Genomic DNA, 72,089 nt, shown 5'->3' with positions numbered 1-72,089 from the left:
ATAAACACACACACACACACACACACACACACACACACAAATACCTGAGCAATTATAGTCAAACTTCAATAAACTCAAAGATAATGAACAAATCTTGAAACTATCCAGAAAAAAAAAAGACAAGTTTCATTTAGTTGAACAATTATTTGAAATACTGCTGACTTCTTATCAAAAACTATGGAGGTCAGGAGAAAGTGAAAGACAATCTTTTAAGTGCTGAAAGGAAAACAAAAAAACATAAAATAATCAACTCAGAATTCTATATCTGGTGAAAACACGTATTTTGAATAGAGTTGGGTTTTCATCAGAGTGTGAACTTATTGAGACATTTTGCCAAGAATCACTACTATAGACCCAACAATTTTAGAATAATGCTTTACTTAGTGCTACATTATAAGAATGTTTGAATTCTTGCCTGTTGATATATCTTTATCTTTTGTTTCTCTCCATTGTCAAGAATGTTTCAGAGCTAGAACAGAATAGTTCTTTGTTATTAAAAGAAACTTTAGTTGAAAGCATTGGCTCATGCCTGTAATCCCAGCACTTTGGGAGGCTGAGGTGAAAGAATCACTTGAGCCCAGGAGTTCAAGACTAGCCTGGGCAACACTGGGGGACCTCATCTCTACAAAAAATTTTAAAATCAACTAGGCATAATGGCACACGCCTGCGGACCCTGATACTTGGAAGGCTGAGATGGGAAGTTCTCTTGAGCCCAAGAGATTAAGTCTGCAGTGAGCTATGATTGCACCACCACATTCCAGCCTGGGTGATAGAGTGAGACTCTGTCTCAAAAAATAAAAAAATAAAAGAATCTTTGACAAATCATAGAGGAAATGACTTCTCAATATTCATTTGATAAAAGGAAAAGTTGGATCTCATTTCGGTTAGTCATTAAGTGTATGAAAAAGGGAGGTAAGTCACTTTATGTGAGGAAGGCAATGTCTGAGAGCTTATCTATGAATGCACATTCTTTGTTTCATTACACCTAAGATTGATGTGTCTGTGTGTGTGTGTGGTGTATTAGTTTCTGTTTTTCATTTGAAATGATTCAAGAAGGAAGGCCTTTAAAACCAAATATTGAAAATCCAGCAAGTAGAGCTAGTGTCTGATTATTTTTTAATGTTATCTTTAGAATAAAATAGATGGAATTTGTTGAAAATTCCTAATTACTTACATTCAACTCTTGGAGTTCTAAATTTTTTTTCACTGCCTTATAAAATTTGGGGCTTAACAATATTTAGGAGTTCAAATGTTTGGTCAATTTTACCCCTAAATTATATCTAAAAATTTATATATATTTTAATATTGAGGTAAAATCTTTAGCTGTGATATTTAAACAATTTATAGCTAACTATGTCTATATTTTTCTTCTTAATTTCTCTACTGTGTCCAGTTCTTAAGATGTTTTACACATGCATTAAAATTTTTAATTAAGTATGAGTGACATATGAACATTTTCTTCTTGTAAAATATTAAAAACTTCAGGAAAAAAATGCAAATAGCTTTAGATCCTCTGAAAGCATTTTCAAAACCTGGCCCCTTTGTTCTACTGGAAAATAATAGGAGTTAGGAGTTTAGTCTATCATTTCAAATATATTCTTTATATAGATAGCTATCTATATGTATCCTATAGAAAATATGTAACAGTGTTTTGGGTATTTTTCTTGGGCATACTTTCTTGTGAATATGTGCAAGTATTTCTCTAAAGAGCAATGTGAGTAGAAAAATTATTAGGTTGTAAGGTGTGAACATTTTAATTTTTCATTAGAGAATGCTATATTACTCTCCAGTGGTTGCAGCAATAAACCTTGCTACACGTAGGACATTCTTTTAGTTACATTTTCACCAACTCTTAATATTTTACACTTTTAAAGTTTTGTCCATATAATGGGGAATCAGCAAACTATGGCTCATGCACCAAATCCAGCTAACTGTACTTTTTCAAACTTGTAAACTAAGAATGGTTCTAATATTTTTAAATGATTACATTTTAAGTGGTTTGATACATACCTATAAAACGTCTTTTATTTTTCTGCTTAACCCACAAAGCCAGATGTAGTTAATATTAGGTCCTTTAATAAAAAATGTGCTAATCCTTGATCTAATGGATATTAAAGGGTATGTCATGATTGTTATAATTTGCATTTTCATGATTACTTAGTAAAATTGAGCCTTTTTTCATGTTTATTTGACATTTGTATTTTCTTATCTGTAAATCATCTGTTGTTTGTATTTTTGATTTTGTTTCTATTTTTAAGATTGATTCGAATGAACTCTGTACATTCTGAATACCCATTTTGCTGGACACTGTGGTTTCCTACCTAGTAGTCATTTTCTGCAACCATTTTTTTTTGCCAGTAGAATGCTAGTTCTTTCTTAGGTATTGGGCATGACGTAATTCTGGGTATCTGAGCTCTCATCCAAATCTTAAGGAGGTGGGAAGGTAAAATTATAATTATTCTCAATAACTGTGACAATTACATTCCCCCTTGCCTGTGATTAGTTGAGGACTGAGCATGTGATGAGATATGTTTATGGGTATTTATTTTCCTCTCAATTTGAAAAAAGAAACACTGGGATATTTATATACCTTGCAAGCCTCTGTTTGTTTTCTTCTCATGAGACTTCTGCAAATGTGACAACCACATTTTGAGCATAACAGTAGCCCGATTAAATGGACCCTACTGAAAGCAAACAAAACGGTGAAATGAAAAGAAAGCGGGTTCTACATTTTAGAGTCTCTTTATAGCGTAGGTTATTTTTAGGTGGAGCTTCAGTTATTTGTAGCTAAAGGTATCCTAATTAATGTATCTAACATTTGGCACGCTTCCATATAAATTTTAGAGCCATGTGATCATATTCTAATCACTTCAGCTGATTAGAATGACTGTGCATTATAGATTAATTTGAGCTTAAATAATATCCATAAAATATTGAGTCCTCCCATACGACTCTTTCTGTTATTCAAGTCTTGTTATGGTCTGAATGATGGTTTTTCCCCCAAATGTAAATGTTGGAATCTAATACTCGATGTGATAGTATTGAGAAGTGGAGTCTTTTGAGAAGTGATTAAGTCATCAGGGCTTTGTCTTGGTGAATAGGATTAGTGATCTTATAAACGAGGATGAAGAGGCTGGGCGTGGTGGCTCACGCCTGTAATCCCAGCACTTTGGGAGGCAGAGGTGGACGGATCATGAGGTCAGGAGATTGAGACCATCCTGGCTAACACGGTGAAACCCTGTCTCTATTAAAAATGCAAAAAATTAGCCAGGTGTGGTGGCAGGCGCCTGTAGCCCCAGCTACTTGGGAGGCTGAGGCAGGAGAATGGCTTGAACCCGGGAGGTGGAGCTCGCAGTGAGCCAAGATCACACCACTGCACTCCAGCCTGGGTGACAGAGCAAGACTCTATCGCAAAAATAAAAAAATAAAATAAAATAAAAATAAAAAATAAAAGAGGATGAAGAAAACTGCCTTACCTCTTCTGCCATCTGAAGGCTGTGAGAAAGCACCAAAGCAGACAGCAAGCCTTGTCCAGACGCTAAATCTGCGGGCACCTTGATTTTAAACTTTTAAACTTCCCAAGCTCCAGAACTGTGAACAATACATTTCTGTCGTTTATAAATTACTCAGTTGTTCTTGTCTGTTTATGCTGCTATAACAAAACACCTCAGACTGGGTGATTGATAAATAGTAGGAATTTGAAGGCCAAACGTGGTGACTCATGCCTGTAATCCCAGCACTTTGGGAAGCTTAGGTGGGCAGATCACCTGAGGTCGGGAGTTTGAGACCAGCCTGACCAACATGGAGAAACTCCGTCTCTACCAAAAATACAAATAGCCAGGCATGGTGGCACATGCCTGTAATCCCAGCTACTTGGGAGGCTGAGGCAGGAGAATTGCTTGAAAAATAATAATAATAATAATAATAAAATAAAAAGTAGCAGGAATTTATTTCTCTCAGTTCTGGAGGTTGACAACATCAAAGTGCCAGTAGATTTGATGTTTGGTAAGGGCTTGCTCTCTGCTTTCAACGTGGTGCCTTGTTGCTGCATTCTCTCATGATGGAAGAGGCCAAAAGAGATGGGAGACAAACACTCCCTCAAGCCCTTTTTATAAGGCTACTAATTCTATCCATGAGGACAGAGCTTCCATGACCAAATCACCTCCTAAAGGCCCTACTGCTTAATACCACTGCGCTGTGTTTTAAGTTGCAAGATCAGTTTTGGACAGAAAAAAAATTCAAACCATAGCACTAGTCTGAAGTATTTTGTTACTGTAGTCTGAACAGACTACGGCAGTCTTCTATTAGGCCTTTAAATAAGATTTTTTTCTAGAAATATTTGTTAAATTTTTATTAGATTGACTACTATGTACTTCACAGTTATTGTTACCATAAGAAATGGCTTCTATTTTTCTTGTTATGTCACATAATTGGTTTATATTGGTGAAACAAAATCTTATTTTAAAAATAGTATTGTGGCTGGGCGCAAGGGCTCATGTCTGTAATCTCAGCACTTTGGGAGGCTGAGGCGGGAGGATCTCTTAAGTCCAGGAGTTCAAGACCAGCCTGGTTAATATAGGAAGACTTCATCTGTATGAAAAGACAAAAACCAAATTTAGCCAGGTGTGGCGGTACATGCTTGTAGTCCTAACTACTTGGGATGCTGAGGCGGGAGTGTTGCTTGAGCCCAGGAGTTCGAGGTTGTGCTGAGCTAGGATCGTACCACTGCAGTTTCAGCCTGGGCGACACAGTGAGACCCTCTCTCAGAAAAAAAAAAAAGAAAAACCCTAATAATAATATTGTTTACTACCAACTTGCTACATTTCTTTTGATTTTGATAGTTTATCTGTGGCTTTCTTTGAGTTTTCTATGAAGTCAGTCATACTGTTAACAAATAGTTATAATTTTATGCCTTGCCTTAAATTTGTTGCCTTATAATTTTTATATCTTACATCCTTACCTTACTGCATTGTTTTGGGTAAGTATAATGTTCAGTGGAAGTTATGAAATAAGTCATTCCTGTATTATTTCTGTTTCATTTCTGAATTTAGTGAAAAATGTTTCAATTATGTCATCTGTAAGAAGGATGCATACTACAGGTTCACCATGGATAGGCTTAAAATAAATTAAGCCACTCTTTTTTTTTTCTAACTTTCCAGGTATTCTTTTTCACTGTTATGAATAGGTATTGAATGTTATAGAAAAAAATTTTGGCCTCTATTTAGATGACATAGATTTTTCTCCTTTAACATGTATTGATGCGGTGAATTATATTGATGGATTTATTAACGATCAATATTGTTATTGATACAGAAAAAGCCTACTTTGTTCGGAGTGGATAGAGATAGCTGCTCCAAACATTTTTTAGAATTTTTTTTATATATTGTTTATTTCCCCCGAAATAACTAGGATTTGGATTTGTTCATTCTTTTGATTTTTTGCTTTATTCTTTGTACCTCCATTTTCTGTTTATTACTTTTCACAGATTTCATTTTTTAAAATAAATTATTTAAATAAGTGCATAGTATAATTTTTTTCTTATAGAAACATTAAGGTGATGAGTTTAACTCTGAGAACTGTTTTAGCTTGGTTATGTAATTGTTCTTTATTCCTCATCAAAAATGGTGAGTAGATTATTTTTTATTTTATTTTTTTGAGATGGAGTCTTGCTCTGTCACACAGGCTGAAGTGAAGTGGCATAATCCTGGTTTATGGCAACCTCTGCCTCCCAGGTTCAAGCAATTCTCCTGCCTCAGCCTCCCAAATAGCTGGGACTGCAGGCGCAGGCCACCTTGCCTGGCTAATATTTGTATTTATAGTAGAGACTAGGTTTTGTCATGTTGGCCAGAATGGTCCTGAACTCCTGGTCTCAAGTGATCACCTGCCTTGGCCTCCCAAAGTGCTGGGATTACAGGTGTAAGCCAATGTGCCCAGCTCGAGTAAGATTAATTCATTGACTTGTTGCCATTTAGCCGCCATATATTGTGCACTTCTCTTATCCCAGACTCTTCACTTACATTATTTAATTTAAACCTCAAGCAGCCCTGGATATTATTCTAATTTCCCAGATGAGGAAACAAGACTTTGAAAGATTAAATGGCTTGCCTAACATCACTCAGCTAGTGGCTGGAGGAACATGTGACTTACTTCTGTCACGTGGAATCCTTATCAATATCATTGAAGCAGGACCATGACAGCAGCATAGTCTCTTTCATAAGATTTTCATTGGCTACACATTTCCTCAGTGTATATTTGTATTTGGTGCAATAGATGGAATATAGGAATAGGAATGGAAAAATAAAAGACTGAACTTTCTATTATGCTGAGATGCTCCCTATCTTCTGTCACTAATTCTTTGAGCTTTGCCTCCTTTTATATTTGCTTCATGCAAATAAGTTTGATGAGAACATGAATTTTTCATGGCAAAGGTTAACATTGGAGCCATCAGCCTAAGGAAGTTTTACAGTAAGGAATTATTTCAGAAGTATAATTGTTGGAGCAAGGAAAGTTAAATTTTGCAATCTAATTTTTTCACTCTTACTGAAAAATGTTGCTCGTTATATTAGTATCACCTCACATGAAAGTTATAGATAAAAATGACTAGAATTATTTTTTGATAAAAACATTTTTATAGTCAGAAGTCATCTTTAACTAGTAGAACCAGGAATATTACAGTTGAATTCATGATCTTTCTTGGGATTAGGGAGTTTTTTTCTTAAAATGGAGAAAGAGATGACCATGTATTTCCTTGTATTGCTCTTAACAGAATAGCCTAATTAAACACTTACGAATATGATGTAACTCCTCTTCCAACACACTGAACTACCAAACTGGTATTTTAAAAGATATAAGAGAAACAGGAACATGAGTTTTGTTTTTTTTTTTTACTCCTCTAATGGCCAACTTATCCACAAATGTTTAAATTCCTGGGCTTGTGGTCAGGGTAATGAAAGAAACAAACACAGTCTCTAACAGGATCTGATGAAAAGGTTTTCTTTGCCAAGTGAATTTGCTGTATATGGAGCATGCTCCTTTCAATGACATTAGGGAAGTTATTTGCTTTTATTAATTTAATATTACAACAGGCGATGTTAGTGTTATTTATTGTGTCTCAGGAAATTTTACTAAATAATATTGTGAACTCACAAATGAATGAATTATTTTACTCCAGACAATGGATCCATCCTAAGTTTGGGTAGATCTTGATTTTTATCAACGAATACAGATGCTATCTGACAGGAACAGATGATTTAATTCACGGAAACCAACAAAGTTTCATGACCTCACAATTTTCATTACAGAAAACACTCTCCAGAAACTTTGCAATGTGATAATATCGATTAAGCTTTAGCAACTGATTACAATTTTACTATATTGTTCTCTCAGGCAAGACACGTGATTTTTTTTAATATCACTTTTGATTTTTTCATTAGGATAGCAATGAATTAAAATCCTGACTTATTGCCTTCTTGAATATCTGGCCCAAATATTCTCTGTGCCATTTTTTAAAGTAAAAAATATATACTTTTTGGAGTCCTTAATATTTGAATTGGATAATGAGAAAAACAATTTCTTTGCTAAGTAAATCTGTTATATACAAAATATACTAATTTAAATGTAATTAGGAAAGTTATTTGCTGTGACTGTTTTTGCTTTTATTAATTTAATATTATAAGGAGCAATGTTTGTGCTGTTTATTATGTCCTAATGAAGTTTACTAAATAATATTGTGAATGCGCTAATGAATGAATGAATGATTTCACTCCAGACAATGGGTCTACCTAAGTTTGGGCAGATCTTGATTTTATCAGGGAATACAGGTTATCAATATGTGGATTATTGCTTCATTTTCCTTTCTTTTCGTTTTCCTGATGGAAGCGTGTAATTAGATGCTAAGGCATTTGACATCTTATATCAGTGAATGATTTAATTCAAGCCTTACCTCTGCGGGCATAGCAGAGCTTACAGGCATGGGGAGGGAAATCTGTTTGGAAGCAGCCTGGAACTGTGGAGGTCACTGTTCATTTCCTCAGGGTTGTTATCCAGATGCCTTCCTATGTGTGTTTTTGCTTCACTTCACCCAGCTGAGCATGGCTGCTTTCTTGATCCTTTACATTTCACACCACTGAGCTTGATTGTTCTCAGGTCCATAGTTGCTCACTTGTAGTATTACTCACACAAATATTGTAGGCTTCAAAGCTCAGCCAAAGCCGGTCCCTTGAGATACACAGATGGTGAATCATTAAAGGGCATGCAAACCACCAAGACTATCAGTGGCCCACACAGGCTATTTCTGCCAGGTGAACCTGTCATTTAAAAGGCTTGGCCATTGTGTTTTGGAGTTAGCCATCTGACTGATGAATTGCCTTCGTGACTATACTAGAGACAGAGAGAGAAATAAAAGTTCTGGCATATTGCTCCAGGAGTTTTATTTTACATATTGGCTTTATTTGAGAAAATAAGCCCAACTCTTGCTGATACTAACAAACTGACCACCTGACTTCTCTCTTACTGTTTGCAGTACCGTATGTTCTGATACTCAGTCTTATCCTGTCCTTTATGTTAACAAACCCCTCTTTGTAACTCAAACTGCTTCTTTGAAGAATCATAAATAAACGATTAGAATCCTACCTCTATCTCTTTATTGCCTTCTTTGTGGAATATGGAGTAATGAAATTACATGACTCATCTTTGAACGGGAAATTCATGGCATTTGTAATGCTGGTGGATTTATAAGTCCATTCTCCAGAACTCCAGTACATCCAGATAAAAGAGACCTTGTGTGCTCACTAGGTATAGAGACATGACATTTTAGGGATATCAAGATATAAACTGTTCTTATATTAGGAGCTATTAGTTGAAGCTTGATCTAGAAGGGCTTGCAAGGAAGATGAGTTTTTATACTTACTCTGAGTGTCCGGTACCTAGACTGCTTGCCATGCTTGTTCCAGATGAACAGACCACTCAACATATTGGATATTTTCACCCATTCAGGTATACATGCATATTTCTTGGGTACCTACTGTGTCCTACTAGAGACTGTTATGTACCAGAAATACAAAGTTTTAAAAAAATGGTGTCTCTTTTAAGGAACTATAGTTTAGTTTATTGCAGCATCATAGGACGTATAGTTTACACATCAGTTAAACATGCATTTATGTAACTCTTAAATATATTTTAGCATCTGTGTTGATCTAGACACCATACAGGAGTATACAGACATGTCTTTAACACCCACCCTAATTACCGTGCCACTTGCTTTGCCCACATCTCTCATGATTTGTCGTTGTATTATTTATTCTTGTCACACGGAAATATATGTACAATGTTCTTTTACAACACTGGGAACTCCCGAAGGAAAAGCTCATGTTTATAGCCCCTCCACTGAATTTTTCTTGAGTAAATTGCAGAACTTACTAAATCTTTGGTGGCAAAATTAAGGTGGCAATGTATACAGCATTGACATCAATAAGAAAGGGTCAGTAATTATTCAAGTAGCTGATTTCCTAATTTGTATCTTAACACACTTATTTCACTAATTTTGTTCTCATGGGAGAGACAGAAGACTTCGGTTTCTGGTTCTGGCTTTACTGCTGGCTGTGTAAGCTTTAGCAAGTCCTAAAACTTTTCTGTACCTCAGTTTTCCCGCATCAGTTTCTGAAAACAATGGCCAAATTAACCCCAATTCTATTGATAAATATATGTGTTTTTCCTGGTAAGTATAACCAAAATAGACAATTTGCAGCCTGCTTGGTTTAGAGTGCATTACTGGAAACAGATGATATTAGAATTTATCTATTTTTAATGTTGAGACTTAAGAAATTTTTTCTCAGAATATATTATCAAAGAAGAGTAGATGATACTCATCACCATGATCTTTAGGCTCTTAACTTATAGACCATGTGGGAACACAAAGGTAAAAGAGAAAAGGGAAAAAGGTGTTCATGAATTAGATGACAATGATGGTTACATTTGCCTGAGAAAAATCTTGCTATTGAATGAGGATTTATTCAACCTTTGTTGTCCTACAAAACTTCCCATTTTCCTGCTGGAGCAGAACATCTGCATTTCCTAAGGCCAGAGTGGTCTTGATATTTTCTGTGATGAGGGTGGATGCATTTTAGTTTTCCCTAACTTGTGTCTTTAAAATACATTCCCCCAAACATTTCTTTTTTCTTTTAGGAGAAAAAGAATACAAGGCATTTTATCAAGATGTATTTTTATATATTAAAACCCATATTTAAAAATTATGCACTAATGTACATACAATCATTAAACACATATTTGTATATATGCTTATAAACACTTAAGTAACTCCTTATTCCAATCTTCTTTTTCATGATCAAATATTTTAAAACATTAGGATGAAAAAGAGATCTTTTATTTTTTCTCCTTCCCACACAACTTGGAAACAAATATTCGTGGAGTATGTCCAGCTCAGTAGAATAGACACCTCTGAATTTTTAGGTCAACTGAGCAAGGTTCTCAGGTGAATATTGTGAATTTCACCCATCACAAGGCATATTTTGTCAACATTGGATAATCTAGGGTATATTTTCCTCTTCAGAAAAGATTTTCTTCATTCTGATTGCTGTCATTTTAATTATGAATTCATGGAGGGAACAGATGCTTTTAAATTTAATGCACCTGGAGACAAATATATTAAATATTCATTTTATTTTAAGAATCTAAATTGCTAAGTATTATAACTTACCTTACATAGCTTAGCTATGATACATTTGTTTGCATGTTCAAGTTCTTTTAACTTCTAATTTTTAAAGCCAGTCTGTAGGAAGTAGGCAGAAGGTCATATTATTGGCTTGGCTGAGAGGCTAAGTGATTAGAATTTTTCAAGTTAGACGTAGTTTTTAAAATAAATATTCCAGTCTGATGCCTTGAATTTATATAAAAAATAATTGATAAAATTAGGCCAGGGATGGTGGCTCATGCCTGCAATCCTAGCACTTTGGGAGGTTGAGGCAGGTGGATTGCTTGAACCTTGGAGTTCAAGACCAACCTAGGCAACATGATGAAACCTTTTCTCTACACAAAAATATACAAAACTAGCTGAGTGTGGTGGTATGAGCCTGTAATCCCAGACACTTGGGAGGCTGAGGTGGGAGGATTGCTTGAGCCCTGAAGGTTGAGGCTGCAGCGAGCCGAGATAGTGCCACTGCACTCCAGCCTGGGTGACTGAGTGAGACCCTGTCTCAAAATAACAATCACAATAACTAATAATAATAATGATAGATAAAACTGATATCAAAATAAATAAAACATTGAGTAAATTTTCATCTGATGAAGCAATGTATTTTTATAGGAGATCGTCTCCAAAAGTTGAGATTTGGCAAGTTCCTGTATCAAAGATGAAAAGAGCAGCATAAATCTAAAAACAAATTTAAAAGCCAGCACAAACCAGTAAGGTAATGTGCAAAAGGGGTATTCTCAGCACTCAAAGGGTGCTGTGAAGGTGATGTCTGAGAGTAACAGCTGGGACAGCATGTAGCCACAAAGAATGCTCAAAAAGCTGAAAAGTCAATTGAAGACAAAAGAAGATGTGCAAAATAAGATGCTTAACACCTTTAGGCATTAGGAAAATACAACTTAAAATCACATTGTGTGGCTTGGCATGGTGGCTCACGCCTGTAATCCCAGCACTTTGGAAGGCCAAGGCAGGTGAATCACTTGAAGTCAGGAGTTCGAGACCAGCCTAACCAACATGGTGAAACTCTGTATCTACTAAAAAAATACAAAATTAGCCGGGCATGTATTTTGTAAAAATACAAAATTATTACAGCTCATACCTGTAATGCCAATTACTTGGGAGGCTGAGGCAGGAGAATCGCCTGAACCCGGGAGGTGGAAGTTGCAGTGAGCCGAGATCGCACCATTGCACTCCAGCCTGGGCAACAAGAGTGAAGCTCCATCTCAAAAAAAAAAAAAAAAAAAAAAAAAATCACAATGTGATACCTATATATACATATTAGGATGGCTAAAATTAAGAAGATTGAAAGCACCAAATATTGACAAGGATGTAGAGCAACTGGAACTCTCATGTTGTTGATGAGGGTATAAAGTGCTACAACCACTTTGGAAAACTATTTGGAAGTTTCTTAAAGGTTAAACACATACTTACCATATCACTCAGCCATTCTACTCTCAGATATATACCCAGGAGAAATGAAAGCATAAAGGTCCATTCAAAAACCTGTATGTGAATGTTCATAGCAGTATTATTCATAATATTCAAAACAACCCAAATGGCAGTACAATATTTGATTCTATTATTATAAAATTCTAGCAAATTAAGACTTTCTTATGATAAAAGATTGGCATTTGCCTGCGTTAAGAGGAGAGGGAAGGATGGACTGCAAAGGGACACCAGAAAGCTCTTGAGGGTGATGAAAATGCTCTGGGCCAGGCGCGGTGGCTCACGCTTGTAATCCCAGCACTTTGGGAGGCCAAGGTGGGCGGATCACGAGGTCAGGAGATTGAGACCACGGTGAAACCCCGTCTCTACTAAAAATACAAAAAAAAATTAGCCGGGCGTGGTGGCGGGCGCCTGTAGTCCCAGCTACTTGGGAGGCTGAGGCAGGAGAATGGCATGAACCCGGGAGGCGGAGCTTGCAGTGAGCTGAGATTGCGCCACTGCACTCCAGCCTGGGCGACAGAGCAAGACTCCGTCTCAAAAAAAAAGAAAATGCTCTGTAATTGATTGTGGTTTTATAGGTGCATATATTTGTTAAAATTCATCAAATTGCATATTTTAAATGAATACTGTTTCTTGTACATAAATTGGACTTCAATAAAATTGATAAAAAGTGACCCAGTCAAGGAAACATCTTGGACAGCTATGAGCAAACCAAATCAGTATAGGAGTAAGAACCCATCCTGGAGTGAAAAGCAAAGCTAGGGACAAAATCTAGAGAGAAGAAAATCTGAGCTCGATTATTTTTGCCCTACAAATATTTCTTCTCTTTCAATTGACTAATGAATGCAAACTTGTGGGATTAACTGGTAACTAAGTCTGGGATAAGAATAATGACAACACTTTAATAATTGCATCTATAATTTACACACTGTTTATTCTATGACAGAATATACTACTAAATTCTTCAAAATATATACACCATATATTTTGACCTCATTAAAAATTTGAGGGGTCATAGAGAGGTCTTCCACAATTTCCTGACTCCCTTTTTTTCCTCTCACATCCTCCCTTTTACCCTGCTCATCTGCTACTCTTGAGAAACAATTCTTTCTGTCTCTTACAGGGTGGTTCTCTACATATTCAGTCCTGTTTCAGGGTCTTATCTGTTATTCCAAACAGCTTTCTAAGAACCTTCCTTCAAAAAAATAAATTTCTACCCTTCTCAAAGAGGCTTCTGGAGTACAATTTTCTCCATTAGGAGAAATATGCATGCAGGCAGGCAACAAAATTAGGATTCTTTTTTAATGTTCATAATATCCCCCCATGGCATGGAAATAATTGTCCTAATTTCCTTATGAAGCAACTAAAGTGTTAAAGGTTAAGAGAGCCTGCCTGAGTTCGTGCAGTTACTAAGTGGTGAATCTAGGGTTTGGTTTCAGATCTTTCTGGTTTCAAAATGAGTCCGCCTCTTAAACTCTTTCATTAAATAGAGATTGGAGCCCTGCCTAGCTGGAGTTAGAAGTGGTCCACGGCATCTGAAACTGACAGTAGGCAGGGAGGCAGCATACTTAGATTAGTGGTTTGCTGGGAAATCCAGAATCAGGGCAAAGGGAGAGGCGTGGTTGGATATATACAACAAAATGCAATGATGAGGTTGGCATTTACTAATATGATGAATTTTTGTGTCTTTCCACAATGTGCCAAGCACCTTTTTAGGCCCTGAAGATCTAGCATCAAATATAACATAGCTCCCGCCTTCTGTGAGTTACCAGTTGAGAGGAAGACACAGACCCTTGGGTCAATGTTTCATATTCAGTAATTTGTGATACAGGTATGCACATGATAGCTCAGGGGCTGGCACATACTTAGTATTCAGTAATGATTCATCTATATCTATGCTGTGAGGCACAGACACACACATTTAAGTCATACTGGCAAAGCCACTAAAGGCATTTTTGAAGAGATGTTAAAGCACAAATATATAGGTGAAAAGTGAATGAAAGATATTCTAAGAAAATCCCTTGGCACCAGCTCATGCAGGTAGGCATGGCATAAAACCGAGTTATCCAGGAACACTGAAGGCATTTGTCAGGGCTGGAGTGGAGGGTGAGTGTGAGCGAGGCAAGTGTTATGTATGAGGCAAGTGAGGGAGGTGAAAGACAAACTCTAAAAGGGTCTTGTGTGTTACCCATTAAGGAATTTCAACTTTTTCCTTTAAGCTTAGGGAATCATAGAAGGACTTAGAGCAGGTGAATGTCATGATAAATTGTGATAGTGGAGATATGAAAAGATGGTTGTAAATTGTCCCAGGAATGTAGCCTTCATTTTGACCTAACTCTTTCCGGCACACTGCGCAAGATGTGAGGATGCTTTGGCTATAGTATCTAGGAACACATTAATGGCTGACACTGATTCTGTAGGGTTGGCAAAGTTCTTCTTGGAGATTGGTGGTAGAAAAAAGAAATTAAAAATTATTAAATATTAAGTTTATGCCAGACCCAGGGCTAGGTTCTTACTGAGTTATTTCATATAATTCTCACAATCACTGTATGAATATTGATGCTACACTCAGATATTCAGGCACCCAGCCAGGTAAATACTGTGGCATCTGAGGCACAGTAAATGTTCTCTACACTTACCAGTTAGGCTGATCCCTACTACTGTTTTGTCCAAGATACTGGAAGCAGAAATAATGGGTGCCACTTTGAGACAGAGGAGGCAAGAGCCAGTGTGTATCTTCCATTTCTTTATTTCTTTACTATAGTAAACTTGGAAATACTTACCATGTATTTCCGATGGCATAAATTCAAATGGAAGAACAGCCAACCAAGACATTGAGTTGAGTAAGAAATATACCTCTATTTTTTGAGTCACTGAGATTTTAGAGTTATTTATTATGGAACTATACGATAAACTATCCTCACTAATATAGTGTCCCTTCAAATGGATATTATTTATATGTTTGTACATTTATTTATTTGGAGTTAGGTCTATAAATCAAGAAGTTTTTAAATGTCAACTGGAGGGCTTTGACTGCTTTGGTCAAAAGAGAACCAAGGACACATCACCAGTTTTATCAGGAGCCATGTGTGGGGACTCGAGTCAACTAACAGCAAAGCTTCAATCCAGTCTATTGGTCTTCTGGCACTGCTGTGGATCAACACCTTAGACAGTAGCATGACTAGCCTGTTCTTTATTCCAATTTTTGGCAATATTAGCCCTAGTATATAAGTATGAAAACTGAGGTTAAGGGAAATAACTCATTCAAGACCAAATGTTTAGTAAACGACAGAGATTATATTTACAATTTTATTTAATTATTACAACTTACCTGGCTTCAGTCAATATGTCACACTATTATTTATATTATTGGGTTGTCCAATGAAGAAAGTTTCATAATGATCAGTTTTATTGGTATTAGTTTTTTTCTCCTTATATTTCTTTTATATCATCTTGTCCTTATACCCACCCTCCCTCACCCCAGCTTAAAGGTGAAAAAGCTGGGTAGCAAGGGCTTACAGAGAAGCATTGACTTTCAGGAGTCTCACAGCCAGTTAGTGATAAAAACACATCCATAAAAACCTGTGCTTGTCCTAATGAGAGCTTTTCCACTGCAGGAAGGTAACATTGGAATGTTTCTCTTTCTCTCTCCCTTTTTCTAGCCTGAAATACTGTCTTTGTCTGTTAGATTCTATGAGCTTGTTTGCAGAATCAAACCCAACTAAATTTTTGTTTATTCCCAATTAATAAATAGCTTTGGGTTGTTTAATAACAGCACACATTCTGGTTTGCACAAAGATTCTTTCAGACTAAAAACCATGAGAGAATAAGAAGCCTTGCAAGTTGCTGTCAGACATCTTATAAATTTTATTTCACTAGGTGTATCTGTGAGGCTGAGAGAAGACTTTAGGCTACTCTTTTCTTAGGTCCAATCTGCCTAGAACTGACTTATCAAGTATCAGGGATTTTATAAATAGTAAAGCAGAGTAACAAAAGACTAGCTTGTGAATTTGAAAATGCCAAGTTTGAATTTCACGTTTACTGTGTGATCTTTGGCAATTCACTTAAAGTCTCCTAGCTTCTGTTTTCTTTGTTATTAAATGGGGATAGAAAAACTGAGAATTTTCTCCTAAAGCAAATATTGGTTACTTCAGTAATTTATCCTAGAATAAGAATTGTGGTAGCCTTTGGCAGGGGAGAAGTATGAACTTCTTTAACTTTCAAGGGCTTGGATGAGGAGATCTTGGGAAAGGTTCCATCTTGACACAAAGTGTTGCCAACTCCTTGGCTTCTTATGATTTTTCTTTCTTTTATTCTTTTTTTTTTTTTTTTTTTTTGCTGTTAGTTGACAGAGTCTCGCTCTGTCGCCCAGGCTGGAGTGCAATGGCGCAATCTCGGCTCACTGCAAGCTCCGCCCCCTGGGTTCATGCCATTCGTCTGCCTCAGCCTCCCAAGTAGTGGGACTACAGGCGCACGCCACCACACCCAGCTAATTTTTTGTATTTTTAGTAGAGACAGGGTTTCCTTGACACCATGGTCACACCCAGGAAACTGCTTCTGCTTGCACTTAATAGAAACTATATATGCAGTGGGCTCCAGGACTAGCATGACAATGTGGAGACAGAAACATCATTTTTTTTGGTATTCTAATGAACACTAAAGATTCAAAATCACAGTGAGGTTCATCAGTGACAATGGTAAAACATCATGGGGAGAAACCAAGAACATTATGTCAGCTGTCTAAAGATCAGCCATCATGGTGACTAGTCTGTGGCTGGATTATAGCCCTCTCTACTGGTTAAAGGCAAGAAGCAAGAAGCAATGAGAAAGACTACTTCATAATCCACATAAGCATTTTGAGGGTTCTTAGTAGTCCTTTAGAATGAGGAAGCTCGGAGAAGAATAAGCTTTTCATTTTAGGTATGGAAATTGGAATACTTAAATTTGAATATTATTGTCTTTTTGTAGCCTTATTTTCTTATTCCAAGCTGGTCAAGTTAGGCCTATGGCTACAATAATATTTTCAACTTATTAGGTTTGTTGCAAGGATTAGAGATAATATGGGTCATAGCCCAAGATAGTTAGAGCTGTAGCCTTGCATAGTTAGATAATATAGTTAATATAATGTAGTCCTGACACCTGGTAGGCAGTCAATAACTGGTAGCAATCAGCATTATTATTTTAACAATTAATTTGATCAGATACTACTGGTTAGGATAGTTGGGGCATTGATGAATTATAAGTTTAAAAAGCCTAAATTAGTATATAATATTCTTCTTTAGAAAACTGATTTTATTTATCTTTAGAAACATTTTTTCTGCTAATAATACCAGTAGCTCTCTGTGACCTTCCCTCTTTCCATCTTTTAAATCCAGCATGTCACTTTCTGCCTTGAATATTTTAACTATGTAGTTGCCTTATCTCTCCAACTACACTATGTGCTCACAAAAGATGGAGAACCATATCTTATGTTCAGTGAAGATATTCAAAATGTTTATAACCAGTGCAGTTCAGACATCACCAATCACAGTAGATGCTGGACGTGAGCACCCTGTTTGGTCCTACTGACACATACCAGTGGAATACTGACACATTTTATATTTCTTTGAATCTTTCACAGTGCCTTCCATATAAATGAGCCTCAACAAATACATCTTGGTGATTAAAGTTTGGAAGTTTCTATAAAGTGATGTCAGGAGAAGACGGCTGGCTGCCAAATACCCTCTCAAGATTATGATAACCTTGAAAAATTTATCCCAATTAGTTCCTCAGCTTGGTGGGCTCAGAAACTTAGTTTAACTGAACTTATAAACTTCTGTATAAATTGTTATTCCAATTAATTTATTTAAAGTGAGAATGATGCATTAATATTCACACTGGCCTTAGCAGTACATTCCTTGGATGAAGGCTGATTTATGTGGGGAGTCAAGTTATCATAAGAGGAAATTGTGGTTTGTATCACATTAAAAGTGAAACCTTTACATTTATGGTCAATCGGTTTTCAACAAAGGTGTCAAGTCTATTTAGTAAAGGATAGGATAGTATTTGTAGCTGGGAAAATTGGATATACACATGCAAAAACATAATCTTAGCTCCCTACCTCACAACATAAACAAAAAAGTTAACTCAAAATGGATTATAGACCTAAATTTAAGGGCTAAAACCATGAAACTTCTAGAAGAACACATAGGAGAATGTCTTTGTGACTGTGGGTTAGGCAACAATTTCTTAGACCAATAAAAGACATAATTGATGAATTTGGCTTTATAAAAATTAAAACTTTTTCTTTTCAAAAGAAAGAAAATGAGCCGGACGCGGTGGCTCACGCCTGTAATCCCAGCACTTTGGGAGGCCGAGGTGGGCGGATCACGAGGTCAGGAGATCAAGACCATCCTGGCTAACACGGTGAAACCCCATCTCTACTAAAAATACCAAAAAAAATTAGGCAGGCGCGGTAGCGGGCGCTTGCAGTCCCAGCTACTTGGGAGGCTGAGGCAGGAGAATGGCATGAACCCGGGAGGCGGAGCTCGCAGTGAGCCAAGATAGTGCCACTGCAGTCCGGCCTGGGTGACAGAGCAAGACTCCGTCTCAAAAAAAAAAAAAAGAAAGAAAGAAAATGAAAAGACTAATACCAGAATGGGAGAAAATATTTTCAAAATACATATCTGATAAGGACTTCTTTCCAGAATGTATAAAGAACACTTACCACTCAACAATAAGAAGACAAACAACCTAATTAAAAGTGGGCAACATATTTGAATAGAGATTTCACAAAGAAGATATACAAAATACTAACAAGCACATGAAAGGATGCTCAATATCATTATTCATTAGAAAAATGCCACTTGAAACCTCAATGAGATACCTTTACACACCCACTGGAGTGGCTGTAATCCAAAAGACTTGCAATACTGAGTGTTGGTGAGGATTTGGAAAAACTAAAATTATCATACATTACTGATGGGTATGTAGAGCAGTATAGTCACTTTGGAGAGCCCCTTGACAAGATCTTAAAAGATCTAATGCATACTTGTGTGTAACTCAGCAATTCTATTCCTAGCTTTTTACTCAAGATAAATCAAAACATATGTTCCTGCCAGGACTTGTTCCTGACTGTTCATGGAAGCTTATTCACGCAATCCAAATGTCCAGAAACTGGTAAATAGATCGACGAAGTGTAGATCCATAAAAAGGAATGCTGTTCAGCAAGATTTAAATGGCATACTGATAGTTATAATAACATAGATAACCTTCAAGTATATAATGCTAAGTGAAAGAAGCTCAGCACGACTATCTAGTTTATGATTTCATTTATATAACACTTCCAGAAAAGACAAATCTATAGAGACAGAAAACAGATTTATGGTTGCCTAGGGCTGAGGGTGGGAGTGGAAATTGATTGCAAATGAGCATGGGGAACTTTGTGGGTGATAAAAATGTTCTAAAACTGGATTGTGCTTATGATTATGCAACTGTATAAATTTACTAAAAATCATTCAACTGTACACTTACAATGGGTGACTATTATGATATGTAAATTATGCCTCAATGAGTCTATAAAAAATTCAAGGGCGGGCAAGTAGGCTGCTGAATAAAATCTTTGAGACATCAGATCTTTTGACTGTGTCTATCCTTGCAACAGAAACATTCACCGCCTACAGTAATGTTTTGCTCAAATTTGCCTGGTTACATCTATCCTGAACAATGAAGAAAGGAATTGAAAATATATTTCTGTGATTATATTTACTTAAAATTCTGCGTTGACCAAGATTCATTCATTTGGACATATTCTGTTTTTTGGTTATGTTAATTTCATCAGTATTGTTCTGGTCTGAGGATTACTTTATCTCTTAGATGATTTGGCATTTCTTTCTGCTCTGATTCATTTATGTCCATTTTATTGTTTAACAGAAGGACAATCTTAATTCTGGCAGTTTGTAGCTTAACTAACATCCAAAGAGGCTAACTCATTTCTAACTATGTATTAACTTGAAGGTAAATATTCTCTAATAACACCAAGTTGTTGTACATTGTTCCCATGTACGACACACACACACACACACACACTACTACTTCATTAATAACCTACAGCGTTTCTATTTTTCTAAAAATATTACCTGGCTTTCCCACAAACTTACTAACTCCTTACCACAGCTGAGTTTTTTAGACATGGAAAATAGAATTTAAATAGGGAATATATGCCACAGATATTCCTTACAGGTATTCATAAATGTATCCAAGTAGATGTAGAACACTGAAATATATTTTATTCTTTCTTTATAACCAGAAAGAGTGGGAACGAGGTGGAAAATATGAATTTTGCAATGTAGAGTGTTCATTTCCCCAAAATGTAAATAAAGTATTCTTAGGGAAAGGATTTAAAGAATAAGAATTTGTAAGTGTCAGTTGGTTGTTTATAAATTTCCTTCCCAAATCAGCAAAATGATTCAAGGCAATACTGTAATGAATGAAACATTACTTTCTAGTAGATTCAGGACCTGGTTGCAATGGCTCTTTTGGAGCTGGCTTCTCTAATTGAAAAATGGCAGCAGAGATAGTGATTGGGTTTTCTTTGGTTGGGCTCCATCTATCATTCTACCATCATTTTTGTGAAAATCATGAGTCAGTGCAGCTAGATCTGGTTTGAGGAGGATGACATTGATAAACAGATCAGGTGCAAATACACCATAAATATCACACAATGCCTCACATGAAAGGCCAAAGCAAAGCCTGTTGAACCAATATATCATTCTAAATATGATGCATATGGAGATGTTCAAAGAGGTTTCTGATTTCTGCTGTCCCAGGAAAACTTCTTGTTTTTTTCCATTAATGATGAGGCTGAAGTCAACATTATTCTTCCTGGCTTCTCTTTGCTCATGTGCCTAGTCCCTGTGCTTCGTAAGCATATTTCGACATGTTTACTTGTACAATTCAGAATTTCTTCAGTCTGAGATTCTTATTAGATAATTTTGAAGTGGATTCCCTCCCATATGATATTTGTATGGTTCCCAAAACATTTTTCATACTGCTGAAGTGTGTATTACTTTAGAAAAACATTCATGCCAGTAGTCTCTAAACGGGAAAAGTAGAGCCAGTGAGTGAGTGGGATGATCCATTAGGGTGTGGGAAGGAAACACTAGAGCTTCTCTTTCAATTTTTATCTAAAATAAAAAAATAACTTAAGTTTCATTAGTGTTTAATATGTGGATTGGAACTGGCACACCCATTTGGTCACTGTACAGTGTCACACACCGTTCATGAGATACTGCTCTGAAATAAGACAGGAGACCCACGGTATGGAGGGATTGACTCAATGTTTAGCCTGCTTGTTTGTTTATTAATTCTAAACACACAATACTTTACAAAATGGAAAAGTCTTAAACAAATGCATGGATTGAAAAATAGTAGAAAAATACAAACAATTAAAAAACACACACTGGAAACCACCATTCTCAGCAAACTAACACAAGAACAGAAAACCAAACACCGCATGTTCTCACTCATAAGTGGGAGTTGAACAACGGGAACACATGGACATAGGGAGGGGAGCATCACACACCAGGGCCTGTCAGGGGGTGGGGAGCTAGGGGAGGGATAGCATTAGGAGAAATACCTAAAGTAGATGACAGGTTGATGGGTGCACCAAACCACCATGGCACATGTATGCCTATGTAACAAACCTGCATGTTCTGCGCATGTACCCCAGAACCTAAAGGATTAAAAAAAAAAAAAGCACACACACACACACACACACACACACACACACACACACACGGCAGAGCTGTAGTTCTAGCAGTACTTTTTGGCAACCATGCCAGGAAGTAAAAATAATTGTTATCTAATTGTGTCTGTCAAGAAGATGGCCAATTAATTTAAAAAATCATAAAGAGAATTTATTGAAATGAGGTTTTACCTCCACCTTTACTGACACAAAATGATGTGTGTTGAAGTTTAATTGTAGTGTATATGTATATAATGTATACATACATATATATATACATAATGTGTATGTATGTATGTATAATACAAGCATGCATATGTTAGAGCTGCTTCTTTTTCTAATTGGATTTGCAATCAAGGCATTTGGAGACCACTTAGAAATGTCCCTTGAAAGTATGTTCACTTGGTTCTAATTGTGGATGTTTCTGGTTGAGAATACATGTATAAGCAGGGACTGAAAATGTATGAATTCTGGGTGATAACAGGGTAACTAGCAAACATAAAATATCAGAAGTAGTGGATTCTGTCGCCTAGTTGTGAAAACTGATACTCTGGATGTGTGAACCTTTATGCTATGTGGGTCACTAAGTGTCTGGCCATGCTTGTCAAAATCTAGACCCCTGTTCCCACGTTCCATATAACGAAGAGGGGTAGAAGCATGAGGTTCTGATGCTCCACTCATGAGGTCAGGCATTAAAAATGACAAGTAAGACAAAATGGCAAACAGAGTACATATTTCAAGATAAGTGTCACAAGGTAAAAGGCTAGCCATGGAAGCCTAGGTATTAAAATGATTTATTCTTAACAACTGATCCTTACATGTGAAAAAACAAAAGACACTTGGATTAGCTCAGATATTTTTACTAGTAATCATCCACTTAGAGACTTCAACTTAATTAGCATTACTTTGGAATAATTAGTTAAGCAAATATTTATTGAATGCCTACTAAGTGAGTGAGCGCAAGGAGTGATGGATGCTACCAGACCCTAGGCTAAACTTCTTTTTTTTTTTAATTATACTTTAAGTTCTGGGGCACATGTGCAGAAAATGCAAGCTTGTTACATAGGTATACATGTGCCATGGTGGTTTGCTGCAACCATCAACCTGTCACCTCCATTAGGTATTTATCCAAGTGCTATGCCTCCCTCAGCCCCCCACCCCCTGACAGGCCCAGGTGTGTGATGTTCCCCTCCCTGTGTCCATGTGTTCTCGTTGTTCAGTTCCCACTGATGAGTGAGAACATGCAGTGTTTGGTTTTCTGTTCTTGTGTTAGTTTGCTGAGAATGATGGTTTCCAGCTTCATCTATGTCCCTGCAAAGGACATGAGATCATCCTTTTTTATGGCTGCGTAGTATTCCATGGCGTATATGTGCCACATTGTCTTTATCCAGTATATCACTAATGGGGATTTGGGTTGTTTCCAAGTCTTTGCTATTGTGAATGGTGCCACAATAAACATACGTATGCATGTGTCTTTATAGTAGAATGATTTATAATCCTTTGGGTATATACCCAGTAATGGGATTTTGGGTCAAATGGTATTTCTAGTTCTAGATCCTTGAGGAATCGCCACACTGTCTTCTGCAATGGTTGAACTAATTTACACTCCCACCAACAATGTAACGGTGTTCCTAGTTCTCCACATCCTCTCCAGCAGCTGTTGTTTCCTGACTTTTTATGATCGCCATTCTAACTGGCATAAGATGGTATTTCATTGTGGTTTTGATTTGCATTTCTCTAATGACCAGTGATGATGAGCTTTATTTCATATGTTTGTTGGCTGCATAAATGTCTTCTTTTGAGAAGTGTGCGTTCATATCCTTCAGCCAATTTTTGATGGGGTTTTTTTTTTCTTGTAAATTTGTTTAAGTTCTTTGTAGATTCTGGATATTAGCCCTTTGTCAGATGGGTAGATTGCAAAATTTTTCTCCCATTCTGTAGGTTGCCCGTTCAATCTGATGATAGTTTCTTTTGCTGTGCAGAAGCTCTTTAGTTTAATTAGATCCCATTTGTCTATTTTGGCTTTTGTTGCCATTGCTTTTGGTGTTTTAGTCATGTAGTCTTTGCCCATGCCTATGTCCTGAATGGTATTGCCTAGGCTTTCTTCTAGAGTTTTTATGGTTTTAGGTCTTACGTTTAAGTCTTTAATTTATCTTGAGTTAAATTTTGTATAAGGTGTAAGGAAGGGATCTAGTTTCAGCTTTCTGCATATGGCTAACCAGTTTTCCCAACACTATTTATTAAATAGGGAATCCTTTCCCCATTGCTTGTTTTTGTTAGGTTTGTCAAAGATCAGATGGTTGTAGATGTGTGGTGTTATTTCTGAGGCCTCTGTTCTGTTCCATTGGTCTATATATCTGTTTTGGTACCAGTACAATGCTGTTTTTGTTACTGTAGCCTTGTAGTATAGTTTGAAGTCAGGTAGCATGATGCCTCCAGCTTTATTCTTTTTGCTTAGGATTGTCTTGACTATGCAGGCTCTTTTTTGGTTCCATATGAAATTTAAAGTAGTTTTTTCTAATTGTGTGAAGAAAATCATTGGTAACTTGATGGCTATAGCATTGAATCTATAAATTAGTGTGGCAGTATGGCCATTTTTACGATATTGATTCTTCCTATCCCTGAGAATGGAATGTTTTTCTATTTGTTTGTGTCCCATCTTATGTCATTGAGCAGTGGTTTGTAGTTCTCCTTGAAGAGGTCCTTCATGTCCCTTGTAAGTTGTATTCTTAGGTATTTTATTCTCTTTGTAGCAATTGTGAATGGGAGTTCACTCATGATTTGGCTCTCTGTTTGTCTGTTATTGGTGTATAGGAATGCTTGTGATTATTGCACATTGATTTTGTATCCTGAGAATTTTCTGAATTTGCTTATCTGCTTAAGGAGATTTTGGGCTGAGATGATGGGATTTTCAAAATATACAATCATGTCTGTATACAATCTGCAACCAGAGAGAATTTGACTTACTCTTTTCCTAATTGAATACCCTTTATTTCTTTCTCTTGCCTGATTGCCCTGGCCAGAACTTCCAATAATATGTTGAATAGGAGTGGTGAGAGAGGGCATCCTTGTCTTGTGCTGGTTTTCAAAGGGAATGCTTCCAGTTTTTGCCCATTCAGTATGTGATATTGGCTATGGGTTTCTAATAAATAGCTCTTATTATTTTGAGATACATTCCATCAATACCTAGTTTATTGAGTTTTCAGCATGAAGCACTGTTGAATTTTGTCAAAGACCGTTTCTGCATCTATTGAGATAATCGTGTGGTTTTTGTCATTGGTTCTGTTTATGTGATGGATTACGTTTATTGATTTGCATATGTTGAACCAGTCTTGCATCCCAGGGATGAAGCCGGCTTGTTTGCGGTGGATAAGCTTTTTGATGTGCTGCTGGATTCGGTTTGCCAGTATTTTATTGAGGGTTTTTGCACCGATATTCATCAAGAATATTGGCCTGAAATTTTGTTTTTTTATTGTGTCTCTGCCAGGTTTTGGTATCAGAATGATGCCGGCCTCATAAAATGAGTCAGGGAGGAGTCCCTCTTTTTTTCTTTTTTGGAATAGTTTCAGAAGGAATGGTACTAGCTCCTATTTGAACCTCTGGTAGAATTCAGCTGTGAATCTGTCTGGTCCTGAACTTTTTTTGGTTGGTAGGCTATTAATTCCTGCCTCAATTTCAGCACTTGTTCATTGATCTATTCAGCAATTCAACTTCTTCCTGGTTTAGTCTTGGGAGGGGGTATGTGTCCAGGAATTTATCCATTTATTCTAGATGTTCTAGTTTATTTGCATAGAAGTGTTTATAGTATTCTCTGATGGTAGTTTGTATTTCTGTGGGATCGGTGGTGATATCCCCTTTATCATTTTTTATTGCATCTATTTGATTCTTCTCTTTTTTCCTCTTTATTAGTCTTGCTAGCCATCTGTCTATTTTGTTGATCTTTTCAAAAAAACAGCTCCTGGATTCATTGATTTTTTTGAAGGGTTTTTGTGTCTCTATCTCCTTCAGTTCTGCTCTGATCTTAGTTATTTCTTGTCTTCTGTTAGGTTTTGAATTTCTTTGCTCTTGCTTCTCTAGTCCTTTTAATTGCGATGTCAGGGTGTCGATTTTAGATCTTTCCTGCTTTCATTTGTGGGCATTTAGAGCTATAAATTTCCTTCTACACACTGCTTTAAATGTCTCCCAGAGATTCTGGTATGTTGTGTCTTTGTTCTCATTGATTTCAAAGAACATCTTTATTTCTGCCTTCATTTCGTTATGTACCCAATAGTCATTCAGGAGCAGGTTGTTCAGTTTCCATGTAGTTGTGTGGTTTTGAGTGTGTTTCTTAATCCTGAGTTCTAATTTGATTGCACTCTGGTCTGAGAGACTGTTATAATTTCGGTTCTTTTGCATTTGCTGAGGAGTGTTTTACTTCCAATTATGTGGTCAATTTTAGAATAAATGCGATGTGGTGCTGAGAAGAATGTATATTCTGTTGATTTGGAGTGGATGGTTCTGCAGATGTCTATTAGGTCTGCTTGGTCCAGAGCTGAGTTCAGGTCCCGGATATCCTTGTTAATTTTCTGTCTCGTTGATCTGTCTAATATTGACATTGGGGTGTTAAAGTCTCCCGTTATTATTGTGTGGGAATCTAAGTCTCTTTTTAGGTCTCTAAGAACTTACTTTATGAATCTGGGTGCTCCTGTATTGGGTGCATATATATTTAGGATAGTTAGCTCTTCTTGTTGAATTGATCCCTTTACCATTATGTAATGGCCTTCTTTGTCTCTTTTGATCTTTGTTGGTTTGAAGTCTGTTTTATCAGAGACTAGGATTGCAAACCCTGGTTTTTTTTTTCTTTTTTTTTTTTTTGCTTTCCATTTGCTTGGTAAATATTCCTCCATCCCTTTATTTTGAGCCTATGTGTGTCTTTGTAAGTGAGATGTGTCTCATGAATATAGCACACTGATGGGTGTTGACTCATTATTCAATTTGCCAGCCTGTGTCTTTTAATTGGGACATTTAGCCCATTTACATTTAAGGTTAATATTGTTATGTGTGAATTTGATCCTGTCATTATGATGCTAGCTGGTTATTTTGCCCGTTAGTTGATGCAGTTTCTTCATAGCATCGATGGTCTTTACACTTGGGTATGTTTTTGCAGTGTTGTTCCTTCCCATGTTTAGTGCTTCCTTCAGGAGCTCTTGTAAGGCAGGCCTGGTGGTGACAAAATCTCTCAGAATTTGCTTATCTGTAAACAATTTTATTTTTCCTTCTCTTATGAAGCTTAATTTGGCTGGATATGAAATTCTGGGTTGAACATTCTTTTCTTTAAGAATGTTGAATATTGGCCCCTACTCTCTTCTGCCTTGTAGGGTTTCTGCCGAGAGATCTGCTGTTAGTCTGATGGGCTTCCCTTTGTGGGTAACCCGACCTTTCTCTCTGGCTGCCCTTAACATTTTTTCCTTCATTTCAACCTTGGTGAATCTGACGATTATGTGTCTTGGGGTTGCTCTTCTCGAGGAATCTCTTCGTGGCATTCTCTGTATTTCCTGAATTTGAATCCTGACCTGCCTTGCTAGGTTGGGGAAGTTCTCCTGGATAGATAATATCCTGAAGAGTGTTTTCCAACTTGTTTCCATTCTCTATGTCACTTTTGGGTACACCAATCAAACGTAGATTTGGTCTTTTCACATAGTCCCATATTTCTTGGAGGCTTTGTTCATTTCTTTTCACTCTTTTTTCTCTAATCTTGTCTTCTCACTTTATTTCATTGAGTTGATCTTCAATCTCTGATATCCTTTCTTCCACTTGATCGATTCTCCTATTGATACTTGTGTATGCTTCATGAAGTTCTCATGCTGTGTTTTTCAGCAGCATCAGGTTATTTATGTTCTTCTTTAAACTGGTTATTCTAGTTAGCAATTTGTCTAACCTTTTTTCCAGGTTCTTAGCTTCCTTGCGTTGGGTTAGAACATGCTCCTTTAGCTCAGAGGAGTTTGTTATTACCCACCTTCTGAAGCCTACTTTTGTTAATTCATCAAACTCATTCTCTGTCTAGTTTTGTTCCCTTGCTGGTGAGGAGTTGTGATCCTTTGGTGGAGAAGAGGCATTGTGGTTTTTGGAATTTTCAGCCTTTTGTGCTTGTTTCTCCCCATCTTCGCACCTCCCCATCTTCGTGAATTTATCTACCTTTGATCTTTGATGTTGGTGACCTTTGGATGGGGTCTCTGAGTGGACATGCTTTTTGTTGATGTTGATACTATTGCTTTCTGTTTTTTAGTTTCTCTTCTAACAGTCAGGCCTCTCTGCTGCAGGTCTGCTGGAGTTCCTGGAGGTCCACTCCAGACCCTGTTTGCCTGGGTATCACCAGCGGAGGCTGCAGAACAGGAAAGATTGCCACCTGTTCCTTCCTCTGGAAGCTTTGTCCCAGAGGGGCACCCTACCCCAGATGCCAGCCAGAGCTTTCCTGTGTGAGGTGTCTGTTGGCCCCTATTGGGAGGTGTGTCCCAGTCAGGATACAGGGGGTCAAGGACCCCATTGAGGAGGCAGTCTGTCCCTTATTGGAGCTCAAACGCTGTACTGGGAGAACTGCTGCTCTCTTCAGAGCTGTCAGGCAGGGACGTTTGAGTCTGCTGAAGCTGCACCCACAGCTGCCCCTTCCCCCAGGTGCTCTGTCCAGGGAGATGGGGGTTTTATCTGTAAGTCTCTGACTGCGGCTGCTGCCTTTCTTTCAGAGATGCTCTGCCCAGAGAGGAGGAATCTGGAGAGGCAGTCGGCCTTGCTGAGCTGTGGTGGGCTCTGCCCAGTTCGAACTTCCCAGAGGCATTGTTTACACTGTGAGAGTAAAACCGCCTCAGCAATGGAGGACGCCCCTCCTCCCACCAAACTCGAGCATCCCAGGTCAACCTCAGACTGCTCTGCCAGCAGTGAGAATTTCAAACCAGTGGATCTTAGCTTGCTGGGCTTCATGGGGGTGGGACCCGCCAAGCCAGGCACCAGAGGGAATCTCCTGGTTTGCTGATTGTGAAGACTGTGGGAAAAGCGCAGTATCTGTGCTGGATTGCACCATTTCTCTTGGTACCATCTCTCACGGCTTCCCTTGGCTAGGAAAGAGAAAACCCCTTGTGCTTCCTGGGTGAGGCGATGCCCCACCCTGCTTTGGCTCGTCCTCCGTGGGCTGCACCCACTGTCCAACCAGTCCCAATGAGGTGAACCGGGTATCTCAGTTGGAAATGCAAAAATCACCCGCCTTCTGCATTGATCTCACTGGGAGTTGCAGACCAGAGCTGTTCCTATTCAGCCATCTCTCTAAACTTCTTAAGCACACCATTGTGATTGAGCCTTACGACATCTTCTTAACATAGATACTAAATTCCCAGTTATAGAAATAAAGACTTGAGACATAAAAAGATAAAATAATAGGTTCAAATTCTAAACAGGAGTTCTCAAAACAACCTCAGCTCTTTCCACACAATGTCAGTCCTTCTGACGGATGGAGAACTGTAGGGAGAAGGGAGTAATGGTAAAAAGAAGAATGAACTTGGGATTTGGGGGAGCAGCAACGTCTCTTTCTGAGCTACTGTCTTATGGAAACTGCCTGGGACTTGCACCTGACTTCCTCCAGTTGTGTTAATTTAATCTCTCACCAAGCTCCAGACACCATGGAGGGCAGATAGAAGGCTTCGGTACTGAAGCTGTACGTTAGTGTTTCAGGCTGATGTCCGCCTTGCAGCTCTTCCCACTTTGACCTTGATTTCATGGCTGTTTAGTATCTGGTCTTCAACTCATTCCCCTCTGGATGCTTCTGTATTCCTGAAAAGCAGGCTCTCAGAGACTGAGCTGTTTGACATCAGCTGCCAGATGTTTCTCAGGCTAACTATAACCTCTTTGGATCTTTGCTTATGAGTGATACCAGACTGAGGTCCAAGGGGCAGTCAGCATCCGTCAGACCCCATCGTCTGCCCTGTTCTTGTTTGAATAAACTCTTCAAGTCTTGACTCTTTTTAAGCAGATGGTACTGGTGGTATTCTGTCTAACCTGGGCTCCCTGAGAAGTTGGCTTATGCCTTAGAGTGCAGATAAGCTTGCTCCACTGCCCTGCTCAGAAGACTTCTTTTTGGGTTGATCCAACTGCTCTGCAAGGCAAGAAGTTTTCCTTCTTGCCTTTCTTAATCTGGCTTCCTTCCCATGCCTGAGCCTCAATTAAAATAGGGCAGAGTAGCATTAGGAGATACACCTAATGCTAAATAATGGGTTAATGGGTGCAGCACACCAACATGGCACATGGATACATATGTAACAAACCTGCACATTGTGCACATGTACCCTAAAACTTAAAGTATAATAAAAAAAAGTCTCAAAAAAAAATAAAATAAAATAGGGCAGAGGTGGTTGAAATTGTAAAGTTTGTTTTGACTCTTTCCCATGTTGCCCTTTGTGTTGCTTCTGCTCTTTGACAATCAGGCTTTAAAAGTATCGTCATCATTTGCATTTTGGTTTTATGTATTTGTTTTGTTTTAATAAAAGAGACAGAATAAAGGTGAAGTCCTCTTTGTTTTTCTACTCAGCCTCTGTGTTCCCTTTCTCCGTAGTGGTATTCGATATCATGAATTCCAGTTGATATTATTACATTTTCTGCATCTATATGTCCGCAAATAGTGAATAATAACTGATGTTTACTAAGCACTTAGTATTTACCAGCAGTGTTCTAAGTTATTCACATGCATCTTTTTCTTGACTCTTGAAAATAAACCTTCCTTGACTCTTGAAAATAAGTGCCATTATCATCTCTATTTTGTAGATGCAACAATTGAGACACCAAGAACTTAAATAACTTGCGCAAGATTACACAGCTAATAGGTAGCAGAGATGGGGTTCAAAAGCAGGCCTCTGACTCCAGAGCTGGTGGGCTTAATCATATGCTAATGCTTTTAACCACACCAATGTTAATGCAATCTTCTGTGGTATTGCTTTCAGTGATTTCCTAAATGTTCGAAAATACAATTTTTAAAATCTCTTTCAATTTATTTTTCCTTTCAACAGTGTTTTTTCTTTTTTTTTTTTCTTTTGAGACAGTGTCTCCCTCTGTTGACCAGGCTGGATGGAGTACAGTGGCACGATCTTGGCTCATTACAACCTCCACCTCCTGAGTTCAAGTGATTCTTGTGTCTCAGCCTCCCAAGTAGCTGGGACTACAGGCGCATGGCACCACGCCAGGCTAATATTTGTATTTTCAGTAGAGACAGGGGTTTCGCCATGTTGGCCAGGCAGGTCTCAAACTCGTGACCTCAGGTGATCCATCCACGTTGGCCTCCCAAAGTGCTGGGATTATAGGCATGAGCCAGTATACCCGGCCTCAAGAGTGTTTTGAAGACATGTATTAATCCAGTCATTAATATTTACAGTTATAAAACATTCTTTCAGAAATATCAATCATATCAATCATAATTTACTATATTCCCTTGGATAAGTGTCTAGTGTTTCTGATTTTTCACTATCATAAGCTATGCTGCAGTGAACACTGTTGTGGTTACCTCCTTAGCAGTCATTTTCCCTTCCAATTCAAATATTGCTCTTTCACCAGTGCTTTTTGTCAGTTGATAAGATGATGTAGTTAAGTAGTTCTCACCAATATCTGATTGATTTGTAATAATTTAATCCTTTGCTAGACTTTGGATTTTAAAGAGACCCACTTGTGAGCTGAATTTAACCTATAATGGTTGAGGTGATCATTTGAACAGTTTCAGAAATTAAGAGGAAGGGGTGGATATGAAGAATATATATGATGAGGGAGAGAGATATTCCCAGTACTTTCAGGATTTCTGTTCTCATCTGGTGAAACTGAACTTTCTTTTCCATATCATGGAAATCTCCATGAGAACCTGTTTCAGCATGAATATTCCAGAATGGTATATTGCTACGTGAACTACTCTCAGTATTCCTTTTCCTACCTTGTAAATAGTAAATATATAGATAGGGTATTTGTTAGATTACAAAATATTCTGGGCTGGGCGCAGTGGCTCACATCTGTTTTAATAAACAGCACTTTGAGAGGTCAAGGCGGGTGTATCACTTCAGGCCAGGAGTTCGAGAGCAGTCTGGCCAACATGGCAAACCCCCTGTCTACCAAAAATACAACAATCAGTCAGGCATGGTGGCACATGCCTATAGTCCCAGCTACTCTGGAGGCTGAGGTAGGAGAATCAATTGCTTGAACCCGGGAGGCGGAGGTTGCAGTGAGCCGAGATCATGCCACTGAACCCCAATCTGGGTAACAGAGTGAGACTCTATCAAAAAAAACCCCAAAACTCAAAAAAACAAAATACTCTGGATTATAATAGCCACGTGACCTTAGACATAGGAAAACATATTTATAAATCTTGATAACCACATGGTGAATGTATTTGCACACCAACCGGGATTTCCTCTGCGGTGCAGTTTGTCTTGCTGTTCAGTACTTTAAGCTCCTTGCCCTTTAAGTGAAGTTCCAGGTGGAAGCATTAGAGTTATCTACCGGAAGTCCAAGAATATTTTATGTTGTGATAGCTGCAGTTTTTTATTTATGCAGAAGCTCTTCTAGTATCAAGTTTTTGCTGGATGAACTCACTGTGAATGAATTTAGTTGTCTTTTTGTTATTTTACTTTTTTTTTTTTTTTTTTTTTTGTGAGATGGAGTCTCGCTCTGTCACCCAGGCTGGAGTGCAGTGGTGAGATCTCGACTCACTGCAAACTCTACCTCCTGGGTTCAGGCCATTCTCCTGCCTCAGCCTCCCAAGTAGCTGGAATTACAGGCGCCCACCACCACGCCCGAATAATTTCTTATATTTTTAGTAGAGATGTGGTTTCACTGTGTTAGTCAGAATGATCTCGATCTCCTGACATCATGATCCACCCGCCTCAGCCTCCCAAAGTGCTGGGATTACAGGTGTGAGCCACCGCACCCGGACTATTTTATGTATTTTAAGTGTGTATAGGGCTCACCATATATATCTTGATGCATGGCACAGATGTTGTTTTGAAACAGAACCATTGGACCTACAGTAAGAAAGTACAAGTTACCCTTAACAGCCCAGCAGCAAGGAAGAATATTGGCCGTGGAATTAGAACAATTAGTTCTAATTCTAAGATTTACAGGTTTGGTGAAGTTGCACATATTTTTGTAGATGAAAATCAATAGTGATCTCATCATGTAAAATGATGATAAGAATATCTTCTAAATTAATATAATTTTTCCAAATGAATTTTTAAATATCTAACCTGTATCTTAATCACTGAGTAATATGGTTACCTGATGCAAAGTGATATATATAGAGAAAATAAATGTTAAAATTAGCTATAAAATGAACATAGTCATGGCTGGGTGTGGTGGCTCACGCCTGTAATCCTAGCACTTTGGGAGGCCGAGGAGGGTGGATCACCGGAGGTCAGGAGTTCAAGACCTGCCTGGCCAACATGGTGAAACCCGTCCCTACTAAAAAAAAAAAAAAAAAAAAAAAAATTAGCCAGGCTACTCAGGAGGCTGAGGCAGGAGAATCGCTTGAACCTGGGAGGCAGAGGTTGCAGTGAGCTGAGATTGCACAACTGCACTCCAGCCTGGGTGACAGAGTGAGACTCTGTCTCAAAAAAAGAAAAAAGAACATAGTCATGTCCTCTGTTCCTAGAGTTGTTGTGTGAAAAACAAATGGCTTGATAAGTGTAGAGTACTGTGTGTAAGAGAAAGGCCTGGCCCCATGGTAAGCTTTCTACATTGTGGTTCTGTTTTTTGCAGATGACTCAACTAGCATCCACAAGTGAGGATAACAGGCATTGGTTACCTTAAAATTTAAGAGTAGTCCACCCCAATCAGATAATCCAGTTACTTCTCCCCAGGAGAGGCCATGGACAACAGTTTAATGGAGGGTACACTTACCTTCCCTTTACCCCACGTATTTGAATAGCTCTACAGAGAGAATGAAATGCCATATTTTAAGGAAATATGAATTGTGTAGAGTAGCAGCAATTTCATCCCCCCAAAGAAGGGATTATATGATGGGTTCTCCCACCTTCCCACAAGATTGGGAGTGGCCAAGCTGACTTCCCTGTCCTCCCTACAACCCTCACATAAAGTAAAGAGTAAGGATGATATGTTAGAAACTGCTGAGCCACTGAACAGATAGATCATCTGTTCTTTAGGTTTGAATGTGGAGAAAAGGGCCAGAGGGATGTGACAGAGTTGAAAAAGGAAGTTCCAGGGCGCAGCCTGCGTGTCGATGTTTGGTACGACAAGGACATGTGAGTGGGATCTGACTGAAGGTGAGTTGGAGGCTGAGAGTCAAGCTCTTTTCAATCACAGTTCCCTTCCTCATGCCACCCACTGGGCAAAGGGAGCCTAACATTAAGGGGATGTGGAGTGGATCATCTGGAGTAGGGCCTGAGGAGAAACAGGAGAAGCCAAGTCCCAGTCAGTTACCTTATGTCAGGCAGTTGTGTGGGGTAAAACTCCTGGAGGTTCCACCCAAGAATCCATAGATGCCTCCCATGAGGAAGTCAGCATCTGATGGGGAAAGGGAAATGAGGACCAAGCAAGGATGGCGTGACAAAGAGAGGCTGATATGCCATGAGCAGTCACCTATGAAATGTGTTCTTTCCACCCCTTCATCCCTGCTCCAACCCCAGAAAGGAAATGACAGCAGAGACGGTGGGAATGACATCAGAGAAGAGACCCCATCATTCGCTCTCGATATCCTTCTATAGCCGCAGGAACCACCGGTTTAGCCTACCAGGGATTGTAGAGGAAGAGTTCTGTGAATCGAATATGAAATCAAAGTTTTTACATGGAAAACACCAAATTAGTCTGAGATGCCATAAAATTAGACTGAGGTATCACTAGGGAGAATAAAATCCAGTAAGAAAGGAAAAAACAAAGAATGTTTTCATGGTGATACCTTAAGTTGATACACCTTGATGAAATCTGTCAAACTAATGATTAATTATAAAGATTTCTCTCCTTGTAGGACCAAATGTCCTGAGCAGTCATTCCTCCAGATGGATCTTATGAGCTTTTCACTCAGTCCTGGCAGAGAGGAAATTTGGCCTGCTATCTATATGGCCAATCTTAAATTGTTCATGCATTTGTTCATTTATTCAATCTACATTTATTGAGCATTTAGTGTGCCAGACACCACACTACTGAACCAGACTCTTGGGATAATTAAGCTTGCCAAGTTCTCAGTTCACATGATTTCACATGGATTAAAAACTTTTTTTTTTACTCCAGCTTTTGATGCACTGGCAGATACTGCATAAAATAAATTGTGGGCTTTACAACAAAATAGTAATCTGAACTGTCTGGTAGAAATAATGATGACCATGAATCCTGGGTTTTCCATGATGGTCTTGGTTACTTATAATTTTATTTTATTTTTCAATAAAATAAATTTATTCAATATGCAACTAAATGCAATTTATTTTTCATGAGCTTGTGCTTTTTATTTAAATTTGTAAATGGTGAAACATCCTTTGTTAGACCACATGCTTCAATATTTTATTTGGAAAATATGGATGCTTAATGCTGTTTTTTTAAAAGCAAATCTAGATCTAGATTATGCTGACAAAAATATGAAAATTATTGTTTCCTGGAAACCCAGCTTTCCTGGCAGCTGTATCCCTTAGAATGTGACAGATTTTAAAGGTAAAACATGCTGCATCTAGAGCAACAGTTTGCCTTAATGCCGGTTTTAACCCACACTGATGCAGTCCACTGGTAATGCTGTGCTTTAGAAGGCAACAAAACACCAGAGTCTTTACTCAGGTCATACCTCCTGCAAGACAAGATGAAAGAGGGAGGAAGCAGAGTGTTGAGAGAAAGAGACAAAGGGAGAAAGCAACTCAGAGAAGGAAAGAGGAGAGAGAGCCCGGGTGAAATAGTTTGTAACCATCTCAGCTCTCATCTCCAAATAATTTCTTGCACAGGCTATTCAAGAAGCATGATGAGGATAATAATCAGTCATTGTTTTTAGATTCATTTTAGTTTTATTGTGGAATAATTTAATTAAAATACATTTTTATTACCCTTTTACTCCCTTTGCCTGCTGTCTCTCCTGCTGTAATTTCCTGAGAAGGAGATGCATGATGTCCTCTGGGCATCCCCAGTAGCTTTTCAATCAACCATTCATATCTTCTGAGTAAGTTTCATTTTGCCAAAAGAATCCTTTTCATATTTAGCATTCTTGTCACTGAAAATGAGTTGTCCGATTATCTGATGTACTGCATAGTTATGGCAAAATCCCTTAAATTTTTAAAAATCTCCTCTTTGAACATAGTAGGCTAGAAAACATAAACACCCCAGAAATAAATTTCTTTTAGAAACATGCCCTTCCATTGTTCCAAACGTGGTAGGCAGAATAATAGCCTCCCAAGAATATCCATGTCCCAATCCCCCAAAACTCATCAATACGTTACCTAACACAGAAAAAAAAGACCTTGCATATGTTATTAATTTAAGGACCTTGAGGTGGGAGATTATCTTGGATGATATGAATGGGTCTATTGTAATCATAAGGGTCCTTCACTTTGGAAGAAGTAAGCAGAAGTGAGGTCACAGAAAGATGGATGATGATGGAAGCACACCCAAGCAAAGATGCTGTATTGCTGGTTTTGAAGACAGATGAAGGGGCCATGAGCCAAGGAATATAGGCCACCACTAGAAGGTGAAAAAGCAAAGAAACAAATTGTCTTCTCAGAGCTTCCAGAAGGAATGCTTCCCTGCCAACATCTTGATCTTAGCCCAGTGAAACTTGTGCCAGGCTTATAAACTATATATCTGTAAGATTAAAAAAAAAAGAACTTCTTTAAAGCCACTAAGTTACAAGAGCAATAGAAAACTAATTCACGAAATTTTCTTTCTGAGTATAGGTTGAGTCCTAGACTTATTAGCTTTTAATTGCATTATTTAATAAAAGTCTTCCTAACCTCTCTGTCCTTTAATTGAAATATTTTATATAATTGAAGATGCTACATTGGCATCTTCTGTACACTTCCTTTCCAATCATTGCCCTTTTCAGAAGCCAATTTTCAGTGGCAAGCTCCTTGACTGAAATTTACTTGCATAGTTCCCCTTTGTGCATTTCCTTTCAAATAATTGCCCTCTGCACGTTTCCCTTCTAATCATTGTCCTTTTTAGAAGCCAATTTTCAGTGACAACATCCTCACCATGGAAATATGCTTGCATAGTTCCATTACCACTTATTCTTAAATTTAATCTGAGTCACATTTGCAGTAGATGAAAGCCCAAGCTAAGTAGGGCTTCATTGATTTTATAACAGTTGACAAAATAGGAGAGAACATGCTCCCTCACTTTATATTAGCAAGATTTCTCTCAATTTGGATTATAAGAGTGAAATCTGCCAAGATCACTCTCATGTTGCACTGTCGTGATGAATATTCTATGGCTAATAATGTTATCTAGAAAGGAAGCCAGTCTTTAGAGAAAATATTAGTTTGTGTCTGAGACTAGGAAAATCTTGGCATAACTCAGTTGGCAACTTCACTAATTGGAAGCAACAAATCAATATGAAACGAGGATTAACTTGTATAGACAGTTTTTCAAGTACGTTTTCTATCATGAATTTTCATACAATCTCTATTACCCTGTAAAACGTTGAAGTTTAAAAATCTCTCACTTAGGTTTCTTAGACACTCACACCAGACATAGGAAAAGTAAGGAAAGAAAATATGTGGCTGTCTCTTTTTCCTTTGTAGTTTTAATAGAGGCTTTGGAAAGACTGTATAGGATTTTGGTTAAAACAGTGCCTCTGCTACAACTTCAATTGTGATCAAGACAGACAATAACACCCCAGGGAGGTCTCAGTCCAGATCTAGCAAATGTCTTTAGGCAGTGGTTCTTTAGGTTCTTTGTTAGTGGGAATCTAAGTTTCACTGAGATTTTTTAAACTATAAAATGTGTGGCCATAGATTCATTTTTAATAGCAATATTCACATAGCGTTAAGTTTTTCAAAGAGTTCAATGGTGTGTGTGTGGAGGCGGGCTGTGTGTGTGTACATGTGTGCGTGAGGGGAAATGCCTTCGTGAGACACAAAATAATCTTTCCAAAAGATGATTCTGATACTAGTTCAAGGAAACACTTTCTAATTTGAAATCAGGATACACCAAATAGGAGCAAAATAATAAAATCACTGAAAACCTGAGTTGGAAATGTCCTACGACTTTCCCTTATTTTCCAGCTCTTTTCATCCTCTGTACTGTTTTCTGCTCTCTCTCTAGGAAGAGGATTTTGACTTTGTAGAGATATTAAAAGCCTTCACAAGACAACTCTATTGTCTCCCCCAATAACAACAAAGTAACTTCCCAATAGCAAACAAACATAAATTTGCATCTATTCTGTCTTTTCTTCTCGTTACAATGGAGATGTCTCTACTATATAAAATTCTGGATTCTTCCTCCTGTGACATGCTCCAGAACTTTCCACAATTGCTTGTTTCTACTTGCTCTTATGTAGCAAACATTCCTCTCTTAATTGGGTTCTTCTTGCCATGGTTGGAATGTGTTCCCTCAAATTCATGTGTTAGAAACTTAATCCTCAATGCAATGGTGTTGGGAGGTGGGGTCTTTTGAGAGATGTTTAGGTAACTTTTAGCTAATTACGGGAAAGTGTCAAGTAAGTGGATGGACATTTAGGTGTGAAACAAATAAATAGTATGGGTTAGAAAAAGATCTTTGGGATTCATTAGCTTAGAGATGGTAATTGAAGGTCTAGGCAAGAGTTAGATTGCCAAGGAGTGTATACAGTAGAGAGAGAGGAAGACGTCATGAATGGGTTAATGCTGCTCTTAAAATGGGCTTGGAAAAGTGGTTCAGCTCTTTCTTGCCCTTGCACCTTCTGCTATGTGAGGACACAGCAAGAATGCCCTCACAAGATGGCCAGCACCTTGATCTTGGACTTCCCAGCCTTCAGAACTGTGAGAAATAAATTTCTGGTTTTTATAACTTGCCCAGTCTCAGGCATCCTTTTAATAGCAGCATAAACTGAGTAAGCCACTTTCCATCAACTTTCAAGGATGCTTGTCTTTTATACTATTTTAGATCAGCAAAAAGAATCCTCCTTATCCTTTATATATCACGTTATCTTTTCCTCCCCTCCACAGCCAAAGTTCTTCAGATTGCTTCTGAGTTCACCTTAATTTGGCATTTGATCTCCTGACTCCACTAAAATTGCTCTCATTTATGTTACCAAGAATGTTTATCTCACTGTATTAAAGGAATATTTTCATTCTCTTCTTGGTCTCTCAGCAGTTCCATTTCAAAGACTTTCTTTTTGATTCTGTGACACAGTATGTCTTGGAATTTTCCCTACTTATCTGTTCATTGTTTAACTATTTCCATTTTAGGCACAACCTCCTGAACCTAAATTGGCTGATGGAGTCAATCACAGTTCTATTTTTGGCCTTCTTCTCTCTCTATTGTATACACTCCTCCTTGGCAATCTAATTCTTGCCTACACCTTCAATTACCATCTCTAAGCTAATGAATCCCAAAGATCTTTTTCTAGCCCAGACTATTTCTTTATTTCACACCTGAATATCCATCCACTTAGTTGGCATTTTCTCATAAGTAACTAAAAGTTACCCAACTAATTATGTCCAGGAATACACTTACACTTATTCTGTATCCTACCCCTTCACCTTTGTCTTTTTCAAGTGAATGCCATGAGTAATGCCATCAGTGAATGCTCCAACATCCACACATGTATGCAAGCCAGCAGCTAGTAATCGTCTTTGACAAATCCCCCTAATCTAATGCCCCAATCCCATTCAGCACTAAGCCCTGTCATATTTTACTTTTTAAAGAATCATTCAAATATATTCCCTACTAATCTTCTCTATCAACTTTATCCTAGTCTAAACTATCACAGTAAATATTTCCCTTTCAAGGCATTTTTTTTTTTTTTTTTGCAACGTAGCTAGTGTAGTCTTTTCATAATGCAAATCTGAATAAGTTTCTTTCCAGGTTAAAATTTTTTGATGAGTTCCTACTGCTCTAAGAATAAAAACAGTGTTACTTTCCATGGTTTATGGTCATTTGTATTGTAGCCCTTCACTGCCCCTTCAGTATCAGAGTGCACCATACACCTTTAATTCACTCCAGAAATGTTGTCCTTCTTTCAGCCTCATAGGCAAGTCATATTCCTCCAGGGACATTTTTTTTTTTTTTTTTGAGACCGAGTCTCATTCTGTCACCCAAACTGGAGTGCAGTGGCATGATCTCAGCTCCCTGCAACCTCCACATCCTGGGTTCAAGCGATTCTCTTGCTTCAGCCTCCCAAATAGCTGGGATTAAAGGCGTGTGCCACCATGCCTGGCTATTTTTTGTATTTTTGGTAGAGACAGGGTTTTGCCATGTTGGCCACACTGGTCTCCAACTTCTGACCTGAAGTGATCTGCCCACCTCAACCTCCCAAAGTGCCAAGATTACAGGTGTGAGCCACCATGCCCGGCCCCAGATACAGGGTTTTTGTACATGCTTGAACACTCTCCTCTCATCTCTTTTTTCTGTTAAACTCCTGCATGTCAAGGATTACCTCTTCATGGACTCCTTCTTTGAGGCTGCCAGCTAGACCAAATCCCCCTCATGAAAAAATGTATTTTTCCTTCATAACACTTAGAACAGTTACAATTTAATATTTAGTTGTCTAATTGATTAATAACAATACTACTTAGCTTCATGAAACACATAGTATATATATATGTATATATGTGTGTGTATATATATATATATATGTGTATATATATATACACACACACAGTACTAAGCCACTATATCCTTTGTGCTTAAAGTCAATTAGCAAGGTGACTGGGGAAAAAAAACAACATTTATTGAATAAATACATAGAAAGGACTTATACATGATTTTAACCTGTTTTAGAGAGTGATAGACTGAGTCCCAGACAGGTGAGTCACTAAAATCTAAACTCAAATTGCATAACTTTAGTATTGGGATTAATCTCTCATATAATTTTATGTATTTAAATGTGTTTTATGCTCTCTTTATATATTTATGCAAATCTGAGTGAAGTTAACATCAATTATTTTAACAGTGGTGGCACTGGAAGAATTACTAGTCTGCATTTAATGCCTATTATAATTAGTTAACTTTAATAGACATTAATCCAAACCCAAACTTTCTTGTCTAAGTTCCTTTAGATTATGAAGCTTTTTGTGTAACATCAGTTTTTCTACCTTGGATTGAACTAGAAACATGTACATGATACAGAACGCAACTCTATAGGAAGTGGGTGCAAGGGATTCTAGTTACTTCTCAATTGGCCTGGGCAAAACTCCAAATCAAATAATGGCAAACCCTCCCTGTTAATCTTCTGTTTGTAGAAGGATGGCAGCCATTTGCTTATTTGTTCTCAAATCAATTACTAGAAATTCGTTCTTCTACTCTGTTGCAAGGAACTGCTAGCTTCTAGGCAGGGTGAGCCAACAGGAAGGTAAGACTAAAGAGTGAGGAGATGAGTTTAAGGTTTATCTCTCCTCTCATGTTGGCTTAGGCAGCATCTCTGGCAGCAGCTGCATCTCCTCCTCAACTCCAGCTCTTGGCAGATTCCCCGTCATTCCGTGGTCACAGCTCCCATAGGCAGCTCCTCTTGTGGTTCTTGCCCTCATTACATGTCCTTGGCTTTAGAGCGTCAATAAAATCACATTCTTCTTTCTCTAGCCCTGTGGAATGATAATGTCTTGCCCATTGTTGCTAATCTGTGGGTTGCTTCATGATCTCCTGTTTAGTTTTTCAGCTCTACAAAAATTTGTGTAACCATTTGCCTGTATTGAATTTTCTTTATTCAAAATACTTAGATTGATCGATATAATCCTGACTAGACCTTAACTGATGGAATTATTTTATATTAGGATTAATCCCAAGAAATAGATCCCTAAGAAGGAATTCTGAGCTTAGATTGCTTGCTTCTTTTAGCTTGAATACAGTGAAGAATTTCTTTCAGGTGAAAAATGGAATATTACAATTAAAGAGCCTCATCAAATAACATCACAATAACTTAAATTATTGCCTACTTTGTTTGAGATAATGTGCCAGTTGAAAGCAAGTCTTTTGGGAAAACAAGTAGTGTTTCATTTGACCACAAAAATGGAATGGCTGTCTCTGACTATGCTGAACTACTTACAGAAAGAAAATGATAAGCCTAGACCTTAAACTTTTAGCTCAGGAGACAGCCAGAGAATCAGAGAGCTGCTTCGGCACCCTTAGAATTTTTTTACCAAGAAGAAAATTATGGTTGAGAATCAGAATCATGTGTAGGATACAGAGTTATTATGCAAATTGAAAACACAGACTCACCAATTTAGTATGTTAGTACTAAGCCATTAATTGTAAGGAGTGAAACCCTGAGAGTTGGGATGGGGGATATTTGAGCAGATGCAATTGAATTTGAAAACTCTGAACACAATATATCCCCAAGTTTCTGTAACCAGCAAATGCAACCATGTTCAGTGAGGCTCATCTTTCTTTACTTACGAAGCCTATAATTTTTTCATCTGAAAAATTTGCCATAAAATGAGATGTCTGTTTTTCTCAATACTCACAAGAAGCATCTTTTATGGCTTCCAAATCCATAACTACAGTCAGATGCCAGCACACTTCAGGTGAAGAATTATAAGGGCTGGTCCAAGAATAAATAATGTATACATGAAAAGAATTGCAGATATTTGCTAATTTTTATTGGAATTTCTCTGGAAAATGTGTGTGGAGATATAATCTATGTGAGGAAGAATGAGGAGCACAGAATATAATGTAGGATTTGTCAGTATTTATCAATATAGGTATATTTGTTTGAGAGTCTGGATTAAATGTATTAGTTCAAGCAACTGAAGATTGTGCTAAAACTTTGATTGGTTGGTTAACTGAAACACAGAGTTAATAATTGCCTATGTGAAATGAGGAAAAGATCCCCAAACTTCCCTGAAATAATGATGAAGGAGGATTCAAAAGCACAAGGAGATGATCATGTTGGAATAAATTTATTATATTCAACCTACTCACTCTCTTCCTGACTATTCTTGCAAGAGAACCCAGAGGACTCTTCTTTTACTCAACCATTGATAAATGCGTTAATGAGGGGAGCCCCGATATCTTTAAACATCTATGGTGAATTTCTTCTACAGGCTGTGGATGACACCAAGATTTGATGACTTTGAAATACATTCATTTTAATGGGGAGATGAGATCTTGGAATGTCAGGGATCAGGTAGCCATAGCACTTTACTGACAGAGACAAAATAACCATAATTACTGTAATGAGCAGGGAGGGTTGAGTGGCAATTCAGATGTTTTTATCTACAGGGATCTATGATGGTAGCTAACTGATTATAGTTTCCTAGGAATTAAATAGAAGGATAGCCCAACAAAGCATTATTTGATCTAGTCAACAGAAAATTATCTTGAGTAAGTGCCACAGGAAATCACAGCCTCTCTTCTTCCCAGATGTGAGTTCACAGATCTAGAGCCTAAGTAGGAGGCTATGTTCTCTTGAAGAAGGATTCTGAAAAATTGCCACAAGTATATATTATAAATCATCCTCCAAATTGTACTCTAAAGGGCCTTCAAATTATTTATCAGGATGACTCTGCAAAGAGAAAAGAGAATAGGTCACAGGACTAGTGATGCCCTGAAGGGGAGAACTGCATACAATGTGAAGATATTCAACTTTGATATGGGCATGATGATTGGTGGGCCTTTACATCTCGGCATTTGGGAAGAGGATGAGAACAGCTTCATTTAATGCAGAATAGCTATTATGTGGATTCTTTGGATAATAGTTTGTAAAATGGGAAAATAAGGCTGTTATTAGGGAGTTAGATATGGGCATGCCATAAATAAATTTATAGACAAATAAATATATAAACATGCAATCAATGTTGGACACCAGAAAAGGGGTGGACTGTGTAGGTCAGCTGATGTTTTCCCTCATACTCTCTGCACTTCTCCAGCTCTGGTTTGTTTCTCAAATAAATACATTTCCCATATTCCTTTGCTTATGAACTCCTTGGATGTGCTTGACCAATGGGAAGTACTAAGGAGAAATAAACAGAGAAAAAAGGAAGAAGCCTGTCTATTTCTTCCTCCTTCACTCTATCTGGTGACATCTTTGAAGCAGGTGCATCTTACTTATGATTTCAGCTCCTGCCAGGAAGTTTATTGCACTATCTTCCATCACTGAGAGGAAAAGTTCCTGCCATAATCCTAGTCCCAGCCAGACATCCTTGGCTTCTGAGTTTCCATAACACAACATAGTGGTTTTCTGCTGTTGCTAATTTCTGGATTGCCTCACTGTCCCTATCTGGTTTCTTAACTTTCCCATCACTTCTGTAAACAATGCCCTGTATTAAATTCTCATTGTTCGAAAAATATTTTGTTTTTGTTTGAAATACTTGGTGTTGAAATACCTGGACCCAACTGATATGAGAAGTGAAAACGCTGGGTAAACAAAGAGAACACAGGTTATTTCAATTTCAGCTCATGCGATTTATTTCAGGTGGTGCTGAGTAAACTTGTTAATTCTCTTTGATGTGGCATAAAACTGAAGCTCCTTCATGTCCCACAAGGCTCTCCCTAATATGACTTCTGCCTGTCTCTTCAACCTACTTTCTGACACTTCCTGCCTTGTCCCACGATGCAGCCATTCAGAATCCTTTTGCCTTCCCCGAGTGGGCATTGCTGTTTCCCTCCTTCATACCTCTGCCAGGTCTGGATAGCCACTACCTCTGAATTCCTACTTGTTTTCTCAAGACTCAATTCAAGTGCTTCTTGAAATATGATGCTTTCTCTTGACCCCTAGACAGAATGATGATGACTCTGCTCTTTAAACTCTGATTCTAGTCCATATATTTACATGTATTTTTACTCATGCAAAACACTATGAGATCCTTGAGGATAAGGAGTTAGTCATCTCTATTCTTGTACCAAAAAGACTCTCAAGTGTTTGATGGATGAATCATTGAAACAATAATGGTGATGAGTGGTGTGTGTACTAGGTATTTCTTAAAGATCAACCCATTATCTTCCCAGAAGCAAGGTGAATGCTTTCAGTCATTGAAAGTTTTTTGACAGCTGAAAATATTAAATAATAGCCTATGGCTATAGCTTTCCTTCTGTATAAAGAAGCAGACATCATTTGGACAGTATCTGCACATCACTTGGGCCCTCCAACCAGATAAAGAAAAATGTAGCATTCTGCCAGCAGCTTGCTTGTTTCACAGTCGCTTGTTTTCCAGCCCATAGGATATTGGCCATAATCCCAATGAACAAATGTTGATCAGACTGAAGTAGGGCAGGCTGTGAAAATCGAAAAAACAATGGCCCTCTGACAGGCTGGAATAAAGCATATTTAATGTCTTTGGAACTCACATTAACATTCATTCTAGGTTATTGTGCAGGCCTTCATTTTGTATTTACTGGAGTATTGCAATTGCCTTGAGGGGATTGAAGCTACTGCCCTGGCAAAACAGCTCAATCACGGTGGCCCCCTCAATGATAGTGACATAACCAGAGCTGTGCTCACCAGGAATTTTTTTCTCCTTTCTCCAAACCTAATGTATCTTGAGTGGTTCTCCTGGGTAAGAGGTAAAAATGATTTGTAGAAATCTGTGAAGGCTGGGGGCACAGTTTTCTACTATTTTAGTGATGATTTATTCTTCTTTATGATTCTGAAATGCTGCACTGTGAGAAGGTTTGCAATTTTATGATTCTGCTGGTTTCAAACCAACCAGCATCAAGCCTATTGGATTAACAGGATGGATTTTCCCCACCCCTGTCTCTCATTTCTGCTAGGCAGGAGCAGGAGAGAAGGTTGGAGATACCTGCCCTCCCTCTTGTCCCCTCCCTTGTGCAGTGGCTCCAAATAAGACACAGGTAAAAAGTGCCACATGGGAGACCCTTTTTGGAAGCAGCCTGTAGGGCCTCTGATAGTCGTCAGCATTTCCGAGAGCCAACTGAAAGTACACTTTGGCTTTGCCAAGGGGAGAAGAGGTGAAGGTTTATTCAAAACATTTCTAGTGTCTGGAAAGATCCAGTCTTGTGCCTGGGGCAAAGGGCATTAAAAAGAGAAGCTCTGCTGTCACCTGCTTCAAATTGTTTTTGCCTGCAGCTTAGTAGAACAGTGTATTGAAGAGAAAGAAGACCGGGGAGGGAGGGCCACCTTTTCACTCCAGGCAGCTGAGAGAGGAAGGAACATTCTATGGTTAGAAGACAAAACCTTTGGTACTAAAATTGAGGGATGACTAAATAAGTGATTTCACCAAGCTCCGGTTATTGAATTCTAATATTCTCTTCTCTTTTTTTTCTATGAGTTTTTCCCACCCTGATGAAATGCTCTATTCTTACCATCAGTAATGTGCAATTATCCATATCTCAGGAAAATTGTAGGGGGTTGGATTACACCACTGTTCCCCCAACTGTATTCCCTGTGGAAGGTATTTCAGGAGATAAAAGGTTCAGTTGCCAATACATTTAAGAGGAAATACTTACTGCCCCGCTGTTTTCGTTTCCTATGCTACTGTAATAAAGTGCCACAAATGTAGTCGCATAAAATAAAACAAATTTGTACTCTTACAATTCTGGAAGTCAGAAGTTCAAAATGGGTCTCACTGGGCTAAAATCAAGGTGTTGGTAGGACTGTCTTTCTTCTAGAGGATCTGGAGTAGAATCCACTTGCTTGTCTTTTTCAGCTTCTGGAGCTCACCCACTTTTCTTCTTGGCTTGTCTTTTCCAGCTGCCCACATTCCTTGACTTGCAGCCTTGGAAGCACCATGACGTCTGTCTCCAGTGTTTTGTAAGGACTCTTGTGATTACATCAGGCCCGCCTGGATAATCCAGGCTAACCTAGTAACCTCTCCATCTCAAGATCCTTAACTGAATTACATCTTCAAATCCCAGGTTGCCATGTAAGATAACATAGTAACAGGTCTGGGGACTAGGACAGGCATTTTGGGGAATCATTATTCTGCTTAGTGGTTCCTCACTCACTGAAACAATGTTTAAAAGCACAATAAAGGTTCTGTAAAGACTTGTAAATAATTATGTTTTATTTTCTTTAACCCAGAGGGCTCCAAACCTATTTTCTTTTTCTCCTTAATTCCAAGAATATCTGTTCTTTTATGAGACACAACTTAAGGAATGAAAGACTAAGGAATAATTCCAGCATTCAGAATATAACATCTATGATTTTATTATCACATTTCAACCCACTCTTGAGCAGGTGGTGATGGGACAGAAGAGGGTTCAAAATTTGACTGTTTTCATGAGTGTCCTCCGGCAAATCATGTAAAATCTCAGAACCTTAGCCTCCTTATCTGTGAAATGGAGATAAGGATAACCTGCTTTGCTTGACTGTTGTGCAGGTTTTAGGCAATGATATGTGAGAAATCTCCACGTAAATTGTGGATAGTTAAACAATGTGAATTTAGGTCCCCTTGGTGGATCCTACCCATAATCTAAGAGATTTGGGAGGCCTAGATGAGAAAATTGCTTAGGTCAGGATTTCAAGACCAGCCTGGGCAACTTAGCAAGCCTCTATCTCAAAAAAAAAAAAAAAAAAAGAAAAAAAGTTAACGTAGCCAGGTACGATGGCACATAACTATAGTCCCAACTACTCAGGGGGCTGAGGTGGGAGGATCTTTTGAGCCCAAGACTTTGATGCTGCAGTGAGTTATGATTGCACCACTGTACTTCAGCCTGGGCAACAGAGCAATACACTGTCTCTAAAAGAAAATAAAGTTTAGATATTCCAGAATAAATGAGCTTCTATACAGTGACATTTCAACAAAATTTTCATAATTTCTTCCATTCACTTTCCTTTTCTGATTTATCAGTTACAATAACTTCTGAGATAATTTAGAAGCCTTGAATATCAGCTCAGTAATTGTTGGTTGTTGATTTTAATTGTGGTACTGTTTTAATCTAGTAACCAGGAATCAGTGATATATGAAATATTTACATATGTCTAACCATCAGTTATCCTTGTGACTGACTTGGGGGGTTATTTGAAAATTGTTTTTTATTCCAGATTTTATTCTTCTTGTGAACCATGCTCACCTCCAGGTTTTATCTTATATTTGTTGGTGTCCACTCATAGACTACAAATGAGTTTCAAATGAATTATATTTGAGTTGCTATGTTATCTAATGTTTAAGATAATCTTTGCTCATGCTAATTTCCGTTTTGTGTATGTGGCAATAATTATCGTTATTCACAAATATTCCATCTCTTCTCCATCCAGACATAGGATGGGGTAATACTTCCCATCTCTTATGAACTTAGGGATAGCCATGCAACTTGCTTTGGCCAATAAAATGTGAGTAGAGGAGATCTGTGTCACATCTAGGTAGGAGTTTTAAGAGCCACGGTGCAGTTCAGCATCTTCCTTTCAGTTGCTTTAGAGCCTGTGAAGGCATCTGCAACGTGGAGCTCTCTCAGCCTGCATTCCCCCAAGGATTATGAAGAAAAGAGTTTGTCTGTTGACCTATCTTGGACTTGAATATGTGTGAGAAATAAACTTTCGTTGGTTTATACCGCTAAGATTTTGGGATTCTCTTTATTGCAGCTTAACCTGGACTAACCTGGTTGAGACAAAACAGAATCTTTTAACTGATCCCCATTACCTTTAAGCACATGAAAACATGCATTTGAAAGTTCTTATTAGGCCATAAGGAGATCTGGAAAGGTTCATTTTGTTACTGTAGAGACTGAGAGCTAAAGTAATAGGAAAATCTGTTGGGGGAATAGAAAGACCAAGGGATTTGCAATTAGGTGACCTCTGTCCTAGTCTTATTTTCATTCTTATTCATGTTTTATGTAACACAAGTTGAATGCATAAAGCATTATTTATTTAATTTTTAAAAACATCATTCCTACCTAGAAAAGTAATCCATAGGGTATAGAAGGATTCTTAGGATTAATTGCCCATAGCCTTGTAAAGACATGGTAAATTTTTACTTGCTCTCAGAAACTATTTACTGGCTAATTTGAGGTGAAATTATTTATTGCTTCTCCTTTTCCTCCTCCCTTTAAATCCTTTGATTAAAGTCTGTTTTGATGGAATAATGCATTTCTTAGGATTGGGTGATGACCAAATGGATGTCGCCTCCATTACTTGGTTTGGGGGACGCCAGTGAGGGAAGAAGAAACTGCAAGTACTCCCTGAAGGAGAAGGTACACTGGTAAACTCTACACCCAAGTGCAAGTGGCAGATATTGGAGTTATTCTTCCATGCCACTTTCTATTGCATAGAGGATGTGGCAGTGATGCAGTGGTGAAGGAGGGAGGAGTATGACATTGCCGAGCATCTGGATTCTCAAGAAGCTGTGGTGACTGGTTAGTGGACAGATAAACTATGGAGTTCCAGAGCACATAAAGAGAGGGAAAACGAATTTTAGAAGGCAAGCTTCCTGCTCTGAAAATGTGCCTAGGGCCACCCTGAGTGCCCCTGAGCAGCAGCCAGATCCAGGAGGCAACTATTGATATGATAGCTTGCTTCCCCTTTAATCCTCCTTCACTTCTCCTGGCCCTGTGTTCATTAGCAGCTCCCTAGAGGCACCCTGTCTGCTCACCTGTCAACGCCACTTGGCAACTGAAAAGGATTTGCAGGCAGTGGCAGCTCCTAGGCTCTCTCAGCAAGGATGGCGTTTTTTATCCCTGCCCCACTCTTGGGCTTTTTTTTTTTTTTTTTTTAATTGCATTAGGAAGGCAACTACAGATAGTAGAAAAATGGGCTTTGGTATCAGGTGGTCAGATATCCAGGGCTCCAGTCTCACCTCCAACAATTACTTATGATGGCAGCATACTTAAGCATTTTTTAAAGGTTTAAATACTGATTTCACTTAATCACATTATACTTCATGTTGAGAATGGTTTTGATGGGGAGTGTTTGGAAAAGACACACGGAAAATTAGGTCTCAGATTTTTCTGTCAGTGACTCTGAAGTTAACAGAGAAATAGGATTCAAATTCAGAATTATATATTTTGGCAGACTAGGAAGGTTGACATAATGCTAAAAGTCTAGCAATTACTATTATTGTTGTTATTATTATTATAGAGATGGGATCTCCTCTGTCACCTAGGCTGAATTGCAGTGGCACGATCATAGCTCACTGCAGTCTTGATCTCCTGGGCTCAAGTGATTCTCTCACCTCAGCTTCCCAATTAGCTGGGACTATAGGCACTTGCCATCACCATGCCCAGCTAAATTGGTTTTCTTTAATTTTTTTGTAGACATAGGGTCTTGCTATGTTGCCCAGGTTGGTCTTGAACTCCTGACCTCAAGCAATCTCCCACCTTGGCCTCCTACAGTGCTGGGATTATAAGTGTGAACCACCATGCCTGGCCTGTTCTTTTTTTTTTTTTTTAGACGGAGTTTCACTCTTGCTGCCCTGGCTGGAGTGCAGTGGGGCGATCTCGGCTCGCTGCAACCTCCACCTCCCACATTCAAGCGATTCTCCTGCCTCAGCCTCCTGAGTTTCTGGGATTACAGGCGCCCACTACCACGTCTAGCTAATATTTTGTATTTTTAATAGAGATGGGGTTTCACCGTGTTGGTCAGGCTGGTCTTGAACTCCTGACTTCAGGTGATCCTCCCACCTCGGCCTCCCAAAGTGCTGGGGTTATGGGCAGGAGCCACCATTCCTGGCCATGCCTGGCCTGTTCTAGCAATTATTTACAGGTAGGTAGGTGAGGAGAGTTGTGTGGATCTCGTAAATACCCTTGTCTGTATTCCACCTACTACACAAGTCCCAAAGGGGATAAACAGATATCATTGCAGTTAGCACCCTGTCTCCCTGTTCCTTTTATTGGGCCACTATACAATGTGTTGTAAGCATAGCATACAGTTGTGAGAAGGAACTTATGATGTAAGCTTGTTTTTTGTTTCATCACTATGAGAAATAAGAAGTCAGAAGATGCCGGCTCTGATACACTTTAGTTTATTGAAGTTATATTTTGGCCAAATCTCTATTGAGTTACTATGGCGGATTAAAGATGGCCTTAAATGCTTTGACACGTCTTCCATTGAAAGGAAGGATCTGTTTATTTTCCACTTGAATCTGGGATGGCTTGTGAACTGTTTAGACTAATAGCATGTGGCAAAAGTAATGTTATTCAAGTTGCAGAGGTTTAGAAAGAGGACTGGTAGCTTCTTGCGTGTGCTCTCTTGAAAGCCAGCTGCTGTGCAAGAAGGGAAATTACCTTGAGATTACCATGCTGTGAGAAACCTGAGCCACATGAATAAACCCTAGAGAATAAGATCCTTTGTGGAGAAAGAGGGGGAGGAGAGAGAGAGAGAGAAAATGCATCAGGAAATTTTGAAGTTTTGAAGCTCCCAGTATATAGTAAAGAGACATTTTGAAAATGAATTTGCCAGATCCAGCCATTCCAACTAACGTGGATGAGAGACCAACCACTTAGCCAACCTCATTCAGAATTCCCGACTCACCAAATTGTGAGTAAAATGAAATGGTTATTTAAATCAATTAATTTTGGAGGTAGTTTGTTTTGCAGTAATAGACAACTGGATGAGTTGGTTTTCTAATCCTGACATTGGTAATTTTTAATTTGCTAAAACTTGAGTTTGTTTTATTCTTAGTTTCTTTTGATGGTTATCATATTTGAATTAAGAGAATATTGGATTTCTTCACATCTTGGTCAAAGCAGAAAGGGGATCATTGTGTCCCCAGAGACCTGAGGTAGTGGCAAGGAAACTAGGGGAGCAGCAGTGTCTGGGGAGAATATGAGGAGCTGGTGTGAAGAGTACGGGGCTTCAGAAATGTTTGATGATTTGTAACTATCTGTAGACCTTAACTTCCCTGTCCTGGGCCTCCACCATACCAAGGCTTCCTATTGATTGAGTTACATGGCATCTAATCAGAAGCATTTGTTCTCTAAAGCTAGCTTATTCTTCTGTCTCCTTCCATAATGTGCTTGGCCAAGTGGTAGAACAGTATCTGTATCTTATGCTATTCCTTTGTGGAAGGTCCCACTCTGCTTCTCTCTTTTAACCTCATCAGCTCTTGCATATCAATTGAGACAGCTCTGGGGCAACTCCTCCAGACTTTTCTAGGTGCTCTTCATCCCCTGTCCTCTCACGGCAACCTGAGCTCACCTCTATCATTTGTCGAGGTATCATCACCATCACATCTATCAAAATGCTGCATTGAATCATCTGCCTTTTTTTTTTTTTTTTTTTTTTTTGGGCGCTTCCAGGAATGGTGAATTTTCTAAAGGCCAGGACAATTTTACTGTTCATTTCAGTATCTACCAAATGTGTAGTAAAGGAACTTGTAACACAGGGTCTCAATGAGTGCTTCATCGCATGGAACTAAAGAGGATCATCTTGTGCAGAGGCCATTTCTCTTGGGATTTCAAAACTGTTTGTGTTGAGACCATAGGCACAAGAGTGATTCATAGGTGCAAGTCAAAGCCAGAGTAGGCATAAGTAATTCCACTTAGACATTAATGCATGTCTTTTTTTTTTTTTTTTTTGAGACTGAGTCTGGCTCTGTCACCCAGGCTGGAGTGCAGTGTCGCGATCTCGACTCACTGCAAGCTCCGCCTCCCGGGTTCACACCATTCTCCTGCCTCAGCCTCTCCGAGTAGCTGGGACTACAGGCGTCCGCCACCACGCCCGGCTAATTTTTTTGTATTTTTAGTAGAGACGGGGTTTCACCGTGGTCTCGATCTCCTGACCTCGTGATCTGCCCGCCTCGGCCTCCCAAAGTGCTGGGATTACAAGCGTGAGCCACCGTGCCGGCCTAATGCATGTCTTAAATGAAAAGTATCACATCATAAAACTGTATTTGTGAGTGTGTTTGTCTCTAAGAAAAAGAGAGAAATCTGGGCAGTGGGGGAGCTGAGAATTCTCAGAGAGAGAGCTGAGAAGTGTCCTAGGGCTCAAGTGCCTGCAGGAAGAAACATGTTTAATGAAGTTTCTTGCTGGGTCCACTCTAATTGTCCTTTTGAAGAGTAAGTGGGCTTTATATGAAGTTAAACTTTACTAAAGGGAACTAACTTCCTTTCCCTTCTCCTCATGCCCTTGTTTTCTGAAAGTTTGTCTCTTTGTTGGGCTGTAGCATCACACACGTTATACGCTGTGGAAGAAGAAAGACTTGATGCTAACTCAACTAGGAGCCGTCCTCAGTAAGCTCAGCTCAGCACTTACCCTCCTTCCCTCTGTCTCTTTTCTCCTTCTTCCTTCTTTCTCTCTTCTCTCTTTTGTAGGGGCAGTTTATTTCCTTTTGTCAGAATGCAGCATAATGAGATAAGACTGGTCATTTGCTGCTGCTCTTCTCCTTCAGTGGGTGTCAAACTACACAACAATCATCTCCCAGGTTCAGTCTCTGCCAGAGACTCTCTGGTCTTCATTTCTTCCAATGTAAAAAAGGCAGAATAATTAAATACTTCCAAGACAGGTTAATGGGATAAATGTCAACCTGAAGGGAAGTAGTAGGTGTCAAAGCATTTCCTGAAGTGGACTGATATGTAAATATTCGGTGCATTGTGTGAGTTCAGCTGGTCTCTGCCTATCACCATCTAATTGTGTAATTGACCCCCTACTACTCACCTAGTGTTGTTTCTGACCACAAATCCTAGAAACAATTAAACTCTGCGTGTCAGATTTGTCTTCAAGGATTTCTAAGGCCTGCCACTGTGGCATTAATGTACAGAACCACAGAGGCGGAAGCAATGTTTGATGAATGTGCTATAATTGCTCTTTGGTATGACATAGTAATAGGAAAATTCATATAATTGACAATGTAAAGGCCCCTACTGTTAGCAGCTGCTTTCAATTTAATGGAGCTGGGATTGTTAATAGTCTTCTCTTCATAGGGGTCTTTCCTTTGGCAGCCATAGCACAGAGCAAGCCTGTCCCATCATCTATGCTTTCCCTCCAGCCTCACTGTGGTGGAAGATTATAGGGAATAGGTCCATTTGCACTTTTTCATCATGTCTTAATTATCTGGTGGAACTGTTGGTGTGTGATACATGGGACTCTCTCCCTCTGGGACTTCTCCTAATGCAGCATGATATTACAAGAAAGACAGCTCTGGAATGGAACCAGGGATATGTCACTTACTAGCTGCAAATCTTGGACAAGCTATGTAACCTCTCTGAGTTATAGTTTCTTCTAGAAAATATAAAAATTAAAGCCCATTTATTTCAAATTGGCCAGCACAGGGCATGGGATATATTTGTTAAATATCAGCTTTCAATTTTCTCTTTGTACACCATAACAGGTCTCTCAAATTATCCAAATTATCCAAGTTCTTTCCTATCATTTTCTCTGTCTTCACTCTCTCATTCGCCACCTTCCGCAATGAAATGACAGGTAAAGCAATCTGACTCTGAACTACAAAATTCCTTAGAGCTATTTGCCCTTTTCCTGCAAGGGCTACCTTGCTTTACCAAACCCTATACAGTCAACACGAGTCTTATAAGAAAACTACAGAAGATTCAGTGTGAGGAATCCTATTACTGGAAACTTTAGGTTATTACCATCAGATTGGGTTTATTGGCACAAGACTAATTCATAGGTGCAAGTCAAAGCCAGAGCAGACATAAGTAATTCCACTTAGACATTAATGCATGTCTTAAATGAAAAATAGCAGATCATAAAACTGTGTTTGTGAGTGTGTTTGTCTCTCAGAAAAAGAGAGAAATCTGGGCAGTGGGGGAGCTGAGAATTCTCAGGGAGAGAGTTGAGAAGTATCCTGGGGCTCAGGTGCCTGCAGGAAGAAACATGTTTAATGCAGTTTCTTGCTGGGACCACCCTAATTGTCCCCCTTGGTTGCAGATAAAGCTTATTTTTTTGTGCTGGTCACCAGTCTTCTTCAGGTAAGCCAAAGCCACAGATGCTAAGTCAGTTCTGTCTGCAGTCACTCAGACAGCTTCTTGTGCAGCAATTTCACAATTGGAATTAACTGGAGATTAAACCATCTATTCTGTGAACAGATGGACGTTAGGATATGCCCAATCAGACCATAGAATATTTATAAATGGCTATAGAAATGAATTAGAAGGAATACTGCAGTTTCCTAACTTTCTCCTAGAACTCTCTTGAGAAGGAAATAAGTGTATCTATTTTATTTAATCTGTGGTTCTCTACTAAGTCTGAGCTTCTCCTTTACTGACTCATCCTTAATGTGTGTGCTGCTAAACTAATCATTGTTTTTTTTTGTTCGTTTTTTTTTTTTTTTTTCTTTTTTTCAGATGGGGTCTCCCTCTGTCGCCCAGTGGCGCCATCTCAGCTCACTGCAAGCTCTGCCTCCCGGCTTCATGCCATTCTCCTGCCTCAGCCTCCAGAGTAGCTGGGACTACAGGCGCCCGCCACCACGCCTGGCTAATTTTTTGTATTTTTAGTAGATATGGGGTTTCACCATGTTAGCCAGGATGGTCTCGATCTCCTGACCTCGTGGTCCACCCGCCTCGGCCTCCCAAAGTGCTGGGATTACAGGCGTGAGCCACCGCGCCTGGCCAAGATGATTGCTTTTATAATATGTTTAATGGATTAGGAAACTGATGCTTAAAGAATTATTACATTAGGGCTGGGCATGGTGGCTTACATCTTTAATCCAAGCATTTGGGGAAGCTGAGGGAGGAGAATCATTTGAGGCCAGGAGTTTGAGACCACCTGGGCAACATAATAAGACCCCATTTCTACAAAAAATAAAAAGAAAATGAGCCTGGCATGATGGTCTGTGCCTGTACTCCTAGCTACTCAGGAGGCTGAGGCAGGAGGATCACTTGAACCCAGGTGTTTGAGGCTGTGGTGAACTATGTGCCATTGCACTCCAGCCTGGACAACAGAGCAAGACCCAAAGAAAAAATGATTAAATCATTTGCCTATGATTTATTTCATAGTCTGTCTGATGCTACTGCCTGAGCACAGAATATGCTAGAGAATTTATCCCACTCTCAGTCAAGAAAGCTGGTCTTTGGTAACCACAGCTAGTCACACATTGGCTAAGGTCTACGCCAGGGGGTGACAGGGAAGAGTCTACTGGTCAAAGCAGTTCCTGTTTGGATATAGGCAATTTTCTGGAAATGAGGGCAGCTGTGAGTTTTTGTAAGCCAAAATTCATGTGTACATTGCCTGGTAGAGGTAATCTCAATGGGGAACCACTGGCATTTATTACTATCAACTTCTTGCATCTCTCTTCACATCCTTCCCATATTAAGCTCATGTCTTCTAAAGACAGCTTCTTTAGGATTTGGGTTGGTTAGTTTTGGGAAAACTTACAAAAAGAGAGTTTGTGAGACAAACCATAGTTAGGCTACTGCAGTTGGTCCCAAGCACTTCTTTAAGTAAAATGTGTTGGCCTGAGATGACGTTGGTAGATCAAACACTCTATCAGTCTTTGAATAGCGGTGCTATCTAAGGCATGCGGACAAGAAAGGCAAACCCATACCTGGAATATGTGTTGATTCCAGTCAGTGATGAATGGCTGCCACTACCAGGGGAAAGAAGTCCAGTAACATCAACTTGCTGCATGTGGCTGCCTGGTTTTCTTGAGGAGTGGTACTCTTTTGAGGTCTCAGTATCGTTCCCTTTTGCTGGCAGGTGGGATATTCAAAAGGGTCAGGAGCTATATTAGCATTAGTGAGAGGTAGACCATGCTATCTGGCTCACAAATAGCTTCCATCTTTGCCGCCATAGCCACTTCCTTTATGGGTCTATGGTGCAAACATCGGTGTGGTGAAACATAAAGGTTAGAAGACATCTACTAATGGAACCATCTTGTCCACTGGGTGGATAAAGGCCTCTTCTGTAGCGAGTGCTCTCTGGTTGGCATTAACATGGGATACAAGGATTCTCACACTTTGTGCTCATTCTCAAAGGTCCACACATCTGTTACTTCCCCAGACCTCGTTGTACCCAGTAATCTAATTTAATTGTTTCCAAGCTACTCACCTACCAGATAAGCCATTTCTCCTTGTTCTTGAGTCTATGGATCCTCTTCCCTTGGTCTACTTTTTATGATCCCAGTGTATCACTCCATGTGGTTTCTGAAGTTCTGCCCAGCAAAAGGCCTTTCTCTCAACACTCTTTTCTAGCCTGGTCCTGAATGGGGACATGGTGCAGCTACCATTCTCTTTTGGCTTGCATCCATTTACTAAACTGGCCCACCTGTGAACCAGGCTGGTGTTTTTCCTCTCCCTTTAGTTAGTCATAGAAAATGCCTATGCAGTTGAAGCATGAGCTGAGGACAGGCACCAGAGAAGCATGGGTTCTGAGCAGGCTGTTCATGCACTTTATGTGTCCTCCTGACCAGCTTGAGCCTGACTGTGGATGTACCATGTCCATTATATTATGGATTGCTGCTAGAACCACTGGAAGTGATGATGTGGTGGATCTGAAAGTATCCAATTTATGCTGAGTAGTTATGGCTACATAGTCACTTAATTCCCAAGGTCAGATGCTTAGATCCTGCAAGGACTGAGTAGCATTCCCGGACCTGTTTTTTGAATGCTGTGTAGCTCTTTGCTGCATGTAGCATGGATTTGCTTCCAAATCACTAGTTTCTGTTGTGACTCTCCTAATGGGCCTTGCTAAAGGCTCTACACAGTGTCTTTATCTACCACGGATACCTCTGGTATCATGGAATCTGCTGAGTCATAGAGATCAAATGCCAGCAATTCTAAAACCACAGGAGGAACTGCTGCAGAGCACTTTCTTTTTCTGGGCTTTAATCAAAGGTAACAGCTTTCAACCCAACATGATGAAGGGGTAGTTTCAGCATTCCCAAGTGCAAAATATGCTGCTTACAAAACCCAAGAAGACTACCAAGGGTTGGGTTTCATCCTTTGTGGTAGGAAATGTGAGGTCTTTTCCCATTCTCTGAATTACATGTGCATGTCCAAGGCATGCATATAGTACATGCCAAAAAGTGGAATGCACATGTCTTGGAAATGCACATGTAATTAGTTAATATATTAATTCATTTAATATAATTTGATTTTGTTATCATACTAACATGATCACTTAGTCAATATGATATTAATTTTCAAAAAATTGTCTAGACTGTCCCGGCCCCTTCAATCTATATTATGACAGACAACATGAGAATTAACATAATCTTGGGATATGACAATAAGATATATCCCACATGAATGTAAACTGCTCCGATCTTTCTTTGTGAGTATGGCATGGTTTTCCAGTTCAGTGTCTACATACTATCTATCTGAGGCTGTGTTAATCTTGCCTAAGAAAGATAATCACTTGTAGTACTGTAAATCCAACCAGCCTTTTGCAGGGGCCATACTGGTGAATCAAACGGGAACGAAGTAGGGAATATCAGCTCAGGATGTTTTAAGTCTTTAAGTGTAGCACTGGCTGTGTTATTGTACTGTGATGTGATATTGTTTTTATTTACTGATTGCTGGGGAGGGTGGGGATAGTTTCAGAGTTTCTCATTTGGCTTCTCTATGATAACCTCTTTTACTCATAGATCAAGGAAGTTTCTGCCAACTGCCAAATATGTCCGCTTGAATTATACATTTAGGGACCATGGAAATGACAGTCAAGTAGGTTCATGGGCCCAGTAGCCCCACTGTGGATCAGACCTGGGTCAGAACTCCATTCGTTATCTGAACATAGGGAGGGGGGCAAGATGGCACTTTGGATCTTCTGCTATCAAATTACACTTGGGTCCTGCATCCAAATAGCCTTGAAGTATCTGAGTATTCGTCTTTTCTGAGCGTGCCATTATAAAAGTAAATAGTGATAGGTCCCACTGGGAAGAGAAATCCTACAGGTGCCATTGATTTTTTTTTAATTAAAAAAATTGGCCGGGTGCGGTGGCTCACCCCTGTAATCTCAGCACTTGGGAGGCTGAGGCGGGCGGATCACAAGGTCAGGAGTTCAAGACCATCCAGGCCAACATGGCAAAACCTCATCTCTACTAAGAATACAAAAATTAGCTGGGCATGGTGACATGCACCTGTAATCCCAGATACTCAGGAGGCTGAGGCAGGAGACTCACTTGAACCTGGGAGACAGAGGTTGCAGTGAGCCGAGATTGGGCCATTGCACTCCAGCCTGGGTGACAGAGTGAGACTCAGTCTCTCTCTCTCTCTCTCTAATATATATATTATATATATTTACTTAATATATATGCAATATATAAATATACTATTAATATAATAGTATACTATATATTTAATAATATATTAAATAAATATAATATAATTATTAATATATAATTATATATTATTATATTTATAATAAAATATTTTTTTTATAATTATAATAAACAATCAATTATATTTATTAATTATATATTAATTATAATAATATATAATAATATAATTATTAATATAAAATTAATATATAATTATATATTAAAGAAATATATATAATTATATATTAAGTAAATATATATAATTATATATATTAAGTAAATATATATAATTGTATATATTAAGTAAATATATAATTGTATATATTAAGTAATATATATAATTGTATATTTTAGGAAAATATATAATTGTATATTATATATTAAGTAAATATATATAATTATATATATTAAGTAAACATATATACAATTAAATATATATTAATTATATATTAATAATTATATTATTATATATTTATTATAATTAATATATATAATTATATATTAAGTAAATATATATAATTTTATATATAATGATATGTATTAAGTAAAATATACAATTATATATATTAAGTAAATATATACAATTATATATATTAAGTAAATATATACAATTATATATATTAAGTAAATATATACAATTATATATAAAGTAAATATATACAATTATATATTAAGTAAATATATATAATTATATATATTAAGTAAATATATAATTGTATATATATTAAGTAAATATATATAATTGTATATATATTAAGTAAATATATATAATTGTATATATAAAGTAAATATATATAATTGTATATATTAAGTAAATATATATATAATTGTATATATAAAGTAAATATATATAATTGTATATATATTAAGTAAATATATATATAAATATATATATATATTTACTTAACGTTTTTGTGCCTTTTTTATTTCCTGTTTACCAAGTTCTGCCACAGGATCTATGATATTGTTTTTGAAACGGGGTCTTGCTATATTTTCTAGGCTGGACTCAAACTCCTGGGCTCAAGGAATCCTCCCACCTCAGCCTCCCAAGTAGTTGAGACCACAGGCACATGTGCAGCAGCTATGCCCCTCCATTAGTCAACGAATTCTATCCTTGGGATCTGGCTCCTATCTGGAAACTGGGCAACATTTTATAACTTGTCATTGAGGAAGAAAATCTTGGCCCTCTGCTCGTTTATTATTGATTTCTTTTGGATATACATTAAACAGTACCCTTGTTGGCTGACCATTTATCTTGTCCCTAGGAACACCATGTATAAGCCATCACTATACGTCATCGTAAGTCAGACCCTCCTTGCTGTCATTCTGTTTTTGCTAACCATACTACCCAAGATTCTATTATCCCCATTGCTTCTAGAGAGTACAATTCTGTAACAGCATCTCTCCTATCAGGAGATCAATCTACAGAGGAAAGGCAATACTGGGCTTGGTGGCAATGCTGGTGTATTCTCTGCCAGTTCATTTCTTGTTGCCTCAGTAAACAGAGTACTCTCCAGGTCCTCCTGAGGAAAATGACCAGCTGTTGGGTTTTCCATCTTAAACAGGTGACACTTGAAAAACATGGGGGTTAGGAGTCCTGACCTTTCTGTGCCGTCCAAAATCTGGGTATAAACTTTTGACGCCCCCTGCCCCTACCAAACGTAACTACTAACAGCTTACTGTTAACCAGAAGCATTAGTGATAACAGTTGATTTATACATTGTCTGTATGTTGTATATATTATATACTGTATTCTTATCATAAAGTAAGCTAGAGAGAAGAAAACGTTATTAAGAAAATCACAAGGAAGAAAAAATACATTTATTATTCATTAAGTGAAAGTCAATCATCATAAAGATCCTCATCCTTTTGGTCTTCACACTGAGTAGCCTGAGGAGGAGGAGGCAGAGGAGGGGATTGGTCTTGCTGTCTCAGGGATGGCAGAGGCAGGAAAAAACCTGCATGTAAGTGAACCATGCAGTTCAAACCCATGTTATTTGAGGGTCAACTGTATAACGGATCCATTCTAGCATGCTCAATTCTCTACACCTTTTGAGCTCTTTCTCACAGTTTTCCATGGTGCTTTTGCCATCTCTATTTGACTTAATGTCAGCTATAGCTTTTCCCAAGCTTCTAAGAGTCATCTCAGCAGTGTTCAAGATCCATCACCTACTGCTCCTGACAGGGAGTTAAATCCTGTAACACCAGGGAATTCCCTCATGTTATAAAGCCTCCTTTATCCAGCTTTATATTCTACCTTTCTTGATCCAGCTCCGTCAGGATCCACTCTCAGAATCTCCTGGTTCCTGCCAGTGATGCTATCATTGGCCGCATAGCAACCTTGGTGTATAATCGTTTTATTTCTTGACGGGTTCTGCACTTCTCTGGGCTGGTTGTGCTGAGATTTAACTATAATTAAAAGCCTAGTGCCAAGGCTGCAAGGAGAGGACAGGTTGTGAGGAGGTTAGCCATTGTCTTGTTTGAAACCTGTCTCATTTGAGGCCCTACATTGTCTTAAACAAGGAGGGATGAGTGCTTTTCCAAAAAGGAGTGGGCCATGTCTCCTAGCCTGAGGTTCTGAGAAATTAAGGATACAAGGCTCACAAGTTTACTTACGCAAGTATCGCCATCTCAAACTCGGAGCCCTGTACTGTCACAGAAGATGTGCCTAGGCCAAAAATCCTCTGACGTTCTGACAATGTTACGCTAAAGTTCTGTCTACAATCTTCAGCAGTATCTGCCCTCTGTCTTCAGGGGATGAGAGTCTTTTTAAATGCTGCCAAGGAGGCCTCTGACACACTTTGTTTTAAATTGTTAGGAGGTCTGAGCCTGTCATTTTCTTTCTTCAATAAATCAGTGGCACTTAGGAACAGCCACTCAATTTCACAGTCTTTATAGTTGCCATTTCCCATATCTCTGCAAAGCCTGTGAAAATTCACCAGTTAGTGCATCCCTTCCACCTGGATCCCATCCCATTCTACCCATGTGAAAGTTGAGTAGTTGCATACTGCAGCATGCCAGAGATTATTAACACACCACCTAACACCAGGTATTTGGACTGGCAAGCCGACTGCAGGAAAATTCCATCCTTAGAGTTTTCTTCTTGAGTTTACTTCTGGTATAAACTGACTTAAGTTGAGTTCCTTAAACGCAGAAACTGAGATGGGGATTCTTGTTCAAGTGATTGATGAGGGGAGTGGGAGGAAGCTATTCTCAGGAAAAAAGGAGTGGGGAAAGCCTGATAGGGTGGGCTTAAAAAGTATTTATGAATGTGATCTTAAATGAAGACTAGCTTCAATCTGAACCCATGGGGAATCTTTAGAGCACAAATTGCAACAAAGAGTCTCATCCTGAGATGAAGACCCAGTCTTCTGTTCCTAGGCAGCAGTTAGTCATTAGCTGAAGTTTGCTGGGTGGTGTGATGGGAATGTGTATTGGATAGACTTCCAGGTGTGGATAACGCTCTAGATAAAGGGTCAGCTGAGAGTTGTTGTTATCAGCCAATACTCAGGGTAGCTAGAGAACAGGTATACTAGCAGGTGGAAAATCTGCCCAGGGCCATCAACATCATCCATATGGTAGATCAGGGCAGTTCTTGAGATTCTGTATTTCAAAGTATCTCTAAGGTGATGCCAGTGTTGCTAGCCTAAGAACCACGCTCTGAGTGGCAAGAAATTGCTTATTTTGTTTTCAGGTTTTATGTTCAAGCGATTGATGAGGGGAGTGGGAGAATAGCTTGGAAGCTATTCTGAGGAAAAAAGGAGTGGGGAAAGCCTGATAGAATGGTCTTAAAACGTATTTATGAACTTGATCTCAAATGGAGACTAGCTTCAGTCTGAACCCATGGGGAATCTTTAGAACATCCTTTTTTTCTTTCTCCTGAATCCTTTTTTTCTTTTCTTTCCTTCATTCTTACTCTATCTAATTATGTTGAGTCTATATCTGCTCTCCAAACCAGTTTGCAGCACTGCCTTCAGAGAATGCGAGAATCTTGCAGGTTTCTTTCATAAGAAAGGGAAGAAAAACATCAATTGATTGGTCTACTTTTCTATTTATGCATCCAGTTTCCTAGAGTTGACTTTATCCAGGTTGTCTCCTTCACATTAATGGACAGTTCTTTAAAAATACTACAATCTTAGGAGCTGATTCAAGAAAAAAAAAACCTTCAGCTTTGTGTGAGGAGATTAAGAATAGCAAAGCCACCTAAAGTAGGAATCACAACCAATCTTTTGATTTCATTGTAGTGCTGAAAGAAATATTTACAAGACTAATTATACCCAAGTCACCGTTTGGGATGTTAAATAAAATTTGTGAGAGGCCGTTGATTTGGACTAGGCTCCTATACATAAGCCTAACAGACCAAACCGATATGGAGTTTAACTACAGCAGCTGAGTTTTAGTTAATTGCAGGAGTCTCTGTAACCAATTAACCAATTAAGCTGTAACCAGTTAGGTCGTCTCTATACCAAACTTCCATTTCCTATAAATGCTATCAGATCATGTTATTGGTTGGCATTCTCCGAACCTACTCTAGTTCGAAGGGCTGCCTGGTAGGTAAAATCGTTGTTTGTTTTGTTTTGTTTTGTTTTTCTTTGCTCAATTAAACTCACTTAACATTTAAACTTGTCTAAGACTTTCCTTTTAAGACATTTGGTATCGTTGGTAGGATTCAGGACAGAACTCCAGCTACCCCGGGAACATCAAGCAAGCAGGCGTAGGTGCATACTGAGACCACTGTCTTCACTGTTTTCTTACATTTTCTGGGAATCATTGGTGAGTTCTCTCTCAAATTATGAAGCTCTGCAAATGTGTGTTTTCAGCTGAGTGTTTTTGAGCATTTTTTTTTAAAAATCTAAGCTGGGTTTAAAGTCTCCACAAAAACGGAACTGGGTTCAGTAGGTAAGGTTACTCTAAGACGAATTCATAGATTCACTTGGATCCAATAAGGAATTCCATTCCACCTTCTGAAACTCCACCGAGGGTTTGTTTGTGCTCTGAAAAGGCATGTGTGTCCTTATTGGGGTGGCTGGCTTGTGTTAAATAGAAACTGGAATGGGTCCAGGGTCTGGAACTCCTACATTTGGAATCCCAGCCAAATTCATGCATAAGAATCCCCAGAATTATACTTTTTTTTTTTTTTAAGAGGAATGGGCAAACCTTGCCAAAGGTGATTTGGAATTATAGTGGCCACAATTAGAAAGTTTTAATTTGGGTAAAATTATTTGTAGGATATATTAGAAAAGGAAAAATCAAAAGCCCCACAGAAGCCATGACATTCATTTATTAATTAGCACACAGGCTTTTAAGAGACTAAAATGTGAGGGGGAAAATTGTTTATATAAGTTGAGCCCTTAGATCAATAGGGTCTAAAATTTGAGCTCAGAATAATAGTAAAAAGTATCCTAGTCTTGTATGGAAAATGCTTTTTCTGCCTTATTGCTTAATAGGCTCTGCCCAGAACCCAGTAATTTGGTTAACAGAACACAGGTTGAGTTGGGAAGCAGCTGCCTATTTTTAGTTATTTTAAGACCTATCTTTAATGAAGGAAACTTGTGTCAGTGGAGGAAGTCTCCGTGTACAGAGGTGTCTTCCTCTCTACACCAGAAAGACAGGAAGAACTAAGTCACTAGAGGCTTTGCAATAGCGAAGGCAAAAAGACCTGAGTCTATATAACAAGCCTTGCCTCAGACCATTTTGTTTTAGCTGGGCTTTCTACTTTCTTTGTCTCAACAGGTAATGGTATTTAGGTCTGAAATCTGAATTCAATGGATGACCTAGGTAACAATAACTTAGGGCAATAATCAGGCAGGTCAATCAGGAAATGGTCACGGATCCCTTACCCCCCTTGCCGAAATAAGTCAATTGGTCAATGGGTAAAGAAAATATTCTCATGCCCTGTGAGTGGTTTTTGAGAAAAATGAATGGGCCTTTAAGAGAATAGATGATGATTAGTAGCAAGGTCTGTCAGGGTGTGATGAAACTTCCTTTCTTGTGAGTTAATCTTCAGAGGATTGATAACAATTGAGTCCCTTGGGAGACTCTGTCTTCAGCAGTTAAGGGGAATTCAGAACGCCTTGCCTTGCTTACATATTGGTTATCAATATCACAGTGATATATCTGGGGGTAATATTCTCTGAACTTCAATGGCTACTTCTGTGTAATGAGCAATTTAAGCATATTTGTTAATGAGTAAACCAGGTGAATGTAAATAGGTTGGAAACTTGTAAATGAGTCACAACAATCTTTTATTATCCAAGGTGTTAAAGTTATGTTGGATTAAGTGATAGATATCTACGAAATGTATGACTCATTTTTCAGTAAGATATTGACACTTGCTCTTCAACACTTCTAATCTCATTGTGTTTTGGGGGAGGAAAACCTGTGACTTTTTTATTTTTTTGACAAGTCGGGGACTTTCCAATTAACTTCAGTGATTGGGATAGGCTAATAGAAACTGTTCTAAAGATAAAACAGCTGTTCGTGTCTTTCATTGAGAATGTAGAATGTGTCTTCTTGGGAAACAGAGTAATGCAATGATGAGCTCGTTGAGGCTGATAATCAATGCATGGCCATATTCATTCACTAAACAGATATTTGACTATATACTATGTGTAACACATTGTATTAGGGCCAGGGATATTAACAGAGTAGATGTAGTTTTTTCTCTGTGTCATAGGAGAAACAGATGCATACATACACACAGTAGAAGAAAATTAGTAGTTGCATTCTAGAAAGAAAAAGAATTGTCCACTTCTATCTGCAAATAGTTGAATGGCCGAACTGAACTTCTTGTGTCAGCCATTTTTGTTACCACTTATCTAATACCAAACATAGTGCTTGTCTCAGTTTATGTCTGATAATGAGTAAGTTGTGCTAGTGGTATATTGTGTTTTTTTTCTTTTGCAGTGTAGAAAACTCAGGTGTATTTTGGTCCTTTAAACATAAAAAGGGTGGTACTATGAAGACATATGTTTCTAAGCTAAAATGGTGCTCATCTACAAAATGCTACTATAAAACAGTTCAAATTGCTTGCTTTCAAGGTTTCCATTGGAAATTAAGATTACTACGAATTGAGGAGATTCTAATTAATTAAAACAAAAAAACTATGGCTTCCTATATGAGGAAAGTAAGACATGTTTTTGGTTGGTGGATCTATACCATATGAAAGATGTGGGTTTTTAAAAATTTTCTGTTGAGAGTAATTTTGTCTAATTTACAGATTGTTTAAAGGTTGTTTCAGAATAAAGAAAGGATACATAAAACTGGATAAGAAAGTTGTAGAAAGTTTATGGAAGATAAGTCTTGTGAAAGAAATTGTATGCAGTCAAGCTGATAAGAATTAGAAGGGAATTGTTTGTCTAAGAACTGAGGATTGACATCAAATGTGTAAATGCAAAATTAGAATCTGTACTCTATGTTAAAACAAAAAGGTTTTTGTGTAGAATTGATCTGTTCTTAATAGGAAATATAACCTTACTAGGTTGTTTGATTACTTAGGAAAACTGAGTTCTTTCTACTAAAGAGTTGGGATTTTTCCCACCACTATGTGTGTATTTAATTATCACTCTGATTAAGTGATCATTTCAGTGACCTGTAAGCCTCTGTTTTTGATGTTACCCCAAATCAAATGGTAAATTAGTCTTTTTGATCTAAAATTGACTTGAGATTTTCTAGGTAGGTACCTGGTGAGCATTAGGAAGTATCTCATCTTGTAGAGATGTTAAACTAATTAGGCTTGTTTCATATGTTGTATGGAAAACACTGGCAAATAATATGATGTTAAATCTTTTTGAATTATCTTTATGAACGTGCTTGAGAAATTCTATGACATTCATAGAAATCTAATAGTCCTAATATAATGCTATCAGTGATAATTCTAGTTGTTACCTTCAAATGTTGTATGCAATAGAGATAACCAAGCTTCCTTGTCAAATGCTGGTTATAATGCTTTAATATGGCCATTATAAGTCTTTGTCATTCAATTATTTCTTTAAAAGCATTTCCAGTTGGTTATAGTCCAAAAAGTGATGCATTTTCAAAAGGTTCATGGAAAGAACTTTGACAAGTACAAGTTCTTGGTAACTTGAAGATCTTACCATTAGACTGGGTGGGAGTTCCTGAAATTCTTAATGATTAGTTTGTAAAGTTAACACAAAATCAAGTAGAACAAGAATTAATTGAATACCAAGGAGGTGTTCTGGCAGATTTTTGTGCTAGGTCAGCCAATGCTGAAACTGTTAAGAGATGCAATTTGAATGAACTCCTTAAAATTGATCCAAGTCAACTTCCCTATAATGATTTATTAAAGAGTACAAATGTACTGGATTTGGAAAAGCAAAATCGGTATCTGACGTGAGAAATTCAGTGTTAAACGTGTACTCACAAAGGAACTGGATGCCTGCCTGGTCATCCCTGAATCCCCGAAGCTCCTATTGTAAAGAGCCTTGCACTTTGTAACTCATCATAGAATATGTAAGATGACCCAAATGATGAATACATATTTTAGGGTGACTATATTAAAATTGCTTAAATGGTTTATGGCCAATATTTGGTTTGTCAAACTTATAGTCCTGGTGATGGCAGCAGCAGCCTGTCTAGAGCGGCTGCTGCCATGATGCTGGCTTCAGTGGGGGAGGTGCAGCTGGGGCTGCCTGCTCCATGGAGCCAGTGGGAGCCAGGAACAGGCAGAAGCCCCACCCCTTCTGAGTTGGAGGGGCAGCCTCCTGGATATAGCTGCAGCCACGGTTTCAGACCTGGGCATCTCTGCACCCTTGAGGGCCCAGGAAGCCCACCTGCCCTTGTAGGCTCAGGAATGCCTGTCCCTGCTGCCTGGCCTCTCCCTGCTCCCGGCACCCACTCCGATTTTGGAGCAAAGTTGTAGCTGAGCCCAGGTGCTGTCATGATCTGGCCAGGTGTGTCTATGCTTGGGGCAGTGCCAACATGCCAGACTCCTGATGCCGTGGCCCCCTCCTGACTTTGAGTGCTGATAAGCATGGTAGGGAGGCCAAGGGAGGACTAAGGGTGGCTCAGCATGGGCCTGCAGGCACCCCTCAGCATGAACAACATGGATGCTGTGGGCACCATGGATGGCAGGTTAATGGTGGCAGGAGGCAGACAGGTTCCTGGGTAGAAAGGGGTGGGTCACCAGAGAGCCTCCACCTTCAGTACAGGATGGTGTGAGGCCTGGGAACCAGCCTCATAGCTTCCAGTTCCACAGACTGGAGTGAAAACTGTTTATTTTTTTTTTCTGGTCCCACCCATGGCTGCTCATGGACCAATCAACACATACTTTCTCCCCTCTGAAGCCCATAAAAACCCTGGAGTCAGCCAGACTCAGTCAGACAACAGGACAACCTACCTGCGGAGAGGAGTGACCCACTGTGGGTCTTCTCTCTGCTAAGAGCTGAATAGATGTTGGGATGCCCTGCCTGCAGAGAGGAGCTACCCACTGCAGGTCACCTCTGAGCTGTTGTTGCTCAATAAAGCACCTCTTTGGCTTGCTCATCCTCCACCTTTCCATGTACCTAATTCTTCCTGAACATGGGACAAGAACTTGGGGCCTGCTGAATGGCAGGGCTGAAAGTGCTGTAACACAAACTGAAACACGCCCCTTGTTTGTCATGTTGTGGGTGACAAGAGGAAGAGAGAAGGAGAGAAGAGCTTGGCCTTTTGGGGAGCCCAGACCTAGGAGCTGCCTGAACCATAGCTGTGACACCCTCTTTGGGGCTCTGTGGTTCCTGGTATCTCTAAGCTTCTGGGCACTGCCACATTCCCTGGTGCCAGCTGCGGAAGCTACCTGTGGTTTGCTCAGTCCAGCTGCAGCCTCTCGGGGAGCTGGCACTGGTGCTGGCACCTGGAGCTGCACACCCCGATGCAGACAGCATGCCTGGCTGTTTGCAGTGGTTCGGCCCCATGCTTGCTTTCTGTATTAGTCTTTTCTCACTCTACTGATAAAAACATACCCAAGACTGGGTGATTTTTAAGGAAAGAGGTTTAATTGACTCATAGTTCCACATGGCTGGGGAGACCTCACAATCATGATGGAAGACGAGGAGCAAGTCACATCTTACATGGTGGCAGGCAAGAGAACGTGTGCAGGGGAAGGAACTCTCCTTTATAAAACCATCAGATCTTGTGAGACTTTTTCAAAACTATCATGAGAATAGCATGGGAAAGGCCCAATCTCATGATTCAATTACCTCCCACTGGGTCCCTCCCACAACACATGGGAATTATGGGAGCTACAATTCAAGATGAGATTTGGGTGGGAACATAGCCAAACCATATCACTGACTCACACACCCCTTGCCACTCTGTACCTGGCTCGCCACTGGCAGACATGAGATCCAGGCCAGTAGTGTGAGCCAAGTACAGCCTGACAGGTTGAGTGGGCAGAGCAAGCTCAGCAGGCCTGAGCAAAACTCAGGCCAATGTGCCACCAGCCACAGTTTTCTGGCTGGAAAAGTGACACCTCAAAGATCCTGTGGCACTGGGAAGACAATCAAAACCCCAAGTGTTTCATTTCTGTACATGACAGGTCATTTGAACATTTGCAAAGGAATTTCATTCAATTACTCTTTTCAATAGGATGTAAATGTGTTCTTGTAATAGTCTGTGTTCTTTGGTTGTATAGAAGCTTTCCATGTGGGAAGATGAATGTATTGCAGTTAAAAAAAGTTATTGGAAAACACATTCTCTTTATGGGACATCTCTGGAGAGATCTCCAATGATAGATAAACCCTCTATATTGGGAAAATTATAAAAGAGTTAAACAAGGTGTTCCTAACACAATGGCATTCCCATTGTCTCTGTCATTATCAGTCTTCTGGAAAGGCTGAAAGGATAAATACTATTTGGAAATTAAAATTGGCAGGTTAATTAGACTGACTTGGCCAAGGGTACTACCACTAGCTTTAACGGATGAAATAGTTACTGGAAGGCCTATATCTTTAATAACGGAACCATATGTGTCTCCTGTTTTTCTAAGTTCTAAATGCTGAGGGGTCTGATGTATTGTACCAGAGTGAATTTTCACCAGATAAAGGAAACTTTTTGTAATCCACCAGTTGATGACAATCAGACTTTTCATGATCTAGAACCTGGAAAGATCTTCTGGAAATGGCACTGGAGAAGGACTACTCTTAAATCCTGTTGGAAACAACCGTACCAGATTGTTTTCACTATTCATACTGCAGTAAAGCTTCAGGGCCTTGAACTTCGAGTCCAAGTTGTACAACTTACAAGGGCCCCTTCAGACTCTTAGAACTGTACACCTATTGCAGAGTTTAAGGTAAAGCTGACTAGCGAAGTTTTTACCCTAGACATAGATAGCATCTTGGATGTGGACAGCTTTTGCCCAAGATATTGAGACAAGACTCATCAGAATGAGACTCTTAACCCTCTTATTTCCTTATGCTTTCCTTTTTTACTTGACAGGATAATGTTACTAGACTTCTGCACTCAATTATCCTCACTGTTTGAATTTAATGCAGTTATGAGATGCAATATAATATTCTTATTGCATGCAAATACATTGGATGTGGTAGAAACTTAGTTACAAGAAACTAATGAACAGACTATTTGCTTAAAATGGAGAGACTCATCTGGCTCATTCTTTAATCCATTTTATTTTTAGTTGGTTTGGTTCATGAGGACCCTGGCTAACAGCATACTCCAAATTCTTCATATTTTCCTCTTGATAGTCCCAATAGTTTCCTGGTGCATTGTGTTCTCTTGGTCTTAAATGTCTACCTGCAGCCATTTGCTGAATGGTAAATGGTCCTTTTTGAGCTGAAATAAGGGCTCAGCAAAATGTCATCATAAGGATACCATAATCTATGAATGATCTGTTGAGACCTGTAATCCAGGACGATGGTGACTGAGAATAGCCCTGTTGCCCTGCACTGAGAGTCTAATTTAAAGTGAGATTTTGTTAAATAAAATTTGTGGGAGGCCACTGATTTGAACTAGGATCCTGCACTAAGACTAACAGACCAATATGGAATTTAACTACAGTAGCTGAACTTCAGTTTTTACGGGAGGTTCTATAACCACTTAATCAATTAAGGTGTAAACAATTAAGTTGTCTCTGCACCAAACTTATGTTTCTTACAAGTGCTGCCAGATCATGTTATTCATTGGAGTTTTATAAACCTGCTGTGGATTGGAGGGCTGCCCAACTAATGAATTGGTTTTGCTTTGCTTTGTCTTGTATTTGTTGACCATTTCAGTTTTGCCCAAATTTAGTTAAAACTAAGACTTGTCTAAAGTTTTCTTTTTAACAGGGAACACTTTCAAAAAGCTAAGGAATTGATTTAAGGTCACATAGGAAGTGAATGTCAAAGTTTGGACTAGAAGTCAGGACTTGGACCTCCTGTTCTTATGTGGTTCTGTGAAATTTGGATCTTTGTACCTTAAACAATGTCTAAAGTTGGACAGTTAGCCATACTCTTTATATATTTGCCTTATTTTTTAGACCACATTGGAGCAGAATGTAAACATTAAAAACATTAAAATGGAAACACCATGCCAAGGACCAGTATTGGAAAGGCAAGGTAAAATGTTCTGGAATTGACTGAAAGGTCTCATTTAGGATGCCTAGATTTACTTTAGAAAAAAACTTATCATAGCATTATCCTCCTTACTGTGAAATTTTTCTGATAGACTGATAACTGCTTCATATTGGGGATGACTACTTTTCTATTATTGCTGTCTGCTTTTCATTAAGTGTTGTCATCTTTTATGGTATGAAGATGACAAAGAATGCAATGGTACAGATCATCCTTAATTCACAAATGAATGTATTAAAGTTGGACATTATTAATCAATATTATCATCATAATCCTCATCAAAATTAACATTCACTGAGGGCTTACTATGTACCAGGCAATATATATTATTTCATTTAATCCTCACAACATTCCTATGAGGCTAGTACACTTATTAGATCCATTTTACAGATGAGAAAACGTACTCAGAATTTTAGTGTTTTGGTTTTCTTTCCCCCAGTCACACAGCTAGTTTGTAATGGTACCTGGATTTTTTTTTTTTTTTT

The sequence above is a fragment of the Hylobates moloch genome, unplaced genomic scaffold, assembly GCF_009828535.3.
Source record: "Hylobates moloch isolate HMO894 unplaced genomic scaffold, HMol_V3 SCAFFOLD_10, whole genome shotgun sequence".
NCBI lineage: Eukaryota > Metazoa > Chordata > Mammalia > Primates > Hylobatidae > Hylobates > Hylobates moloch.
The sequence above is the reverse complement of the archived record's forward strand: the minus strand, read 5'-3'. Positions refer to the sequence as shown.